The 72089-nt window shown below is 38.0% G+C and overlaps 3 protein-coding genes across 4 annotated transcripts in view; 2 read left to right on the top strand and 1 right to left on the bottom strand.

Moving 5' to 3' along the window:
• Positions 1–4176, top strand: part of tnfaip8l3 (tumor necrosis factor, alpha-induced protein 8-like 3) — a 6251-nt gene extending 2075 nt beyond the window's left edge. Inside the window, exon 2 of the mRNA XM_055232544.1 lies at positions 1–4176. This exon is cut by the window's left edge and continues 979 nt beyond it. The gene's annotated coding sequence lies outside the window, so the exon portion shown is untranslated.
• A 17728-nt stretch (positions 4177–21904) lies between these two features.
• scg3 (secretogranin III) lies at positions 21905–57788 on the top strand. 2 transcript variants are annotated; one of them, XM_033991722.2, is made up of 12 exons: positions 21905–22314; positions 24334–24386; positions 24539–24581; positions 24726–24959; positions 30518–30663; positions 32275–32430; positions 33535–33775; positions 36084–36200; positions 41050–41124; positions 42945–43061; positions 48569–48658; positions 56896–57788. In XM_033991722.2, the coding sequence occupies exons 1-12, from the start codon at positions 22215–22217 to the stop codon at positions 57012–57014; spliced, it is 1491 nt and encodes a 496-aa protein (XP_033847613.1). In that variant the 5' UTR covers positions 21905–22214; the 3' UTR covers positions 57015–57788. The 2 variants fall into 2 exon arrangements, with proteins under 2 accessions (XP_033847613.1, XP_033847614.1); XM_033991723.2 differs by having other exon boundaries at positions 21927–22314; positions 30521–30663.
• Positions 57789–58595: 807 nt separating this feature from the next.
• lysmd2 (LysM, putative peptidoglycan-binding, domain containing 2) lies at positions 58596–66127 on the bottom strand. The gene is made up of 3 exons (XM_033991688.2): positions 65657–66127; positions 63651–64012; positions 58596–59295 (listed from the first exon to the last, which is right to left on the bottom strand). Exons 1-3 carry the CDS (start codon positions 65915–65917, stop codon positions 59247–59249), a joined length of 672 nt encoding a protein of 223 aa, XP_033847579.1. The 5' UTR covers positions 65918–66127; the 3' UTR covers positions 58596–59246.
• Between the last annotated feature and the right edge of the window lie 5962 nt (positions 66128–72089).

Genomic DNA, 72089 nt, shown 5'->3' with positions numbered 1-72089 from the left:
AAAATTGCGGTGTCCAATGGGAGCCGACGGCGCCGTAAACGTCATCGCAAACAAAGAGCTGTGTAGCTGTTGGCGCCCTCTATGGATAAATAGATTTTTTTTTTCATTTGTACCAAAACGATTACGCAACGCTGCTGAATTCTACGAGTATCACCGGTTAAGAAAATAAAATTGGAGAACGAAGTGCGTACCAGTGGTGGTGAAAAATAAGCGATTAAAGATTACTCAAACACGAATCACTCCGAAAACAACTTCAGAGGGTCAATGAGAAGGAAGCGACTATAACATGATTAAACGCTCTGACAAGTCAATTTTGCATAATAGGTCTGATTTAACTATCTTGCCTTTCCACAACCACAGATGTCGTCATTGCTCAAAAATACACTGAAATACACTCCCTGGCCAAAAAAAAAGTCGCTACTAAAAAAATAAAAAAGCTCACACACTCTAATATTTCGTTGAACCGCCTTTAGATTTGATTATGGCATTGTTTCGATAAGCTTCTGCCGTTATTTCCATCCAGTGTTGCATTAATTTTTCACCAAGATCTTGCATTGATGGTGATAGAGTCTGACCGCTGCATTCTTAGAGCAGCATCACTTCTCCACAGATCTGACCTGTAAACTCAGCTTGGACCTTTCACCTGCTTGTCTCCATGTCGATAGATAAGTTTAATGCCGAACTACGGAACATTCCAGGCAAAGCTTCAATATAAACTTGTTAATGGCCATAATGAGTCTCCATGTTGGTATAATAATTACATTTGGATTGTAGATTTCATCAACTCCGTGAGATTGGATCCTGTTTAAAATGAGTTTGTCCAGCCTATTCCACAGACGTACCGGTCACAATACATTTACAAAACGTGGGTGAAACTTTTCCATGTATGACTTGGCTTTAATCAAAGAGATAAATGTAAAAAAAAAAAAAAAAACTAAGCCAGACTCATTTACAGACCTGCTTTACTCTCCATTACATAAGCCCCCTGTTTAAAAGTGGAAAACTCTCTTTGCAACTTGAAATTACCGAGCACCTACTCTTCCTCATCTGTGTTTGTGATAATTATAGTTGATTGTAAAATGGCCATGTTTGGGGCTCATCATTCACAATGGTCCAGCTCACACCACAGTCATTTTTCTGCTATAATGAAATGATAATTAAACTCCAAGCCAATCATCGTCTGTAAGTTTGTCTGCTAAAGCTGAAGTGTTACTCCTAAAACTTCATCAGATACATCAGCGTTACTGCCTCACTGAAGGGTCGATTTCTGTCTATTTTAAAGATGCACGGTGTAACTTTTCCGGGGGGGGGGGTCTACAACCTGCTCGTCTGCATGGAGATATTATTGCCTTACCTGGAATATCCCGTAGTAATGCATTAAGCTTAAGTCAGACCTATTGTGCTTGTGTCTGATCTATGACACACATCAATCATTATGTTAAAATTTGGACATTTTAAATCACAATATTCACCTAAAATGACTTAATAAAAGAGACAAATCCGTTGACTTCGGTTTTATAAAAGTGGGAGCTGACGTCGGCGTAAACGTCATCACGACAAAGAGCTGTGTAGCTGTCGGCGCCCCCTATGGATAGCTGCACATCACACTAACGAGCAGCGGATTTTTTTTTTTATTTTTTTTTTTTATTTGGACCAAAATGACTTGAACAGTTTGATTTATGGACCTTTAAAGTTGAGTTATCCAATTTTAACACCACAGACTAAGAAAATATTTAAATCCAGAGGTGGGTAGAGCAGCAGAGATTTTACTCGAGTAAGAGTAACATTACTTCAGAATAATATTAAGTATCAAGCAGAAGTACAAAATAGTGGTCTAAGAAATTACTCTGGAGTAAAAAGAAATTGGGCACAAGTACTACTCTAGTAAGTTGAAGTTAAAGTACAGTATTTTCTGGACTATATGTTGTACTTTTTTTCTTTTCATAGTTTGGATTGGGGTGCGACTTATACTCAGGAATGGTGCCATCTGTGTATATAATTTCACATCTTCGTTACGGTCACACTGACAACCTGACAACCTGCGTTTTTTTCTTCAATATTATGCATTTGTTGACTTTTCTGACTACTCCGGAGCAACTTATAGTCCAGAAAATACGGTAATTGGAAGGACAAAACATGAAATAATGCACCAAATCTGATATTTTCAAACTCAAAAATGAGCCAAGCTGAATCATATCTGAAGGAGCAGCAAGAAACACAAACATTCAAATCATTTCATATTGTCAACGTAAAGCTCGAGTTACTTTAGATTTACTCACAATGGGAAGAGGAACCACAACTTTTACTCAAGTGAGAGTAGTTATTTCAATGCAAATATTACTCAAATAGGATTAAAAGTACTACCGCTGCTAGAAAAGTACAATTTCTTTCAAAAGTTACTTGAGTAAATGTAACTGAGCACTACCCACCTCTGTTTAAATATCGTTCCTCGCTCTCACAAACCCAACATTTATGAATTTTTGGGCACATTCACGACTTTAGAACATATTTTTTCATATTGCATAGTGAAACTGGGATGGACCACTCAAGCTCAGCCAATCAGAGCGCTGCTTTCGGCTCTTCTCTTACTTCCTGGTTGATGAGAAATATATTGCTGGGTTTCAGACGACATCACAACATTGTACAGGCCAATATTATTTCACACAGATGTGGGGCAGCTAAATGAATACTGTTAAATTTCGTTGTTTTATTCAATATTTGTGAATTTACCTTTTGGATATTTCATAACAATGTATTTAATAGGAAAAGGCTTTCTCTTGCCCCCAACTGAGAGTATCATCATCATCATCATCACATTTTAAAATCTGAAAACCACCAATATTTTGTTATTAACCCCAGACTGTCCGCAGTGGCCTCATTGGATAAGTTGGCGTTAAAGGGCCATATTCCGCTATTTTCTGACCTAATTATAATGTTGTTTCCTCATCACAAACAGACCTGGAGTTGTGTTTTGTTTCATTCACACATCCTTATCATGCAAACCCTGCATTTTTAGACTTGTTTTTTCTCTCAAACAAAAAACAACAACTAAACACTCAGTTCCACCTTGTGATGTCATGTGGTAATACAGTCAAACAGACGGATCTTTAATTATTTTTGTCCCGTGAGATCATAACAAATGTGCATTAGAGCTGGCCCGTCGGTATACAGCGCATGCACCACTAATACTACAAATCCCAGAATGCTTTGCTAATACGCTGGTACATAGTCGAGACCAGTAAGTGCCCCTCCTTTTCTGTTTACACTCATGAGCAACCAAGCTACTAGTCACCTCAGCCAAATGAATTACTACAGAGAGAAACGTTATTTATTTTATTTCAATAAGACATGAACACTACTAATGTGTCTTTTATTTGAGATTTAATTTCTCATATGTTTGTAATATCAAGCTTGAGTTGTTCCAGATTTTGCATATGAAAAGGTTAAACGTATCAGGTGCAGTCAATTTTTAAATATTGACTTTGGCCTGAGAATTTGTCTGTTTTTAATTTTGGCCCTGTGTGAATGTGAGTTTGACACGTCTGTTTTAAACTCTCTTCACTAGAATCATTTGGATCATTTCAGCCCTGGAATTGCTCATCTCTACTGAATAAAAAGTACAAGCTAGTTGTCAACTTGAAAACTACCACTTCATGACATCACAAGGTGGAACAGAGCATTTTTGAGCTTTGGAGATGTAGAAAGACTAATAATAAAGGGCTACTCAAACATCAGTGAAACAAAACACAACTTCAGGTCTGTTTTTGACGAGGAAACATCAGTATAACAGGTTTGAAATTATAATCTACTTGACTCATAACAAGTCTGTATTTCAGTCTCTTTCTGTGTGTTTTTTCTACTTGGTTGTGATCTACCTTTCCAAATTGTACCCTCTGCTCTCCCCTCTGTAACACCTCCTCTGCCCCCTCCTCTGTCTCTCATCGAGGGGGAAAAATACTCTCCAAACTCAGTGGGTTTTTGCTGTGCTCTGGGACCCGTGTCTTACATCTCTTTCCTGTGCTCAAATGTACTGTACAAAATGGCCAAAAACATGTGCGTTTGTGTTTCGCTGTGTGTGTGTTTGTGCCGAGTGTGTACATGCGACCGGTGTTGTGTGTCCCCGCTGTGTCAGTCTTATACGATGATGTAACACTTTTATTAAAGATCTCTGGTAAACCAAACACACGACGCTATGGGGACTTATTTCAGACTGTTCAGAAACATGCACTACTCACAATATGTAATAATAAAGAGAAGAAAAGGTGGAAGAAGTACTCAGTTCTGTTACTTAAGTAAAAGTACAGATATCAGAGCAAAAAAAAAAAAAAAACTCAAGTAAAAGTATCACATGGGAAAATGCTTAAGTAAAAGTACTGACGTATCTGATTCAAAATGTACTTAAAGAGCAAAAAGTTAAAGTATTTGACACAGATTTTGAGGTCTTATAAAGCTTCAAATGTAGCATTTTGATAAAGATGTGTGCTGAATTTTGAACAGAAATGATTGAATCAATATATTTTTTTCTGTCTGATTTTATTTGCATAATTTTATTTGCTCAAATTATGAAGTTGCTAAAAATAGCCCCTCAGCCTTTTTCAGCAGGTCTCAAAGAGTAATAAAAATAATAAATACTTTTACTTTTCAGTCCAGTTCAAAAATGTAGTGGAGTAGAAAGTACAGATACTGCTCTCAAATGTAGTGAAGTAAAAGTAAAACGTATTCACTTTAAAATGTACTTAAGTAAAGTACAGATACTAATTTATAATTAAGTACTTTACTACTTTTACTTTGTTACATCCCACCACTGTTCGTAACACAATAACATTTGGTTTTGTTGGTAAAAAATCTAAAACAGTTTTGGTCTCTTCACTGTCATATAGTGAATTATCTTAGCAACGCTGTCAATCAAACCTGTTGCTAACGCTAGTGGGAGCGACCTTGGGGAAAGAAGACGCCTGATTTGTCTGTTATTAATGTTCATATCATGATTTACGGACACTATAGTGAGAAAAAAAAAACAGGATCATGTAGAGCGGGTTAATATGAACATTTAAGACCAAAATGATGAATCTGACAGCAGCAGGTACAGAGAGAGGGATGACAGTTTTTCAAATTAAAGCGAATTGGAGCCAGAGTCGATGGAGCAGGAAGCGCATCCATGATCACTTCCTGTTTGTACTGCGGCGACTAGCAGGTTAGATATGTCCATTTATATATACAGTCTATGGTTTTAACGCAGTATAGATGGTAAAACTTCTCTCTTTCTAAAAAATATCTGCCATTTTTACCAATCAAAATTATACAAAAACAAAAAAACAATAACTTCATGTTGACGTCTCTTTCTACTCAACTTTTTAAGCAAAATATCTGTTGTGGTGTGAAGTCTTTCAGTTTTGTTTTGTTTTTTGTTGAGATTACATTGATAGTTGCTATGGAAACATGCCTGGCTGTGAAGGCGCCTGGGGCATTCAGAGGCTAGAATGAGGTCTCGTTATATATAGAGGTTTTGCACTGACATCATTTTATTTGAAAAATGCCCCTCAGCGTTCTGACGGCATAACTATGGACAGACAAACAGACAAAATGTGTTTCTTTGCTTCTTTTGGCTTCATATTTGTCCATTCAGCTATTTGTTTTAGATCGAATTAGCTTTATATGGCAAAATATTAAATGAAAGTAGTTTAACTGTTGTTGCTGTGAGTGTGCTAGCTTGTTAGCTAACAAAAGTGGGAGATACAGAACACTTCCACTCATCTCAAAACAATCAGATCCCCCCAGGAGTAAAAAAGGGGAATATATTGTCACATGTTTAGCTAAAATATAGTTTTAGCTCAAATACAGAAAACTGTGCTTGAAAATTAGCATAAGGGGAAAAAAAAAATGTTACGCGCCCTTTTCAGAATTTTATTTACCAACCCAAGTGTGTCCCAGTTTTGAAAATCTGGTCACCCTAAAATCAAATTAGCTTTAAACAGCAAGATGTTAACTGAAAATAGTTTAATTGTTGTTGCTGTGACTGTGAGTTTAGCTAGCTTGTTAGCTAATGATAGAGGGAGATGAAGGACACAGGATAGTAAAAAGGGGAATATACTGTCACATGTTTAGCTAAAATACAGAAAACAAAGCTTGAAAATGACCAGAATGCAAAAAAAAAAAATAAAAAAATCCACAGAGATCCTCAGATTATGACAGACACAAGTGAGCCGAGAATTGACGATGTTACGCTCATATGTTGCGCTTTATTCATACAAACCATCTCAACCCAGGTGTGTCATAGAGTTTTTTATTAAGTTTATTAACAATAATATCCCCACAACAATTAATTTCTTCAGCAAATGGACTCAGAAACATGTTTTTAAGGAGGGAAAGATTCAGTTCATGTGCGTCTGATCCAAAGTCTGTATCAGTGATAGTTCCTTTTGTTTAGCTAACCGTTAACTGGTTTTCTACTACTGTTAATTCGATTTTCTTGTTTTAAATGTCACATCCAAGCTAAACATTTCACAGAATTGTAGACTTTTGTATTTGTTTTTAGACTGGAGCAGCTCTTGTCATTGAGACTCATTATAAAACTGTAAACTTTTATGATGTCATCTGAATAACCTCTATATAGACCAACTGTTGTATGGACGTCTATGCCAGGCCAACTTCTATATATAACACAGACAGATTTGACCTACTTAATTAGGGGGACCAGATTTTCAAACTTCCAAAATGGGACACACCTGGGTTGGTGTAAATAAAACTGTGAAAAGAGTAAACGTAACACTGTCATAATCTAAGGGACGACTGTTGTTCCATTTTTTTTTTTGCCTTACGCTCATTTTCAAGATCGTTTTTCTGCATTTTAACTAAACAAATGACAATATACTGCCCCCTTTTTCTGTTGGCAGCGATCAGATTGGTTAAAAATAGAGACACCTGGAACATTTCTTGCATAAAACTGGGTCAAATCTCTGTTTTTAGATAAATCGGCTGAGGCAAGGGACATGGGTCTCAAAACTGGGACTGTCCCGGGTCAATAGGGACGTCTGGTCACCTTATACTTAATAAAAACAGTGAGAACGAACACATGTAAATGGTATTTTAAGAAATGAGCATAACACGTTGTATTGTGTTAATTTGAAAGTACAGTATGTCCTTGGAAACAGACAGTTATGTCCACTTTGGTATATTCTCCGTGGAGATTCATTTTACACTGTACTTTGGAACATCAGAGCGAAAGGAACACATTTTCCATGGAAACAAAGAGGAAGAGGCCCAGGCCAAGTAAGAGTCAGGCTTGTGGAGATGCAAGCCTGCTCACAGTAATGACACAACGCTAAAAAGTTACAAATTGTGGCTTTAATGCAGAATATAAAACTATGCTATATGTAACAGCACTGGTCAGGTTTAGTTCCAGTAAATATCACACTTTTCTATTGGGCCAAATTTAGCTAAAATTGAAATTACTGACTGATATTTATTTTTGAGCAGTTGTTTCTGTCGTACTTTTATTTACAAATTAAACTCCTAAATGGTTTTGAATGTAAACTTGTAAAACTAGAACTAACTATCTTTTCGGAAATGCTTAAAGAAGGTATAATGTTCTTGTGTCTCTCTACAGTTATATCATAATGTTATAATTTGCACATTTTAAATCGTAATTCTCATCTAAAACAACATAATAAAAGAAACAAGTTTGCTGATTAGAAAACTGCGGTGTCCAATGGAAGCTGACCTCACCGTAAACGTCATCGCAACAAAGAGCCGTGGAGCGCCGCAGATCACGCCAACGAGCAGCGGATTTTTTTTTCCTTTGCACCAGAATGACTATGCGACGCTGCCAAATCCTACGCATATCATCGATTAAGAAAATAAAACTGGAGAATGAAGTAAGTACAGTCACAGTGGGCGTGTACCGGTGGTGGTGAAAACGAGGATCGATCGGCAAAAAGATTACTCAAAAATACACGAATCACTCCAAATACTGTACAACTTCAGAGAGTAAATGAGAAGGAAACAACTATAACATGTTTAAAAGCTCTGAAAAGTCGATTTTGTATTATAGGTCCACTTTAAACTCACGAAGCTTGCTAAACATTTTTCATGACCCTAATCCAACCACAAACATCACAAGCCGGATTTGATTTACTCATTTTCCTGAGCTAACTCCAGACTGGAAAAGCCCAGACTTAAGCTGATTTTCACATCTCTCTCATACATAAAATCCCAGCTTTAGTTCCTGCCTATAAATTTAAGAGCTGGTACTAACCCTGATGAGAGCTGCAGACATCTGGTTCACCCTCCATTTGAGCCCATCTCCAAACCTTATATTTAACCACTGTGAGGATTTGTGATCGCTCATTTGTCATGTACGCCCCATTAAACTCCGTGTAATGCTGATGTGGCTCCAGATGACTTCTTTTGGCAGGAAGTGAAGAAGTTTACCAGTTTTACACAGTGACCACTCTCTGGGGAGCACCAAAAATGGACCACCCACTCAGCAGACCGCCGCAGTCACTAGTGAATTATGGGGGTTCAGATATTTGGAGGAGAGAGGTCTGGACAAAGCGGTGAAGTATCTCCTATAACTTAATTTACTGGTTAGACGCATAGACTGTATATATAAATGGAGATAGCTAACACGCTAGCCGCCATGTTCTAAATAGCAAGTGATCATGGGCGCACTTCTGGCTCGGTCGATTTTGGCTTCAATTAAGGCAAAGCAAGTTAATCTGTATAGCACAATTCGTACACAATGTAATTCAAAGTGCTTTACACAATAGAAAACCTTCAGGAAGACCATTCCAGGTTTAACAATTCAGTTTACCCTGGAAAAATGTGGCCTCTCTCTCTGTAACTGCTGCTGTCAAACTCATCATTTTGGTCTTAAATGTTCGTATTAACCCGCTCTACATGATCCTGGGTTTTTTATTAGCTATTTTGTCTCTGATTCAAGATATGAACATTAATAACAGTCAAATCAGGCGCCTTCTTTCCTCGAGTCCACTCCCGCTAGCGTTAGCAACAGGTTTGATTGACAGCGTTGCTAAGTGCCTGCTCCCTGCTAAACCAGCGGTGCAGGAAGGGGCGTTACCTTCATCAGCCTCGCTCCGTATTGGTTCTTTGGTTGCTTTAATACTCCCTATAACTGCTATACTCCATGAGCTTCATTTGACTGGAGCTGAACGCTGTGGGTGATGTCACACTCACTTAGTCCACTTCTTTATACAGTCTGTGGTTAGACCTCACCAGTAAAATGGCCGACTGGTTTAGTTGGTCTTGATGTGGTTAGATTCATATAAGTAGTCATTGGCAGTGATCTCTTAATTGATGTACAGTGACAACATGCTGGGGGTGTTCTACATGTTTGTTTATTATGGAATATTCAGCAGTTACCATGGTAACACAATGCACACATTATCAAACACTGCCCAAAACGTTTTAAGATTGTCTGAAAACTCAAGAAAAAATGCAAATTGGATTTAAACAGCACACAATATGAGCATTTATGGTCCTGTTTGATTTTCAATAAACGAGTGTGAGCTAATGCTAGCTAGCTTGTGACTGTAATGTTATCTGAGACTTGTTTAACAGCATAAATCAGCTCACCTGTTGTAGTTCCAGCTCAGTTCTTTATGGTCAGATTGTGCTAAAACAAAACTCAGATTAAAGTCTAACAGAGCCTCAGACAGAGCAGTGCCCACAGTTAGCATTACACTCCCAGGCAATGTTGATGACGTCAGCTGCAAAGTATCAATGTCTTATCATTTTTATACATGGGCCGATAATGCAGAAATCTTTTGAACAAAAACGTGTAAATATTTATTGTAACTGAAACTTTGCGGTTAAGGATGTGACTGTTTTGAAAAGTCTTTCACCAAAAAAAAAACAGCAGATGTTTTTGTCGGTAGATTATCAGTAACAGAAAGAAAAGAAAGAAAGTCAAACCTCTTTGTTTATAATGTGCAGGACAGACACACAAATCAAGATAAATAGAGACAGATGACATTACTGAGGAAGTTAGACAGTTATTTACCAGCTGACGCTCTTGTTAAACTGTTAAAGGTTTAGGATGTAACTTTCAGGTCAACTGGATGATTCCATGGAAATAAAAAGCCATATTCCAGAACATTCTCCATGGAGATAGATGAGTTTTAGTGTTTTTTATAGCAAAATCCATACACAAAGAAAGTGCTTTACAGAATAAGAAAGACATTAAAATCACAATACAACAAATCAAAATATAAATAAATCATCATAAAATGAACATTAAGAGAGAAGAATAAAACCCTGTCAGTCACATGCACAGATAAACAGAACCGTCTGAGTCTGGATTTAAACATCGTCAAAGTAGAGGCCTGTCTCACATCTTCAGGAAGAATATTCCAGGTTTTAGATGCAGAAAACTGAAACACTGATTCACCAGGTTTAGTCCTGGTTTAGTCCTGGTTTAGTCCTAGTTTAGTCCTGGTTTAGTCCTGGTTTAGTCCTGGTTTAGTCCTGGTTTAGTCCTAGTTTAGTCCTGGTTTAGTCCTGGTTTAGTCCTGGTTTAGTCCTCAGAGTGCGAGATGGTTGTCATGGCACTAACATGTCGGAGATGCGGAGGATTACAGCCAAAGGAACAACATTTCCATGGAGACAAACAGGCAGAAGCCCCCCTCCAAACCAAATACGAGTCAGGTTTGTGGAGATGCAAGCCCGCACACAAGGCCACTTTTGTTTTTCCAAGTTTTTCAGTGCAGTAAACGCAACTGGAATAAAAAAAAACACATGCTTTCTATTTTCATCTATTTTTGATAGATGCAAGAAACTTTAGGGGAATTATGTAGAGTTTGGAACAACCCAGTTTCTTATTTTTACTTTTGAATTTTGTGTATTTTTGTTTTGCTCAAAGCCAAAGCTTGAACTCAAAAACTTTAGTCAGGATGTTTCCACAAACATGGTAAAAATAACCCCTCAAATCATATGAAAATGACTTCTTACTTTTCAGTCCAGATCAAAAATGTAGTGGAGTAGAAAGTACAGATACTGCTCTCAAATGTAGTGAAGTAAAAGTAAAAAGTATCCACTGTGAAACAAACATGCTTAAGTAAAGTACAGTTACAGATACAATACTTTCCTTCCATATTTTCCGGACTATAAGTGGCACTTTTTTTCATTCTTTGGCCGGGAGTGCGACTTATTCTCACATGCGATTTATAAGTGAAATACTGTATATGTTTTTTTCTCTATTATTATTCAGCAATGCTTTCTATTTTCATCTATTTTGGGGGTAAAAAGTTACATACTGTGACTTTAAGTAAATATACTACTGATAGTAAAAACGAAAGAGTGTTTTTTTCTTTTCTCTTTGAGTTCGCTGCAAAGCTTGTGCCCTGTTTACTCGTCTTTCCATCTCTAAGAGCATCACATGAGCTTCTGTCTTTGTGATTTAAACATGTGACCTCCCTGAATCCATCTGAAAATTATTGAGAACTACAGCTCCATTATCAAGAAACGCTCCAGGACGTAAACTTAAATGACTTTCATGTTGTTTTAAATGACTATTCTACTATTGAGCCTCGAGCTAACGCCACATGTGATGAAACTCAAAACACAGATCTTTGGATAAGTTTTAGCGGGAGGTCAGAGGTCACAAAGAATCCCGAATCTACAAATCGACATATGTAAGTAATAGACTTATTGGTGGACGTTTCTTGACTCTATGGAGATGTTATAGTTTGGCATGTATTGTTACGTAGTGTGGCATTAAATTAATCTGTATGTACTAGTGTTGCAATAAATAAATAAATGAATAAATAAATAAATGAATAAATAAATAAATGAATAAATGAATAAATAAATAAATGAATAAATAAATACATAAATAAATAAATACATACATAAATACATAAATAAATAAATGAATAAATAAATAAATAAATAAATAAATAAATAAATAAATAAATAAATAAATAAATAAATAAATAAATAAATAAAATCAAAACATGCATTCTTAGTGGGTAGGTTTAATGTCATACTTTGGAACATTTCAGGCAAAGCAATAATACCTCCGTTAATACATGAGTCAGGTGGTGGACCCTACCCAAGTTAAAGCGGTACTTCTTGCAAAAATACCCCTTTATCTTGTGACTTTTAGCATTTCAAATATAAAGGAATATAAATTGAAATGGAAACATCTCCCTCTAGTGGCCAGGAACTACCACGTCACATTTAGTGGGTCTTACATCCTTGTCACTCACCCAAACCAGTGTGACTAATTTAGAACTAACTCACACCACAGATTTGAGTTATCTTATGAGGAATGTCTGCTCTCGCTACGCCCTGACCACGATCACACGAACACACAAAGCTTCAACTGTTTGGAAGGAACACAACTTCACAGACAGAAAAGTGCCTCAAGTGAGATTATTATGAAACAGGCCAGAATACAGCACTAGAGTTTCTGAAGCCTGTCTGGGTCTGAGTGTGCCTGTGGGGCGACTGGGGTCTGTACTAGAGTAACAAAAGGACTTTTAAGTTTCAGTATCTCTGTATTATATAAGACAGAGGAGGGTTGAACAGCTTTAGACTGAACGATGAAGAAACAGCATTTATATCCCAGACTCAGTGACTACGAGGCTGTTACTATAGATGATATATTTAACCTCCTGAGACCTGGTGTCCTCATCTGTGGACAACACATTTTGGGTTTTTTAGGCCGCAGTGCAAATTTTTTAGATGAACAGCAGCAAGAACATGATCAAGGGAATATTTATTTGTATTTTAATTAATTTATTTATTTATTTGTATTTTATTTTTTTTATTTTTTTTATTTAATTTTTAATGTATTTATTTATTTTTATTTTATTTTATTTTTTATTGTATTTTAATGTATTTTTTAAATTTTTATTTTATTTGTATTTTTATTTAAAGGCACATGTTTTCCTGCAACTGTCAGCAGCACAAATGAGACACATTGTTCCTAGAGGCACATTTGTTTCTCATTTTGTTTTTTACACAAAATGTACGTGTTCACTTAATAGTTTTTGCAAATAAAGTCCTGCAGGAGCTCGGGTCTCAGGAGGATATACAACCTATGACTATTATAGGGTTTCCCAAGCTGTGGCCTGTGTACGCTCATGGCACATGGGGTACTCAAGCGCTTCTGTATTTCTTACTTCAGTTAGGTCCCAGTCCAATTTGCCTTTTGTTTTAGTTCTAAAAGCTCCATTAACTAAAACTGTGCCATTAATGTTTAGGACACGTTACACAATTCAAGTTTTTTTCTGTATAACAACTTCAGTTTCAGAAATGTTCCCAAAAAACAAATAAAAGAACGATAAAAAAATATCAATATATCCTGTCTAGCTCGTATTAAATGCCAGGGAGAAGAGGTGGGTTTTCAGTGTAGTTTACGTTTTAATCTTGTCTTGATTGAAAAGCAGTTTCTATAATGAAGTAGCGCCCTCGTGTGGACTAAGGGAGGTATAGCATCACTTCAAGGCACTTATCCCCAGTCTGATTGAAGCGATGCAAATGAAATGAAGTGTATTTGTATTTAAGTGTATTTGTATTTAAGTGTATTTGTAATGCTTCAGCTCCTGGCGTTGACCTACAGGCAGTATGTGTCACCTTTTTAAATCATGTTCTTGTATTTAAAAACAAAAGACTTTCCTGAATCCTTCTCACAGATTATGGAATTAAAGCCTTTTCTGGAGCCGAGGTGGACATATACTTTCATGTACTGACCACCAGGGGGCAGTCTCCACTCACTTTCCGAGATGCACAACTTAATAAAAACTCTGTGATGAAGAGCAGCACAGATCGTTTTAGATGATGAGATGTGCTCTTCTCAGGGGTGATTTATCCTCCCTCCTCTTCACATGAACACTATAGGCTCTTGCAGGAATGTGTGCTTCCTCCCTCCTGTTCACATAGAGTCTGTAGGCTCTTGCAGGAGTGTGTGCTTCCTCCCTCCTCTTCTATAGGTTCTGAGGACAGCATGTAGAGTCATAATTTTTCCTAAAGGTACAAGATGCAAAACAACACAATCTTTGAACATTTTACATAATACACAGGCTGTAAATAAATATATATAGGCGTATATATAGGCTACAGTTTAAATCCACTATGTAACTTGCTCCCCAGTATGGCATTAAATTGTGAAGAAAAGCAGGTGACTCCACTAAGCCAAGATACTGGTCAGATCTGTGGAGAGGTGACCCACTCAGTGCACAAAAGTAACCGATTAATGATTATGTTAAATGCCCGATACAAGAAACTTTAGGGGAATTATGTAGAGTTTAGAACAACTCAGTTTCTTATTTTTTCTTTTGAATTTTGTGTATTTTTGTTTTACTCAAAGCCAAAGCTTGAACTCAAAAACTTTAGTCAGGATGTTTCCACAAACATGGTAAAAATAACCCCTCAAATCATATGAAAATGACTTCTTACTTTTCAGTCCAGATCAAAAATGTAGTGGAGTAGAAAGTACAGATACTGCTCTCAAATGTAGTGAAGTAAAAGTAAAAAGTATCCACTGTGAAACAAACATGCTTAAGTAAAGTACAGTTACAGATACAATACTTTCCTTCCATATTTTCCGGACTATAAGTGGCACTTTTTTTCATTCTTTGGACGGGGGTGCGACTTATTCTTACATGCGATTTATAAGTGAAATACTGTATATGTTTTTTTCTCTATTATTATACATTTTTTGGCTGGTGCGACTTATACTCCGGAAAATACGGTACTTATACTTCGTTATCTTTCAGCACTGGTTTCTGATGGACCAATGACTTACATATTTCCTACTTACTACTTTTAATGAGCGCTCTGAAACGGAAAACTGCATCATCCCAGCTTCATATAATATTCATATGGTTTATATTTAGACTCAGGCTTCATAAATGTTCTGTGATCAAACAAGTGCTCTTTGTGCTGACCTGCTCCAAACACAGACCAGTCACAATAATACGATCACCGGGTTTTTTTTATTACACCCCACACAACATGCAGTTTGGGAGATACATAAATCTTCAGGGTATTTAACTCAGCTATGTACAGTTTGCATGTTCTCCTTGTGTCTTGGAGGTGTGGATGTTACAATTAAATGTTAATCTGCCATTTTAGAAAACAAAAAGACTTTAATTAAATTCTACACTGCAAAAAAAGTTGGTTACCCTGGAATTCTTATCTATAGACACAGTTTTGATTGAAGTAACTGAAGGATTTCACAGTGTCTGGGTACACTGTTGTATGAATGTGTGTGTGAATGTGTGCTTTGAGTGCTTTGAAGGTTGAAAAACGCTGTAAAATGTGACCTTTTAGGCTAATTCTACAACTGGGACCTGCATATGTTTATTATTCAGATTTTGTGTACTTTGCAACATTGGAATTTTCCCCTTAACTTTGATCCTAAACATGAACAGGTGTTAAAATCTGCTCCTGACGGCTCACCCAACATTGAAGAACAGGTAAAACGCATAGGTAGAGACACACATTAGTATAAAAAACACATAATTCAAGACCTTTGGGATTATTTCTACTGTACGATTGCCCATGTACATATTTCATGACAGCCTGCAGTCTCTCACTCCACTGCAGGAAGACAGGAACACAGAGTACTATGTGAGCCAGTCTATGCCTCCACACTCTGAGTGGGTGGAGACAATAGGAGGCCTTAAGTCCCTGCTCCATTTCTAAACAGATATGCCAAGATACAATGTGGAATTTAAGATTCAAAACTGCTGTTCAAAACTACTCAAGGAGATATTATGCCATTTCTGACTAAATATATATTAAAACAAAGAAATCGAACATGAAGCAGGTAAAAAGAGACTACAGTTAGAGCAGGTATGATGCAAAATACTTCCATGTTATAATGTTGTTTCCTTATCAAAACCATGTCTGAAGTGGTTTTAGATGTCATTCATGCATGTTTGAGTAATTTAGCGATCTCTCCCAGGCCTCCTTACAGTTAGCTATACGGTTTGCCGAATGCTCCGCCCACAGGTTTACATCACCCATGCTCCCACATGACAATTCTCTATAAAAACACAAAAACATGATACAAAATAATAGACAACAGTTTCACAAATCTGATACCATGTGCAGTAGATTCATTAGTCGGATGCAGGGGTTGTGATATTGCTCTGAAGGGGGAGTGACTTAGCACAGGAAGCAAAGAGAAGTGGGACTCAGATTGTCAGAAATAAAACATTCTGTGGCGACTTTATCATGTTCAAAACAATAAAACATAACATGGTGACGATATGACATCACATTATTTCAGTTCAGTCAACAGCACAGAGAAAAACTGTTTTTGTTGGGGTTTTTTTTTTGAGAAGAAGCATCAAGTTGTCTTAAGTCACAGGGCTCAAGCAGGGTGGGGGCTTGAGGTGTCCCTTGCCTCCCCTAGAATAGCCCATGCAACCCCGTATCGCCCCCAAAGATTTTTGCCCCACTTTCATAGCACATTTAGTCTCAAGTAAAAATGTGCAAATGGCAACCAGAGAGTGTTCAAAGTGAGACTACAATAAGAAAATTACTCTATATTAGTTTTCATAAATCAGTACAGGGGATAACTACATTGAAACTTGTGTAAAACAGCAAAGCAAACATGGCAGAGGGAGGGAGTGCACTCGCATCCAGATAAGACATGTTAAGTGAGCCCCCCCATTGAAGATCTTAGCCCCCCCATAGCTCCTCCAACCAAAAATATCTGGCGCCGCCCCTGGGCTCAAGTCCAAGTTAAACCCCAAGTCCTCAAAACAGTGACTCAAGTCTAACTCGAGTCCAAGTCATGACCTACAAGTGCCCACCTCTCCAAAATAATTTCCTTTGTGGATCCAGTTTGTCTAAGACTCAATAAAAACTGATATAACTTTGGCTCCGATGGGAAACTTTCCTAATTGGCTTCGTTCGTAAGAGATTCGTTACGGCTGGACGCGACAACAACCTCGTCTCCCCCGCAGCTTTACCTCACAAGCTCAATACAACACGTGGTAAATTTAATTATGATGACCCTGCAGGGGAAAGAGCTACAGATCAGATAAGACCGTCCCTGACACCACACCGGGACTGCACACCGCCAGATTAGCATCATCTGAACACGAGAGGTTATAAAAGCCGCTCCAATAAAAGTCCTATTGTCCCTGTGCTCCTAATTGCAGCTGTTTTAATAAAGGAGGCTATTGACAGGACAGTGGAAGATCTACAACTATGACGCAGGTTGGGTGACGCACGGAGGGGGCGGGGCTTCTGCTGCTGCACTGCAAAAAAAAAAAAAAAAAAATCTATTCGGTAATTGCTTAGACTGAGATCCTTGTTCCCTGTTGACTGAATCGATTGGAAACTAAAATTAGACAGTTTACACAAGCATTTAAAAGGCTTTCCTCATCACAAACAGACCCAGATTTGCGTTTTATTTAATTTTAACATTTATTTTAACATTTAAAGAGTCAGTTTTGTGTAATATAGGACATTTAAAACTGAAGTAGCCAACTTTTTCCTGTGAGTACAATTCGTTTTTTTGTTATTTTTTTTCCCCGAAGTGTATTGTAAAAGCAGAACGCCAACAGTTAAGCATCTAATTAGATTTTTTTATTCCGAACGTGAGCCATGAGCCATGTGAGTCACTGCGGGAGGCTTTGGGATGAGAGCTGACCGGTCGTCCAAGAGTGGTCTAAAGTTTTTTATGGAGTTATTTCATCGTTCTAAACTTTCTTTTATTTTGTAATTTCTGTACCGTGCGTGTATTTGAATTTTACTTCCTGTCATATTGATCGCTTGCCCCGCCCTGATGTGTTTCACCTGCATCTTGTTCTTCTGCGTGTGCATATATAAACCCTGTGCTCTCCTCTGCCCTCTGCTGGTCCATTGTCAGTGTCATGTCCTGTAAGTTTCCAGTTTAGATTTTTGTGTTTAGTTTTACTTCTGATCTTTGTTCAAGTTCACATTTAAGAGCGTTTTCAAGTTTCAAGTGCAGTCCTGTGTTTTTGGGTCCTCCCTCTCAGTTGTTCTAAAACTGTACTAATTGCTGAATAATTCTTGTTTGCAAATACTAGTGATGTGTCAGAGGTTTGTGAGGGATGAGTTTGATAAATTTAAAACATACCGTATTTTTTACCAAACTACAATTTGCACTTTTTGGCCGGGGGTGCGACTTATACTCAGCTGCGACTTATATGTGAATTATATGTTTTTTTCTTCATTATTGTGTTTTTTTGTTGTTTTTTTTGCGATTTTTTTGGTGCGATTTATACTCCAGTGCAACTTGTACTCCAGTGAATAATAATAATACATTTTATTTATATAGCGCTTTTCAAGACACTCAAAGACGCTTCACAATACAAACAAGAATAAAATATCACAGAATTTACAACATAAAATCAAACATTAAAAGCAATTTTAAACAGGTGAGTTTTGAGTTCTTTTTTGAAGGTGGGGAGGTCAGAGGTCACAGAGGGGTTTAGGTAGTGAGTTCCAGAGGGTGGGGGCAGCGATGGAGAAGGCTCTGTCCACCCAGGTTCGGAGCTTGGTCCTACAGGACAGGGACAGGAGCAATGCAACTTAGAGTCCGGAAAATATGGTGCTTCATTTTCGCAGTTTGAAAAACAAGTGCCGCTTTAACCCACATGTGTGTTTTGATCTACCTTCATCAGTGAAAGAGTCAGCGGCTGCAAAGTTTGTAGGGGAGTGACCAGCGAGCTCTATATGAGATGGCACACAGTTATAATAGAGTTAGGCCTGTCACAATAACACATTTTGTAGTTCAATATATCGCTGAAGTAAATATAGACGATAAACGATCATATTGAAACTCATTTATGCCATTCACCAAAAAAACGAAGAGCAGATTTAAACCACAAAAACGATTCTAAATCTACAATATTGTTAAAAATCATGAGCTGCAATAAATAAACAGCAGAATGAAACACTTAAATGCTGATTTTGCATCTGTAATGAGACATATAAGTTACTAATTCAACCTTTGACTGCTTAAATCTTATCATATAGCCAAAAAATAACCAAAAATGTCCCAGTAATGCTAAGAAAAAGAACACATAATTAATACTAACCCCCCAAAAATATTGTTTCAGCTTTATATATTGAATGATAAGTCGATATAGGCCTAAACATATGAACAACTGGGACAAACAAACAAACACCTTTTGTTGTTCTTGTTCCCATTTATGTGTTGTTAATATTTTGGAGACTGGCTGTGAGTTGAGGCTGCTGGTGTTTAGCTCTTATTTTGGCGTGGGTTACGACCTACAGTAGCCTTTGTGTTCAGAAAATAAACAACCAGAAGAGATTTGGCATGTTTCCTTAAACCAAAATGCTGCAGTGTTGTGTGGGCTTGTAACCTGTAGATGTAGGGCTCCAAAAACATCACGATTTTGCGTATGCAGCCTTTAAGATATAACTAAAAATATCTGTTTCTTCAGGGAGTTCACACTAATGTAACAGTTTAAATCCACCTGTCACTCAGAGCATGAAGAGGACTGATCAATAAGAGGAGGGGCTGTAGGAGGAGTGGGCCCATCATCATTACTGAATTATGATATAGTGACATAAACAGGGCCGGTCCTAGCTTTCAGGGGGCCTTAAGCTGAATTTGTCTCTGGGGCCCCCTGACAGCGGATGTTTCCTGGCTCAGCTATTGGTGATTCACAATTGACAACATTACGACTCTGCTCTCATCACCTTGACCTTGTATTTGTATTTATATGACCAACATTAGACTGAAAACATACAAAGTGTCACAACTACCATAATCACAAAAACAGTACACAAGCATACAAGATGGAGAGGGGTCAAGATTTTTTTTAATTCTAGACATTTCTTCTTCGTTTCTGGTGGATTTTAATGTTCCAGTTGGTGACAGTGGCCTTACATTTACATTATGTCGGGTCCTTGCAACGGCGTAAACACACAGCTGCCCTCACCTCTGCCCGACTCAAAAACTAACGCAGGCAGCAGAAGATATTCTGCTACTATAGGTATAAAACAAATGTAATTGTTTTAGAGGGATATTTAGGCTGTAAACACTCAACACCTGTGCCCAATAAAACTTGATATATTATATTATTTTCAGTATAAACGCATGGGCTCTTGGGGGCCCTCTGGTGGCCTCGGGGCCCTAAGCAGCTGCTTAATCTGCCAATAGGTTGGGCCGGCCCTGGATATAAACTACCAGTGAAACATTTGGACATGCCCTCTCATTTTTTTCTTTCTTTCTTTTTTTATTTTTATTAATTTCTACATTTTATATACACACAGACGTCATCAAATATATGAAGCAAGATATATGGAATTATGTAGCAAAGAAAAAAGTATATTAAAATCCTCAAATTCAAAAAGGTATTTTACTTTTTCTTTGCTACATAATTCCATATATCATAGTTCATATATTTGATGTCTATAAAATGTATAAAGTAATAAAAAATAAAGAAAAAAAACTGAACAAGAGGGTGTGTCCAAACTTTTGACTGGTAGTGTATATGGCACTGAGATGAGGTCATGATTCTATTTATATCACCATATCGCCCAGCCCATCCCTCAACCTCAAAAAAAAAAAAAAAAAGCATAGGAAGTATGGCAAAGACTTGTGTAATATTAATCTATCTGAGTTGTGTTTTGGCAGTCTGCTCTCGGCTTTAAATAGCCCAAGACTTGATCTGGTTTGAAGGAGATCAGCACTTTTCATTGTAGCTGCTGCTTTTAAAAATCCCTGTCATGCTGCTATATTTATCACTGCAGTGACTGGACTGGGGACTGGGCCACAGAGGGTCATGTGAGGAGCCAAAAGAGAACAACAAGAGTGTTTCCTTATCATCAAACTGAAGGTAATTATGAAATGGGGTATAAACTGTGAAAATCCAGACCACAATTCCTCACATTCACCCTCAGACTCAGCAAAGTCACTTCTGGCCTTATCTGCACATACTTGGGTTATTTTGCTAAACATACTTGCAATTTGTTATTTAAAGGTGTATATGTAACTTTCTGAGCGATTGCTGCCTGTGTGTCGTCATGGAGATGTTATTGCTTTGCTTAAGATGTTCCATTAAGACATTAAACTTATCTTTCTTCACTGAGCAGATGATGCTGACAGAAAAACAACCCCGCTCACAGAATGCATGTTTTTTTTTATCAATAAAAACCCTTTGAATAAATGCAAGATAGATATATTTAACGCCATACTGTGGAACATTCCAGTCAAAGCAATAACATAAAAACACGAAGCAGCAGAGGTGGGTGGAGCCAAACACTGTACTCAAGTATGAGTAACATCCCTTTTAAATTTTAATCTGTTGATATTAGTGAAATGGTCCAAAACAAATGCTAATTTAAGAGTTAAAAGTATTTGGGCAAAGTACACAGTAAGAGTAACTGTTGGGACGTAACGACTGATGAAACTGGTGTAACTGGAAGAATAAAACATTTAATAATGCGCACAATAGTTGAGTGATATCTGAGGGAAGAAATGTTACTAAATGAAATGTTACTCAAAGTGTGAAAAGTGAGTAGTATTCTCCATAAATATACAAAAACATGATACAAAATTGTACCTACAACTTCACAAACCTGATACAATGAGCATTTTCAAAACAATAAAAGGTAACACAGTGATCTAAATATGTTATGTGTTAGGAATTAATACCCCATAGAAGTAAAACACCCCCTCTTTAATACCCCATAGAAGTAAAATGCCCCTCTTTAAGCTTTTAAAAAAAACAAAAAACAACAACAACAACATTTAATTATCTCTGTTGTGCTGTTGTGCACATAAATGCTCTTTTGTGTCTACTACCCTACTCTTTTACGTTAATTGTCAGACAGGTGCAGGTTTTACAGTGCTCCTCTTCCCCCTCTTCCTCCTCCTCCTCCTCCTCCTCCTCCTCTTCCTCCAGAGTGGGCAGGTCCAAATGCAGATTTCTGTATTACTGACGGCGGGGATGCAGCGGCTCACACACACGGGGCCAGCCGAGCCTCCCTCATTATCCCCCGGCTATAATTACACACACTGACCCGCTTACACCGCGTCCCCTCCAAAAGCTCCGAGCCCCGACGCGCCACAGCGGAGACTCGCTCATCCTCTCCCCGCCCACAGTGAGCCAAAGAGCGGCCACACGAGGCGAGCGAGCCGCGTCCTCAGCACCACCGGAGCTGTCCACTATTTCAGCAGAAAACAGCGTTCAAAGGCGGGCAGGAGGTTTCTACACCCGCTTGCCTCCAGGATGGCGCCCAAATACGCAGTTTTCGTTGTATTTTTTCAGCTTTTTACTTTGAATGTAGTGATCCAGACTTTTGCCTTTCCGACACCGGCGTCAACAGAAGGTGAGTAAAACCAAACCACATTTTACAGCAAGCTACCTTCTTAAAACTTGCAAAATGTGCGTGTTGTTCTGCGATCCCCGCTCTAAACACTGAAAATACACTCTAAACATTACTAAAAACATACACAAAGGTTGCATTTGGTTATAATTTCATCATATCAATACGTTCATTCAATCAAGTGGCTAGATTTCATGCGATTTTACGAATAATGCTACAAATCAAGTAAGCTAGCTTTGCAAAACTCGCAAAAATTGTGAGATTGCTGCGAAAACTCGATTAAAAAAATAATTATGAATTATGCAGCACGTAAAACAACATGTATTTTATGAATAATGTCCACATTTTTTGCAGTTTTTTTGTAATAATATGCCGTCAATTCATGTTAAGGACAGATTTTGTTCCGCAATCTTCACCTTTGACCACTACTAGAATTTTTTTTTTTTTTTTTTGTTCTTCTAATTCGTCATTTAAATATTCATTTTGACATGCGTTTTGTGGTTATATTTTTGTCGAAAAAACAAAATAAAAAAGTGTGAAAGTTGCTCCCCAGCTCAGCGGTGTCTGGCGGGTCTCCACGCCGCCTGTCTGGTGCCATGGTTCGGCCTGTGTTCTATTTTAGCCCCGGTATAATCTTTTGTTTGTTAATCCGATTTAGCTTTGCCTTTGCGGTGTGGTCAGGGAGGGTACAGCAAGTCTAACGCACAACATGATAGTTTAAAGAGGGGGGATTTTACTTTTACTTCTATGGGGTATTGACTGTAACACATAACATATCTAGATCACCATGTTTGCGTTTATTGTTTTAAAAATGCAAAATCTCCCCATAATGTTTTATAAGTAGTGTTGGAAAGTAACTGAATACTAATTTTGAGTAACTGTATTCGGGTACAGTTGCTCTTTCATTTGGTGGTATCCACTTACTTTTCTAAAATCAAAGGCATACTTGGAGGTATTAGATCTCACAGTTTTGACTTTGAAATGCAAGTTATTAGTGAGATAAAAAAAAACAAAAAACACAGCTCTGGCAATGTGTATGTATACCATTTTTCCTACTCTAAAATAATAAAAATGAATACATAATATGGAATTTTCACTATAACATAATGCAACTTGGTGTAAAAGTATTTTAAGTATTCAGAATACAGTACTCTGATCGGGCCAAGGAACGGAATACATTACAAAATACATTTTAATGGCGGTATTCAGTCTGTAACTGAATACATTTTCAAAGTATTCTTCCTAACACTATTTAAAAAACGTTACTTTCGTTTTTGACGCTCTGAGTCACAAGTCACTCCCACTTCACAGTGCTATCACATTACAGTCACTGTTAATTAAACTACTGCACATCGCGTCAGATTTGTGAAGCTGTAGTATATGGTTTTATTTCATGTTTTTATATATTTATGGAGAAGTGTCGTGTGGGAGCATGGGTGATCTAGAGATTGCTAAATTCAGGCATATTTTTAATGAGGGAACAACGCTATAACATGGTAGAAAGCTCCAAAAAGTCAATCTTGCATAATACCCTTACTTTAATAACATAGAAACATATAATTTCTATTGCCTATTTTTCCACAATGACTAAATTTGTCCTTTAAATTGAATACAAACTTGTCATCACTGCACACCCTGTTCTTTTATTTAAAGGAGTGCAATGTACATTTTCTGGTGGATGGGCTGCCACCTGCTCGTCTCCATGGAGATGTTAATGCATTGCAGAATGCTCCACAGTATGACACCTATCTCCTGGCCAGATTATAGGTCAGATGTTTGAAGAGTACACCAACAATAAGAATGCAGTTTTTTGTTTTTTTTTTTTTTCTTCAGCAACTCAATCCTTACACCTATAATAAAAGAAATACCTGATCAGTTTAAAAAAAAAGTGATTTATGTATACACAATTTGCATCAAATGTCCCTGAACATTCGATGCAAAGCAAAAACAGATGCCAGATGTTACCTTTCATAAGCTTTTCTTTAGTTCATTCATTTTATTTATATTCTCATTGTGTTGCAGATAAAACAGTGTACAACAGACAGCTGACAGAAGAAAAGCCTCTAATAGACCAGGTGTGTACGTTTACAAAATCCCAGGTTAATTTCCTGTACAATATCCTTTACCAGAACATTCCAAACATAGTAGATATTGACCAGCCACACAATTTTTAATCTGATCCTATTTTACACGTGGAAATGACTTGTTTAATCTGTCACGTTGCCAGATTGCTGAAGCAGATAGCGTGAAGGCTGCGGTCCTGTCAGCCGGTAAGTGGAACCCGAATTGTCGATCAATTAATGGCGATATTTCCTTTTGCTGAGTGGCTTCATATTGCAACGTTTACAGTAACAGCGACGTTAGCCATCTTATTTTTAACATTTTGTCTGAGTAATCGTGTTGTTTCCGTACAGGGAGCAAACATCCGGCTGCCTCCAAGGACACGGCGCAGGACAATGATGACTTCAGTGCTCTCAAGTCGTTGGCTGAGGGCCAGAAGTCCAAGATGGAGTCCGAAGATGTGCCAGACCAGAGCAGCCAAAAGAGCGATCGGTTTGTGCCCGATGAGTCAGACTCTACCAAGAACCGGCGATTGGCAGAGGACTACGATTCCACCAAGAACGGGATGAGCGATGGGAAGTACCAGGGTAGGTACCTATTGTATCTATGACAACCACTCATGAAAGAACAGTGTGGAGCATTCAGACAGTGGCAGTGCGGAGGCTAACCAGCTACCTGCTAACTAATATCAATAACGTGGTTGTTTTAAGCCCAAAAAGCACAACGCATTTTGCAAGATTCTGCAAAATGCTTTAATAACTTGCTGTTTTATAAGGCTTCCGAAACAGACTTTAAATAAAATTATTAGTTACTACACATCTGATCAACCCTGAGCTTGCAAACCTTTAATATACTTTTTTTTCCGGAAGATCTATGAGAAAAATGAGAGAAATTTACTTGCAGAACTGGGGTGGGCGGTCACTGTTGAGCTATAATGTCATTTTCAAGTTCAAGTAAACTTAAGTAGAAATTTGTGTTGATTTCAAATGAAGTCATTTAAAATCTAAACACAAGTAGTCCTTTATGTTCAGCAAATAAACAACCAGAACAAATTGGCACGTTTCCTTATATCAGATTTTATCATGATAAAAAAGTGGCACGGTTTCCGATTTTGCTTGGGTTTTAGCTGTATGCTAGCCTTGCAGTTGAGTCTATTTTCTACATATTTCTACAACTACTATAACTATTTAGAAATGCACATTCTTTTAATGAACAAGAAGACAATCTTTTAGTCAGTGGAGTTGACCTAAAAAAAATACAATTCATATTTACTTTAATTGCATATTGCCAATCAGTATTTCCATTTTTCCAAATTTTCACAGCCAGCAGCTCACGCCCATTTCTCTGTACTTACTTTGTTCTTCAGTTTTATTTTCCTAATAGATGATGCACGTAGAATTTGGCAGTTTGGCAATTTCGCAGCTGTCCAAAGGAGGCACCGACAGCTACACGGCTCTTTGTTGTGATGATGTTTACGCCGGCATCAGCTCTCACTGGGCACCGCAGTTTTCTAACTCAGAAGTCAGAGTTGTTAATTAATTTATGAAGTTGCTTTAGATGAACATTGCGATTTAAAATGTGCAAATTATAACATAATGATCCACACGTGTTTCGTGACAATATTGACTCAAACATTTCATGCCGTATTGCACAGGCCTCCTGTCCTGCTGCTTCAACTGGCCACATGCTGCGAGGTGGTAATAAGTTTGTTATATTGGTCAGTCTGGTGTGAGATGGTGTCGTCTGAGCTGTGCTTGAACACACTGTGTGCCGCGTGTCACAACAAGAAGTGACTTAAAATAAATACGACAGATTAGACTACTAATTTCATGATTATATTTGAATTATATATTGAATCCACAGGCATCAGATACACATGAAGAGGTAGTTTCTGTTACCTAGAAATATTTATCATGAGACTATTACAAATAACACACTTTTATTTTGTTAAGTCAATGGTCAATCTGAAAAATGCCTTCATTTTGCATAAATTGTCCCTGCATTTTAGATGGAACTTCTGGTGTTTATGACATAGGTTGAATTATTCTCTTTTAAAACGCAGCACTGCTTCCTGTACTTTTCTTTTCAGTGTTTTTCCCACAAATTGCCACCTAAACGATGTAAAACTATGATAAATATAGACCACAGGTACTATCTCACTAAGCCAAATAATAATCAGAAAAACATGAAACCCGGTCAGGTGCACTTTAAGGCAGCGCTGCCATGGAAACACGTGTTAGCGACAGGGTCACGGTGAGACAGTGAGACAGAGAGCACACGTGAGAGATTAACCTATGTGCCGCTAATGCTAACGCTAGTCTTCAGGCAGATCAAAACGGAGATACAGAGATCTAGATAAAAAGGTATACTATGTTTCCTGGATATTTTATATATATTATTATATTATTGCTTTGCTCAGAATGTCCCACAGTATTGCATTAAACCTTTCTAGTTTGCATTTATTTAATTACATGTGGTTTTCTTGCAAAGAAATACCTTGAAAACATGAATACTTACAGTGAGCGAGTTGTAATTTGCCCTTTGAATCACCTGCTTGTTCCATGATGATAGATTAGTTTAATGCCATACTGTGGAACATTCCAGGCAAAGCAACAACAGAAGAAGGTGACAGAACCTCAGAAATATTACATAGTGCACCTTTTATAAATGCAGTACAGTGTTCCCTCGTTTATCGTGGAGGTTACATTCTAAAAATAACCTGCAACAGGCGAAATCTGCAAAGTATCAGCTTTATTTTTTACAATTATTCTATATGTTTGTGGCTGTAAAACCCCTCACCACACACTTTATACACTTTTCTCACACAGGCATTAACATTTTCTCACATTTCTCTCTTGTTTAAACTCTCTCACAGTTCAAACTTTCAAACGTGTCTTTGTCGGTGCAGAACGTTTCATTGACATTGTGGGTTTCGTTGGGGAGAAAACTTGCAAATATACAGCACTTCAGAGTCACACTGCGATTCATCTAAAACGAAAATTTCGGTGTCAAATGGGAACTGACGTCACCGCAAACATCATCACAACAAAGAGCCCTGTAGCTGTCGGCGCCCCCTATGGCTAACTGCACATACACTAGCGAGTAGTGCATTTTTTTTGTCATTTGTACCAAAATGAGTACGTGACATTGCCAAATCCTATGCCTATATCACCGGTGGCGGTAAAAAAGGGAGTTGATCAGCAAAATGGCGTTTTGATTATAAGTGACTAAAGATTACTCAAACACTTCAAGACGGTAAATGAGAAGGAATAGAACTATAACATGGCTAAAAGCTCTGAAAGTGGATTTTGTAGAGTAGGCTTGCTTTAATGAAAGTTTGAAGAGATTCTTAACATTTGTGAGACAGAGTTTACGCAGATGAACTAGTCTTTGTACCGGATATACTGTAGAGATTTAAAAGTGCAAGATAGTTCAAGGTAAAGATCTATGCTTTCTTTGAGTGCCTTAAGTTTCGCATTATTATTACAGTTGTGTGTTTTCTCCTTGTTCAGTGAAATCTATTAGAAACACTGCAGTCTCTGGCCTTGACTCAAATGTCCTTTTCTTAGTGTGTTTATAATAGTGGAAAATTCTTTAGATTCTTTAAGAAGCCATACATCAAAAAGCCTCAGTAACTTTCTATAACATCATATGAAACAGAATAGGCAAAAAGATTATTAGTGTTTGTTACAAAAGAGATGTCTGGATTAAAACAAAAAAAACAACCCGAAAACCTAATCTCTTTTACATAATTTAATAATCCGTATTAAAGGTCAGTCGTAACTGGTCGTGGGTGTGCTTCCTGCCTATCACCATGCATATCACCTCTATTGCTTTACCTGGAATGTTCCACAGTATGGCATTAAACATACCTAGTCTAGCGTTTGTTTTATTACCAGTGTTTTCGTTGCTCAACATGTGTGGGGGTCGTTTGTTTTGTACAGATCTGACCTATAACTTATGCCTGTCTCCATCAACATAAATACGTTAACGTTGCCATAGTGTGGAACATTTCAGGTAGAGCGATAACATCTCCATGGAGACGAGCATATGATCCTCCAAGGTTACGCAGTGAACCTTTAAATGATGTGATGTAAATGAAACGGCACAAATAAAAACATTGCTTGCGACCTTGATTTTCATTCTGGTATCTGCTCGTCTATAATCGGTAATGTGATCGTGTAGGATGACAGCGGCTCAGTTGGTAGAGCGTTTGCCCACTGATCCGAAGGTTGGCAGTTCGAATACAGTTCCCACGGATGAACGCTGCCCTGATGTAAAACTTGATGTAAAACTGAGTGCCTTGAAGTTGAAAAAGCGCTATATAAATGTGTCTTTATTTGCCTTTAACTTTGTCTGACTGAAAAAAAAAAATGACTTGATTACGTGCGGAACGAACCAAGCGCTTTCATGAAAAACTGCTTGCAAATTCGCAGCCTCGTTCCCGTATCTACTTCTCAATACGCAGCCATTTTATACCGGCTTCTTCCTGTTACCCGAGCTAGCTGAAACTCAAAACTCCGGATAGCACTTTTTCATTGATCCAATTTTGGCAATGAGAAACGTGTCCGGTTACTCTGCTTCTAAAAACAACTAGAACGTGGCGGACTTTTGTTTTCTCACACTCGCTGAAATAGTCGCACTGTACAAATCCGTGCATGATTCATTGAAGACATTTTTTTCCAAATTCTTATTTTAACTGAGTCGAAAAACCTTTAGAAATGAGAACTGTTACGTAAGAGCCAATCTGGCACGCTCTTTGTATTGTTGCGCATGGCATTCTCCTGCTGTCTTTAAACATTACAACAAGACTACTACTTCCAAATCCACTGCAAAAGTACAATACCCAAAGTTGAAGTGAGTAGCTGGTAGTAGGCCTGTAGTAATGGTAAAGTTGTTGCAAAAATAGGGACATTTGGGGTATTTTTGTTGTAATGGAATAAGATTTGAGCTGTGGTTGAATAAGTGAGATCTGGCCATTTAATGATATAGTAAATAATAAAAAATATAGTTAAAATCGTGCAATAAATCGTGCTTCAAAGTGTATTTTAAAGTCATGACAAGCCCTACGATACAAAAATTTCAAACTCGATTTCAATACTAAGGAATAGACTCGATACGTGATACCGATTCCAATACCACAGTGATTTATTTAGACAGAGGAATGTGATATTCAACATTAAATGGTAGTACTTTCTTTTATATTACCATGCGGGCTTATATCTGTAATCCCTGGACATGGACATATACTAGTGTATGTGTCTTATACTTGTTCTGATACAGCTCAAGATCATACTAAATTTTGTGAATGGGACTTTTTTTTAGTATCGATACCTGCTCAAATTTGTATCTAGTTTTGATACTAGTATTTTAGTATCAATTAGCATCTGATTTTCTCTTCTTCCATACTGAAAATGTATAAAAATGATTTATGTAATGTATAAAAAATATTTACAGAGCAGGTGAAATCGTTTCAATTGTCAATGGCCCATAGCGTTTGGTTTCAGCCAAATGAAGCTCGTCGAGGATTGAAGTTATAGGGGTCAATTTGGAGCTTAATTCCATATTTGGAATTACGACCACGAGTATCATAGCAACCAAAGAGCCAATCTGGAGCGAAGATGTTGAAGGTAACACCCCTTCCTGCCCGCACCGCCGGTTTAGCAGGGAGCGACCTCAGGGGAAAGAAGGCGCCTGATTTGTCTGTTATTAACGTTCATATCTTGAGTTACGGACACAATAGTGAAATAAAAACTAGGATCATGTAGAGCGGGTTAATACGAACATTTAAGACCAAAATGACGAGTCTGACAGCAGCAGGTACAGAGAGAGAGCGACAGTTTTCTAATGTAAAGTAAATTGGAGCCAGAGTCCAGGGAGCCGGAAGCGCAGCCATAATCTCTCCCTATTTGGAACATGGTAGCTAGCAGGTTAGCTCTGTCCATTTATAAATACAGTTTATGGGTGAGACATTCAGCTCATTGTCCAAACCATGAGCCAGTCACCGAGGCAGGCCGTGTGCTGTTCAGCCTAACCCCTGGGCCATTGCACCGATTTGAATATTACACCTGTAAACACGTTAAAATAACATCTACCTCTGCTACTTACAATGCAATGTTTTATTCATATATTTTTATTTTTCCAGCAGATGTCCCAGAGAGCTTCCGTCAGGTAGATGGCACTCCTCTGACAGCCGAGGACATCGTGCAGAAAATCGCAAACAAAATCTATGAAGAAGACGACAGAGGAGTGTTTGACCGGATCGTGTCCCGGCTGCTCAAACTGGGGCTGGTGAGTGCGTTGTGCTAGCAAAATATAAGAATTTACCTGTCAAAATGCAGATGTTTTGTGCTGGTTTATGGTGAATATCTCTGTAATTACCTGCTCCACAAAAACTGGTACAAAGTTTGTCTGTAGAAGTTAACTAAAGTAATGTCCTTCAAAAACTGAATAAGAAAAAACATATATATAGGTAACATGATACATAGAAAAAGAACAATAAAAAAACTAAATATCCTGTCTAGCTTGTATTAAATGCCAGGGAGAAGAGGTTGGCGTTCAGTCTAATCTTAAACTACAGTAAAGACCGAGAGGACTGGCAGAGGGAGGCTGTTCCATAGATATTAATCATAAACCAGTTCAAAACATCTGCATTGTGAAAGTTTATAAGTCATACCATGCACTTCTTTGTTCCTCCCCCTAAATTTTTAAACTACTGCCTCGTAAGAGTTTAATGATGTCACATAAACCCACCCCTTTGGCACCAGAGGGGGCGCTGTGGGTGGCGTGACATTTTAACAGCACGATCTCATTCTGGGCGCGCTCTTGAGTGTGAATTGTGATTTGTTCCAATAAAGCTAAAAATCCGCACTGCAAATGACTGTTTTGCCACTCGATAAGCAATTTCCCAGTGTTAGAGTGGTTTGGACTGACACAGACGGGGTTTTCTTTGTGCTAATGTGTGATGTAAGCTATAAGTCAGATGGCATTATAATTGTCTATGGACTTAAAGAACACCTGTTGTGCTCGTGTCTGCTCTATAGTTATAATCTATGACTCCTCATGGATCATTATGTTAGAATTTGCGCATTTTAAATTGCAATATTTATCTAAAACGACTTAATAAAAGAAACAACTCCGCTGGTTTTCACATTAGAAAACTGCGGTGCCCAATGGGAGCTGATGTCGCCGTAAACGTCATCACAACAACGAGCCGCGTAGTTGTCGGCTCCTCGTATGGTTAGCTGCAGGTCACATTAGCGAGTCGTGCTTTTTTTCTACGTGACGCTGCCGAATCCTATGTGTGTCACTCATTAGGAAAATAAAACTGGAGAACGAATTAAATCACAGTGGGCGTGTACCGGTGGCGGTGAAAACGGGGATAATATGGTGTCTTGAAAATAAACAATTAAAGATTACTCAAACATGCACAAATCATTTCAAATACAATTTCAGACAGTAAATAAGAAGAAAATAACTGTAACATGTTTAAAAGCTCTGAAAAGTTGATTTTGGTGAATAGGTCTGCTTTAAGTGTTTTAATATGTAACATTTTAGGGTCTGGTTAGATAAATATGACGGGATAATCAACAAATTAAGTTTTATTTTTATAGAATAGTTAAACATTCAAAAGACTTAAGACCATTCCTGACTAAAAAAGTGCTGATAAATTGCATATTTGTTTACAGAGACCATATAAATGCTTTTTCTCAATAAAATAATTAGTCCATGCCATAGAGCGATTAAAAGCCCTACTTACATTTGTGGATTTTTTTCTTTTAGTCAGTTCTCAAAAGATAACAGCATGAAATTGATACAGAAAACTCGTGCCCCATCTGAGAGAGTTACATCATCATCTCATATTTTTGGTCTGAGCGCTGTCCTGTCTGTTGTTTTGTTCAGATCACTGACAGCGAGGCGGACTCTCTGGAGTACCAGGTTGCCGAGGCGCTGCAGAAACTCATCACTAAAAATGCCCAGAAAAATGAAGTGGAGGAAACGGAAGAGAGCGAGGAGCCCAGAGGCGAGGAGGAGGAGCAGGACTCGGACGCAAACACGGTGCAAACACACAGTCAACTCCAAGTCTAATATGAAACAGTGAATGGCAACATCAGATAGTGGAATATTTGCAGATTTAAGATATAAACATGTTAAAAGCATGTGCACTGAACCTGTAAAATACTCTGGATTGAGTTTTTAAAAGTAGAAATAACTGTTGTAGGTGGTTCCAGTCTCTTTATGCATTGACTTCTGCTTCAAAACTGCAAAACCGATCTTCGTAGTGAAATTTCAATGTAACAAGCAGCTGATTTTCTGAACCCTACTTGTTGAACCCTACTTCTTAAACCCTACTTGTTGAGCCCTACTTGTTGAACCCTATTTCTTGAGCCCTACTTGCTAAACCCTATTTGTTGAGCCCTACTTGTTTAACCCTACTTATTGAACCCTACTTCTTAAACCCTGCTTGTTGAACCCTATTTGTTGAACCCTACTTGTTGAGCCCTACTTGTTAAATCCCACTTGTTTAACCCTATTTGTTTAACCCTATTTGTTGTACCCTACTTGTTGAGCCCTACTTGCTAAACCCTATTTGTTGAACCCTACTTGTTTAACCCTACTTATTGAACCCTACTTCTTAAACCCTGCTTGTTGAACCCTATTTGTTGAACCCTACTTGTTGAGCCCTACTTGTTAAACCCTACTTGTTGAACCCTGCTTGTTGAGACCTACTTGCTAAACCCTATTTGTTGAACCCTACTTGCTAAACCCTACTTGTTGAACCCTACTAGCATCGTGACAACTATTTGGTTCATTTTAGGACAAAGTAACATTTTAATTGAACAATATCTATAGCAACGGATAAATAGATTAACCAATGGTACATAAGAAACAGTCACTGGTAAAATGAATATGACAGTTTAATTAGCATCAGTTTTAGGACCAGATCTGTAACAGGACTATTCCAGGTCTAATCTAGGTCTAAACCAGGAACTACATCATTTCCACTGTAGTTCTAAACAAGAAATGATTCAAAAGAGGACAAAAGTGGATAAAAGGAACTAAAAGGAAAGGAAGAAACACTGCATTATGTTGTATTAGTAACCTCTATCTGATAAACTAGCTCAATGGCAATGGCATTAATCACTCCCTGGTGGTCCACAGTGGGAGAGCTCCCCACAGCGCCGCTTTAACGATGATGAAGAGGAGGAGGGAGGGGAGGAAGGAGAGGAGGGGGCAGAGGAGGAGAAAAACATGGAGGACGGTGAGGGGGATGATGGAGGAGACATGACCGGCGATGAACGATGGGACAGGGACGCTCAGAACGAAGTCAGCCCCAACGATGGACTCCAGGACCTTCAGTACTTCCCCAACTTCTACCGCCTGCTCCGGAGCCTCGACTCAGGTAGGATCATAGGTCTTAAGACTGTAGAAAGTATCGAAATTCAAATGCTAATCCATACCAAAACTAGTATTGAAACTAGATACTCATTTGAACAAGTATCGATACTAAAAATGTCGCATCAACAGGACAGAAATGAACCTTTCCTGAATAGCTTTATAAGAAGATGAGGTGATGTTTTGTTTTGAAGGAAAACTGCTGCTGGTTCATCGTATTGTCCGATTCACTCTATTTTCACGTTTGTTTCAGGTCATGTTTTTCTCTAAAATAAAGCTGCGTTTATTGACGTATTTTTAAACTTTATTTTATGTTTGTGAGTGCAGGTCAGGGTGGGTTGTATAAATACACTCTGCTGTGCGGGGCGGGCCGGGCCATACACAATCAGAAATGTGGGACCTGCGGGATGGTCTCTAGTATAAACTCATGGAGCACTATGTAACCTACCTGGACGACTGAGGGATTACACAGATATAAGGCCACATGGGAATAGAAAAGAAAGTACCATAAATTTCGGACTATGAGATGCTACTTTTTCCCCACGCTTTGAACCCTGTGGCTTATACAACGGAGCAGCTGATTTATAGATTTTTACAGGCTCACGGCCACCGGGGGCACTCTCTATCAGTAAAAGATTATGCGCTGAAGAATACACTAGTTTTGATTTTGAACTGTCATTTTTGCGCATCATGCAAATACCTTCAACATGGAAAACACAAATAAATGCAAATGGTGCAACTTTTAAGATAAAGGCAATGGATCTGGCAGCAAAGAAGGAAATAGAGCAACTGCACGTAAGCTTGGCCTCAATGAACTGATGTGACGTTGGAGGTGGCATCGGGAAGCTGAACTTGGTCAATGTAAAAAGACGATGAAAGCTTTCAGAGGAAATAAAAGCAGATGGCCTCTGTTGGCGCTGATACCGTCTTTCTGTGTAAATATTTCATGTTACAACATGAAAACCTGCTAATTATATATGTACAAAATTGATTTTCTTTTCAAATTTAGCTGGTGCGGCTTATATTCAGGTGCGCTCTATAGTCTGAAATTTACAGTGCTACCATTTAATGTTGAAAATCACATTCTATTGTTTAAAGAAAGAGTTTTTAATTGTTTTTAATTATCATCGTGGTATCGGATCAGTATCGAGTATTACTACATCACATCACAAGGTGGAACAGTTTTCTGAACTCAGCCAAAAATGCAAGGTTTGAGTGTTAAACATGTGTGAATGAAACAAAACACAACTCCAGGTCTGTTTGTGATGAGGAAACAACATTATAACATAGATCAGAATATTTATTATTCAAATCAAAATAAGTCAGCTGTGGCCTGATTATAAATTGATACCTTTAAACACATATTGACTTTGTGAGTGAATAGTACAGTGGTGTTCAGCTGTCACTCTGATCCCATTTTCATAATAGATTTTTCTAGCACACCTGCCGCGCGCTGTTTTGTCGATGTATGTTTCTCTTCTCTCATTAAGCTGTATAGATTAAAGCACACACAGACATGGTCAAAACAAATTATTCATAATCATGTCATTATAGCCCTACTGTGTCTCTCCATGCGGCGCCGTCAGACTCCATAGAAACCAATTAACAACACGAGCCCTGGTAAACACATGGGAGATAGTCAGAAAATGTGTAATAGTTGTTTTAGCAATGTAAAAAAATTTTATATAGAGTAAAAGCACTAATTAAAAGTAAAAATACAACAAAGTTTCAAAAAAGTGGATATATTAATTCACTTTTTTTGCAATATTTGAACCTCAACCCTTACATTTATAGGCGCGGTTAACGGGCCGTATTACGCTGTTTTCAGATCTATGTTATAATGGTTTTTCCTCATTACAGACATGCCTGGAGTTGTGTTTTGTTTCATTCACACATGTTTAACACACAAACCCTGCATATTTAGGCTGAGTTCTTCTCTCAAATAGAAAACACGGGTTCCACCTTGTGATGTCATGTAGTAATACAGGAAGTGCTCCACTGTGCTTTTAAACTCCACACACCTTCACTAGAATCACTTGGATGATTTCAGCCCGGGAATTGCCAATCTCTGCTGAACAAAATGTAAAAGGGAGCTGCTAACTTTAAAATTATCACTTCATGACATCACAAGGTGAAACAGAGCATTTTAGAGCTTTGGAGGTACAGACAGTGTAATAATAGCACATGTCTGATCTAATATTATTGGAATATCAACACTAAAACAATCTATTAAAAATGTCAAGATATAAAACTTTTGTCAATCTGGAGGTTTCAGAAATATTATATCTTTTGTGTTATATTTGTGTTGTGTGCAGAGCGGGACACGCAGGAGAGAGAGACCCTGATCACCATAATGAAGACGCTGATCGACTTTGTGAAGATGATGGTGAAATACGGCACCATCACGCCCGAGGAAGGGGTGTCCTATCTGGGTAAGAAAGTATTAAATATTAAGTATTCAAAATCCATGCCCATAGAGCATTAGAGGTCTAAGAAATATTCTACTTACTAAGAAATGCTACAAGATTCAATTTAAAGTAGTTTTGAGAAGAGAATGGAGATTTTTTTTTTCTTGGACATCAGGGCCAGGATGCATGGGTGCGCTTCCGGCTCCATTGACTCTGGCTCCAATTCACTTTCTATTGAAAAAACCCGCTCTACATGATCCTGGTATTATTATTTTTGCGATTGTGTCAAGATATGAACATTAATAATAGACAAATCAGCTGCCTTCCTTCCCCGAGATCACTCCCGCTAGCGTTAGCAACAGCGACCGCCTCTGCTAAACCATCAGTGCGGGCAGGAAGGGGCGTTACCTTCTACAGATTGGCTCCAGATTGGCTCTTTTGTTGCTATGATACTCGTGGTCGTGTGTTCTAGTAGAGAGGATATGTTTGTGCCCACAGGCGTTTCTAGAGCAGTGTGCACCCAGGCAAAGATCAGATCTGAGCGTTATGTCAGAGCATTTTGCCGTGTGCAAAGAGGAGCTCGGTCACCTGCAAAGGACAGCTGTCAGCTCAGATTGTCTTTATGTTCGATGAGGTTATTCTTACAAGGAAGTGACCAAATATGGACCTACTGCCTCACTCAGATGTCATCTCAGTTTCCACTAGGGAATCAAAAACACAATTTGAATGGCTGCAGTTCTTTAAGTGCCATAATTTCCTTCACAAACGACAAAATAGCCTTAGTCTTATTCTGCATAAAAACTGCTAACTCTGTAGTTTAGATCTGTACAAACATGATCTGAATTCTGCTTCTTGTGTTAGCTTGTCAGTTCATACTTGAATATGTTTAAAATGTAAACTTTGAACAGAATTCTGCTGTTAAAACACTAATCACTAATTTTATTGCAATGCTTGTCAGAAAAAATGTATCGTTCCCAAATTGTGAAGTCGCAGTTTCCTTTTTGCCGTATAACGTGTTTATTCTATTTTTACTAATTTAAATAAAAGCTAATTATGGAGACATCACTATTATTGATTTCCAATGATAACATTTGACTCATAAAATGCATCAAGCTGTAATTCTTTTGCCCATTGACTGAAGGAACATGATCGCCGCCCTGCTCTCTGACACCGAAGATGGATAAATCAATACTCCTTTAAATGACCTGTGTCCCATGATCCTTTGTACTCCAGGAAACAAAGCTAATGATTGCCCATATAAAGCCAGGCGGTCATTCTCAAACCTGCGTCTCCCTGGCGACCTCCCCATTCCGTGTCGCAGCGAGAAAAACAGATGGAACCGAACTTCATATTTATCTAGTTAATCCCTGAATTAATCCCATTCTTTGGCTGAGTTATACATTGAGTTATGACAAAAGGAACATTATAATAACTTTGAATGAATTGATTTGAGCCATTTCTATCACTTTCATTCAATCAGAACCACACCGCATGTTCAAGAACACACGTTTTCTTGGTGACCTTTCATTCCGTGTTGTTGTGGAGATAAGGAGATGGGATTCCGGTATTGCCAGGCAACATGCTAATGCTAATGGGCTCTCCTTGTGCCCCTCCTCTGCCCTCCCCCCTCTGTTGTTGCCCAGATGACTCACTCAGAGCTGTCAATCACAGATAATCGACCTTCTTGATAGAGGCTATGCTAAGAGAAAGAAAGAGGAGGAGAGAGAGGAGGAGGGAAAGAAAGAGGAGAGGGGGAGCGAGGGAGAGGATAGCACCCTTTAATGCTTTGATCTACAGGTGGGAAGGAACAAGAGATAAAGAGAAAGTGAAAAATTGTAAGGATTAAAGAGATAGTCTTTGAAAATTGCAGAGTTTTAAGCCGACTTAAGAAAGAAAGCACTGACAAACCTGAGTGTTGCAGTGTTTTTTGGACGATCCTGATAATGATCTTTAGATATAAAGTCAGTCCAATGAAAAATGTGTTAAAACGTGCCTTTAAATTTGAGGTATAAGTGTCAGATTAAAGTGAAACGACTTCAAAATGGCTAAATCACTATGAAAATATAGAGGGACATGTAGCAAAATTAATTTTGGCCAATATGTATGTAGTCATTGCATTGCAGAAGTTTCCTAGGGATTATATTGACTTTTAAAATTAATTATTTTTAATTATTTATAATTTTATTTTTATTTTTTATTTTTATTTTTTTACAATACCGATATCTGATATTTAACCTACTGCTGTGGCCGATACTGATATTTCCATAGCAACACCCACAAATTTATCTTAAGCTAAAGTAAAGATCACAAATACAATTTCACATCTGTAAAAATAACAAAATATATTTTAGTGGGATTTAAAATAATTTGTTTGTACAGCCATACAGCCACATAACACTCTTCTATTTCCATTTTGAGTCATTAGTCTGTTCAAAAAGGACACACAGTGAAGGAGGCAGCTCAAAAAATGATCAGCATCGAATATCATTATCGAGAATCGCCATCGGCTGATACGATATCGTCTAATTAGTATTGATGCTTTAGTGCCACAATCACAATTTAATAATCTGGTAATTGACTTTTATACACACACCTGCTCCTGTTTTTAATGTTTTATATGGACTTATGTTCTGTTTGTTTTTGTTTGTATGTATTTTTGAACAGGGCGCCCATGAAATTGAGAGTGTACGTGCTCTGATTCAGTCTCCCTGTATAAATAAAGACCAAACATTGGCAGATAGCGATACTGTTACCGATATATCTCATTCCTATTATTGCCATTGGAAAGTGAAGATGGAGAAGTACAAAAGCTGAAATGACTTTAACATGTGTTATAAAATTTGCCTGTAAATGCTTTATGAGAGAATGAGAACATACTGTCTTTGGATCGGTGGAACGGGTTGTAATATTGTATTATCTTTGACATATTGGACAGCAGTAAATGAGAAATCAGACTGCTCCGTTTCCTTTAATAGTACAATTGTCAGTGATAAAAGGTTTATAGCAAAAGTTCTGGTCAGATCTTCTTCAGTTCTGGTCAGATTACTGCTGGACACTGCCTCATATTTGTCTGAAGGGAGGAGCGAACTACACTGAAACTAATACACCTGTTTGTTTACAGTTTGTTTGTTGGCTAGGTCCAATGAGCTACACTAAGTATGAACTGTGCCTGAAACATATTTTGCGTGATCATTCGGGCCTTTAATGGGTGCTCTCACAAATATTAGCATACTGGCTAGCCCTATAGTTTTCTTTGCTTCTTTCTCTGCTTAGATATAGGTCTACGGGTTGAGTTTTAAACAGGAGATAGATGATGTCTAAGTCTGTTGATGTCTGTTCAAATATGGAAGCTGTAAAAACAATAGCTGTGTTAGCGTCGGTGTAGTTAGCTCCTCATTTCAGACAGATATAAGGCAGTGTCCACCATTAATCTGACCAGAAGCGGCTTGGATGAGCAGCTAAACGTCTTCACTCCAACAACTTTTTGTCTAGTTGACAGATTTGAATTTTTCTTTTACTATTATAACAGCTTTAAAAAAAAAAAAAGTGTAAAATGGGCCCTTTAAATTGACGAACAACATATTATCATTACTGGGACATACGTTCTGAAGCATGTGGTGTAGGAACATACTGTACATATTTTGCCGTGTTTTGCTCTGTCACGCTCTGTAATGGTTTAGTCAATGTTTGGTGTTGGGTGAGTCTTACGTGAGTAGAGCCACAGTTGGTCTGAAACATGGCTCTGAGTCATATGAGGTTAATGGGTTTATATTCCCACACTTCCTGCTGTTTGGAGAAGCATAAATTTAAAAGCCCTAGATGTAATTTTTCCTGTTTTCTAACCATTACAGAGAAAGAGCTTTGTAATAATTAGTGATGGTCTGATTATGTTTTTTGTTTTTTTAAGTTTACACCAATATTTGTGTTGCCTTATAAACTTACCTAGACTTAAAGGGCCCATATTACACTATTTTCTGATCTGTTATAATGTTGTTTCCTCATCACAAACAGACCCGGAGTTGTGTTTTTTATTTCATATACACATGTTTAACACACAAACTCTATATTTAAGCTGTATTTTTCTCTCAAACGATAAACACTCTGTTCTACCTCATGATGTCATGTGGTGATACAGGAAGTTGTCCAGTGTGTTTCTAAGCTTTCACTAAAATCACTTCAGTAGAATCATTTGGATAATTTCAGCCCTGTAATTGCCAATCTCTACGGAACAAAAGGTAAAACGAGTTGTTAACTTAAAAAAAATACCACTTCATGACATCACAAGGTGGAACAGAGCATTTTGAGCTTTGGAGGTGTAAACTAGACTAAAAGAGTTACTGAAATATGTGTAAATGAAACAAAACACAACCCGGGGTATGTTTTTGACCAGGGAACAACATTATAACATGGCTTAAACCTCACAAGAGTCACTTTTGTGTAATGTGGTCCCTTTAAGTATGTTCTTATATACACTTTCATTATATACTGTATGAACTGCAAGGGGAAATTAGATACAGAGACTATTTGGTTGTTTTGCCTTACTTCCTGTTGAATCATTGAGGTAAGCCGTGTACACAGTAATATTTTAAAGCTTTTTCCATTCAGAGTCACTCATTTATAAGTCCTCTCTGCGTGTGTCTGAAGGACATCAAACTATTCACAATACAACCGGGGATTCATGAATAAGACATGACCAGCTTTCAGTAACCTGCTTTTGTGAATTCTCCAAGCCCTTTTTGTGATGATAATAAACCGATGAGGCATACAGGGACACAGGGCTTTTCACGTTCATTAAAACACAAGCATGATTCTTCCACTGTATAGTACAAATTATAATGTGAAATGTGGGTTTTTTTTTGTGCTTTGTCTGCAGAAAACCTGGATGCTATGATCGCGCTGCAGACCAAGAACAAGCTGGGCAAATCTCTGGGGCCGGCAGACTTCACGGGTAAGCAGCACGTCTCTCCCACCTGTTAGAAACACAGAGAGACTTCATTGTATTATTCACCAGTAATTCAGTAATGATCTATGTGTAGAGACTGTTTAGAGAAGTGGACGTCACCATAGACTGTATATATAAATGGACATAGCTAACCTCTGTAACTGTACTGTCAGGCTCATCATTTTAGTCTTAAAATGTTCGTATTAACCCGCTCTACATCCTCGTATTTCTTAGCATTTTTATTTCGCTATTGTGTCCTTAACTCAAGATATGAACATTAATAAGAGACAAATCAGGCGCCTTCCTTTCCCGAAGTCGTTCCTGTTAGCAAAAGGTTTGATTGACAGCGTTGCTAAGCATGTGCTCTCTGCTAAACCAGCGGTGTGGGCGGGAAGGGGCGTTACCTTCAACAGCCTCGTTCCAGATTGGCTATTTGGTTGCTATGATAATCGCAATCGGAATTCCAAATATGGAACTGGCCTCCAATTTTGCCCTTGTAACTTCTAGCCTCGATGAGCTTCATTTGACTGGAGCTGAACGCTGTGGTTGACGTCACACTCACTTAGTCCACTTCTTTATACAGTCTATGTTAAGTACACGTGTTTTTCTATTTTTTCAGTGCAATAAACAGCCAAAATGAAAAACATGATTTTATTTTAGTCTATTTAGTAAAAACTTGCATAGTGTGATATATTCAGTGTTGGGAAATAACTGAATACATGTACCGTAAATACTGTAGTGTTCTGCTTCTTCTGGTTATTTACTCCCTGAGCACAAGGGCTACCGTAGGCTGTAACCCACGCCAAAACAAGAGCAAAACAACAACAGTCTCAACTCAACTCAACTCAGCTAGTCTCCAAAACAGACCAGTAACTGACCAATGGAACATTCACATCAGCTTGTCGCCATAGCAACCAAGTGCCCCATGCAAAAGCAGTTACATAAACAACAACACAAACAGTTACAACAACAAAAGGTGTCAACTCTGAACTAATCACAAAATATCAAATCTGGAACAGCTCATCTTTTTATTTGGTGGTGTTCAGAATACAATTACTTTTCCAAATATATGTATATGCTTCGTACTGCAAGTTATTAGTGACATAAGTAAATGCGTAACAAACAGAGCAACAAAAATAAAGCAGTTTGGCTCCCCAGAATATAATGCAAAGTATTCTAAGTACTCAGAATATAGTTATTTTCTTAAATGGAAAGGAATACAAGGCGGTACTAGTTTTGTACTGGAAGTTATTAGTGACACAAGTTAATACATAACAAACAGGGCAACAAAAGTAAAGCTGTTTGTAATATTATGTAGTACGTGTCTCTCTTTAATGCAGCTTGGTGTAAAAGTATTCTAAGTATTCAGAATACAGTACTCTGATTGGACTATGTAACGGAATATGTTACAAAATACTTTCTAATGCAGGTATTCACTCTGTAACTAAATATATTTTCAAGGTATTCTTCCCAGCACTAGATATATTTTAGCTAGTGTTAATATCACAAATTCCATTATGTTAAAAGCTATATTCCACTTACTCATTTCTCGGGACCTGGCACACAACTTTAAAAAATTACTCAAGTTCTATCAGAGCAAAAGCCATATACTGTATTTTCCGGAGTATAAGTCACACCGTAGTATAAATCGCAAAAAAAAAACAACCCATATATTTCACATATAAATCGCACCTGAGTATAAGTCGCACCTCCGGCCAAACTGTGAAAAAAGTGCTGAAAATACGGTGATACCACATGTTACTTAACCATAATATATTCAAACGTACCTAAAACATTTTAAAGTTAAGTCATATTTTTGGTTTTAGTTGCAGGAAAAAGCGTTGATGAAGACGACAACACCAAGGCAGAGGCGGCAAAGATGCAGAAGGAGTATGAGAACCTGAAAGACTCAACCAAAGAGGAGCAGCCTTCACCCGACACCAGTCAGTCCACAGCCAAACCCTGATGACCTAAGGAGACATAGACCTGTAGTGATTTTAGTCATGGAGCTAAAACAGACACAAAAATAGGGCTTTATCAGTAGCTATTTACATCTCAGGGGAAAATATTTAGGAACTGTGTGCAGCTTAAAATGTGGTTGTAATCATAGACTGTATATATAAATGGACATAGCTAACATGCTATCCGCAGTGTTCCATATAGGAAGTGAACATGGGCACACGTCAGGCTCCATCAACTCTGGCTCTTAAAAAATCAGGCGCCGTCTTTCCTTGAGGTCGCTCCCACTAGTGTTAGCAACAGATTTGATTGACAGTGTTGCTAAGCGCCTAGTCCCTGCTAAACCAGCGGTGCGGGCGGGAATGACCGTTACCTTCAACATCCTCACTCCAGATTGGCTCTTTGGTTTCTATGACGCTCGCAGTCAGAATTCCAAGTATGGATCTCGGCTCCAAATTGACCTCTATAACTGCGAGCCTCGATGAGTTTAATTTGACTGGCATTGGCTATGGGTCACGTCACGCCCACTTCTTTATACCGTCTATGGTTGTAATTAAATTGAATGGCTAAAAACCTACTATAAACTTAACCAAACCGTGGATGATGCTAAAGCTAGTTTTATAGTTCAATTACACTGAAGCTAAGTTTATATAGTCCCAGTAGATGCACTTAGTCCCTTTTACAACAGCTTAATTTGTCCCGTTTGATTAAGTTTTTTGTGGATATCACTTTTTTTAATTCCTTTTGTATATTTTTTATTTTTATTTTGTTTTGTATCTTGCTTTTTGTTTTACCTCATGTTTTATCTTTCCAATAAACACATATCAATTCCACATCATATAATCACAATGCCCTCCACCTTCCTCCTGCACTAGTCTCCAATGATGGCTAAATTATTACTTATTTTACTACACCTTAATTAGCTGTTAACATAAAAAAAAATTGGACAGTTTTATTAAGAGTGATTCAAGCTTAGGAATGTGTTAATACTCCTAACTCCTAAACCTAACCCAATAATAATGTATCTGTCTTATTAGGAGAAAACACAAAATGTACCGTAAATTTCGGACTACAGAGCGCACCTTGATATAAGCCGCACCAGCTAAATTTGAAGAGAAAATCAATTTTGTACATATATAAGCCGCACCTGAATAAAAGCCGCAGGTTTTCATATTGTAACATGAGATATTTACACAGAAAGACGGTGCACTGACACGCTTTTTTTTAAACTGTGCCTGAAAATTGGAACCAACACGACAACAACACGGGATGAACACATCTGCAGGTTTAGAAAATAAAACTGCACCAAAACGGAAAATCTGCTTTTATTTCCTCTGAAAACTTTTGTCGTCTTTTACATTGACCAAGTTGGATTCATTGATGTCGAGCTTACGTGCAGTGGCTCTATTTCAGGAGTCTGCAACCCGCGGCTCCGGAGCCGTATGCGCCTCTTTCAGCCTTATACTGCGGCTCTGCGTGGCTGAAGTGTATTTTATTTGTGTTAGTTCTTTTTTGTTGTAGTTTAAATTGGAAGATTATTATGATCTTAAAATAAAATTATATTTTCTTATTTTTCGTTGCTCAAAATAAGCGTCACACTCGCGGAACAATGTTCAAAACAAACACCGCTCACGTCTCACGTCTCACAGACACAGACACAGCTCACAGTCCTGCGTAAAGAGCCCTGATTTTCAGACGCTGTGCGCACAGGGGTCAGGAGCAACTTTGGCCCGTCCCTAATGACACACTAATAAGCTCGTCCATAGATGTATCATGAAAATCCTGCTGGAAATCGCCACAGAAATCTATTTGATGTAGTAGCAAGTTTATTATCCGCTCTTGTCTCTGCGATGACGTTTCACGTATAACACATCAGACACGACGCACAAAAGTAGAGCCACAAGCGAGTGAAAATGAGCCAAAACAAAAGTCTTTGGAGAGCTTTTAACAAAGGGGAAAAGGACAACTGAGGAGCCAGAAGAGGAGACTACACCTCCAAGAAAAAGAAAGATAAATTTAACAGACAATGCCTACTTAAAACCTGGGTTTGTCGCTGCAGGTGACTCACGCGCACAGTCCGCTCTACGTAACATACGGGAAAAGCAAATAAGGCAATGAAACCTTCAAAACTGCTTTGGCACATGGAGAATAAGCACCTGGGATTAAACGATACGCCTTTAGAGTTTTTGAAAGAAACTGCGGAGCAGAGTAGACATAATCACATAATCAGCGCAGGGCTCCCTCTGATGCAGCGGTTTGGTGAGTTGTATTTTTTTAATGCACTTAAGTTGTTTTTGCCATATTTATCTGCCACGTGTAGAAGGCTTGTCCGTGAAAATAAAACCCAGGGGCCGTTATCCAGTAAAAAATCCATAAATAAGCCGCACTGCTGTACAAGCCGCAGGGTTCAAAGCGTGGAAAAAAAGTAGCGGCTTATAATCCGAAATTTACGGTATTTTATTTTATTAAGTTTATTTATTAAACTTCAATAAAAAAGACTAAAGTATACAGCTAGATTGACTATACAATATTTTAATTTATTTTATTTTTTTTAAGTATTTTTAAATAAAATCAAAAGAGCACATTAAAATTAAAACTCTTTCTGAACATTTGAATACTATGTAAACTATGTAGCGTAGGCTCTATCAAACTTTTATTTATAAATGTACGTACTAATCCTGATTCATTCTTAATTCATAATGAACAAATAGTGTATTAAGTCTTTCTTCATGCTTTATTAAGGCTTTAAATAGTGGAGTTCTTATAAAGTCATACAAGCAAACATTTTATTAAGTTAAAATCCAATTTGCAATAGGCTCTGTGCACAACAGCGCCCCCGACCTCACTGTTAGCGTCACTACTTCCTGTCCAGTTTTATCTCTGAGGTTGTTTTTTTTTGCTGTCATGTTAAAATTAACGCGTATTTAAAGATGACGCAGTGGACAGCATGTTAAACACTACACAAATTAAATGAATACTTCACCAGAGACACACTATATTTAGAAAGAGATGTGTTTGTGTCTCAATGCTAACGCTAATGCTAATGTTGAGGCATAATAAATATTAAAACAATACCATAAACTGAAGTATTCTACATATAAAAATATCTGGGCAGTCTTTATGTTTTCTGATTTTAATAAAAGTGACTGTTAGCTTTGAGACACAATGCGCTAGCTAGCATGCTGCTGCCTCAAATGGCCATTGCAGTGTGTTATTACTCCTAGACCTGAGATTTATGTTTAAAATCTTTACACAGTCATAAAATCAATTAGATTTCTTTTTCAAACATCCCAACCCGTAACCTGATACGCTCGGTGGCCTAGCTTCATCTCCAAACAGGAAATGACCTCGTCTCTTGTTGCCACGGTTACAGATCTAGGCCAGTGCAATCCTCTCACAGCAGGACACACTGTGCACTGTCCAGCTCCACTAATCCAGACTTAGACACAAACAGACAGCAGATTAACAGCAGCCTTTTTATTCAAATGTAAAACGAGAGACAAAGAAAAACACCCACTGTACCTACTACATTACTGAAAACTGAGAGCGGTGTTCTGATTTATGTTATAATGTTGTTTCCTCATCACAAACAGACCTGGAGTTGTATTTTGTTTAATTCACACATGTTTAACACATAGAATCTGCATATTTAGACAACTTTAGTTCTTCTCTCAAACTGAAAACACTCTGTTCCACCTTGTGATGTCATCATGTGGTAATACAGGAAGTGCTCCACTGTGTTTTTAAACTCCACACACCTTCACATAGAATCATTTGGATAATTTCAGCTTCTGGAATTGCCGATCTCTACTGAACTAAAAGTAAAAGGAGCTGGTAACTTGAAAACTACCACTTCATGACATCACAAGGTGGAACAGAGCATTTTGAGCTTCGGAGATGTAGACAGACTAATAATAAAGTGTTACTCAAACATGTGAGAATGAAACAAAACACAACTCCAGGTCTGTTTTTGATGAGGTAACGGCAATGGTTTTAAATACATTTCTAACATAACTGTGTTTAGGAAATGACCGTACATTAATTTGATATTATTAGCTGTCTTTATGAAGCCACAATTTGTTCTACCGTAATTAAAACAGCATTTCTGATCATCTTATTGTAACCTGGCTCCATTACAGTCCCTTTTACTAACGCTTGGTTGGTGACCATGTGGGCTCCAGTACAGTGGTCCCTCGTTTATCGCGGGGGGTTACGTTCTAAAAATAACCCACACTAGACAAAATCTGCGAAGTATCATCTTTATTTTTTACAATTATTCTATATGTTTTTGTCTGTAAAACCCCTCACCACACACTTTATACACTTTTCTCACACAGGCGTTAACATTTTCTCACATTTTTCTCTTGTTTAAACACTCTCAAAGTTCAAACCTTCATAGAATTAAAAAAATATGTACAGTATTATAGAATGAAACCACAGATCAGGACGCAGAACACAATGCACGTTCATATGCTGGACAAAAATGGCACTAAAAAAATCCGTGAAACAGCGAGGCCTCGAAAGGTGAACTGCGTTATAGCGAGGGACCACTGTATTTTGGAGTTACTCGAGTAGACCAGAGAGTAAACGTCACAAAAATAAACTTGAGAACAATTTGATCGTCTTCTTTCAGGTTGGCCTAAATAAATACACAGAGTAAGATGACCGGCCGTATTAGCGTGATAGAATTGACTTAAACTTGCTTTTAAATTTGCATTATTATGACATAGTGAAAATAGCCATAAAAAATGAATCTCTGTGGTTTTCTGATGGTTTAGTTATGAAGTACTTAATTTCGTTACTTAAGTAAAAGATACAGAGGTAAAAAGCGGCTCAGTATCACATGAATAAATCGACTTAAGTAAAAGTATTTAAGTACCCGTTTAACAAATGAACAATACACAATATCCCAGTGAAATGTATTAAAAATGAAATATATTTTGGTCACGGTAACAATATGAATCACTGTTTTAAATGTTCTTATGTATTTTGTGTATTTATTTTTCTTTGCTCAAAACCGAAGCTTGAACTGGAAAACTTTAGTCACGACGTTTCCACGAACCCCTCAAATCAAATGAAAAGTACTTTTTACTTTTCAGTCCTGTTCAAAAATGTAGTGGAGTAGAAAGTACAGATACTGCTCTCAAATGTAAAAAAGTATCCACTGTAAAATGTACTTAAGTAAAGTAGCAGATACCTAAAAATTCTACATAAGCACAGTACTTTACTACTTGTACTTTGTCACCTTCCACCACTGCTACAAACTGTTGCCTTAGTTGTGTTATTAGAATAATATAGTCTTATAAGCAGATTAATATTATAACCACTTTAAATTACTTCCTCCATGCAATCTATTTTGGTTGTTTTGCCACCGTTTATGATCTGCTGTTTTAGATTTATTCAATTCTAGCTCCAAAAGTTTGTGAATTTCTCAAAACTGCAAGTATAAGTTCTGTTTTAAAATTTTAAATATTTCTTCTACTATTTCCAGGTCGACCGGGCAAATCTGAAACTTACTTGGAGGCCATCAGAAAGAACATCGAGTGGCTGAAAAAACACAGCAAAGAGGAAGGAAAAGATGGTAAGTTTTATCTATAGACTGTATTACACAAAATAGACTCTTTATAATGTTGTTACCTCCTCAAAAACAGACCTGGAGTTGTGTTTTGTTTCATTCACACATGTTTGACTAACTCTTTATTATTATTTTGTCTACATCGCCAAAGCTCAAAATGCTCTGTTCCACCTTGTGATGTCATGAAGTGGTAGTTTTCTAGTTAGCATCTACCTTTTACTTTTAGTTCAGTAGAAATTGGCAATTCCAGAGCTGAAATCATCCAAGTGATTCAAGCGAAGGTGTGTGGCGTTTAAAAACACAGTGGAGCACTTCCTGTATTACCACATGATGACATCACAAGGTGGAACAGAGTGTTTTCAGTTTGAGAGAAGAACTCAGCCTAAATGTGCGGGGTTTGCGCGTTAAACATGTGCGAATGAAACAAAAACACAACTCCAGCTCTGTTTGTGATGAGGAAACACCATTAAAACATAGATCTGAAAATTGCGTAATATGGGCCCGTTAAACTAACTACCTCAGTGTTGGAAGGAGACTTGAGAAGAGCCCTAATTGGTCACAAGCACTTCAGCGTGAAAGAAAACGTTACAGCGCCTTTGTTAAGACTTCATTTGCAATTTAAATTTCCAAGACCAGACGAGAATCCTCCACCGAAATCTCATGAATATTTATAGCTCTTTGATGGGCTCGTCCTAATTACTGCCATTGAAGCTCTTCACGTTGGACACAAAAGTTGGAGCATGTTTTTCCCCTCCCTCCTCTTTTGAGTGTCGTGAATGTTAAGAGTGCAGATAAGTACTGTTTTGTGCAGATTAGCAACTCTGTCAAGTACATCGGCAACCGCTGAAACAATATTTAGTAAAACAGCCTGATTTTTTCTCCATATAACTGAGCAAAAATGTGTCTTGCCCTAGTGCAGGTACACCACCAGTCAAAAGTTTGGACACACCATAAACTGTATGTATAAATGGACATAGCTAACCTGCTAGCCGCCGTGTGCCAAATAGGAAGTGGGCATGGACGCACTTTTGGCCTCATCGACTCTGGCTCCAATTCACTTTACATTGAAAAACTGTGGCTCCTTTCTCTGTAACTGCTGCTGCCAGGTAACTCGCTATAACTGCTAGCTTCATTTAACTGGAGTTGAACGCTATGGGTGACGTCACACTCACTTAGTCCACTTCTTTATACAGTCTACGGGATAAACCCTCGCGTTGAGTGTTGTTTTTTTTCATTATTTTTACTACTTTCTACACTTTAAATGCATACAGAAAACACTGAATATATGAGGTACGATATATGGAATAAAATAGCAAATAAAAAAGGTGAGAGGCTTTGTGAGAGCTTCTTCCTCCTCCTTCCTCTTCGTTGTCTGAAAATCAGTGGTGGAAGGTGACAAAGTACAAGTAGTAAAGTACTGTACTTAAGTAGAATTTTTAGATATCTGTACTTTACTTAAGTACATTTTACAGTGGGTACTTTTTACTTTTTCTTCACTACATTTGAGAGCAGTATCTGGACTTTTTACTTTTACTTCACTACATTTTAGAGCAGTGTATTTATTTTCTGCTCCACTACATTTTTGAGGACAGGACTGAAAAGTAAAAAGTACTTTTTAAATGATTTGAGGGATTATTTTTTAACATGTTCGTGGTAACATCCTGACTTAAGTTTTCAAGTTCAAGCTTTGTTTTTGAGCAAAGAAAAATAAATACACAAAATACATAAGAACATTTAAAACAGTGATTCATATTGTTAACGTGACCAAAATATGTTTCATTTTTAATAAATTTCACTACATTTAACACTTTAAAAATGTACTTTCAGAGTAAAAAGTAGAAGTATTTCACACAAGCGTTGTTCATTTGTTAACGAGTACTTAAATACTTTTACTTAAATCGATTTTTTCATGTGATACTTTTACTTATGATACGTTTTACCTCTGTATCTGTACTTTTATTTAACAAAATTAAGTACTTCATAACGAAACCATCAGAAAACTACAGAGATTCATTCTTTTCCACTTTAAGCTTAAAATCAAGTACTGCTTCAGATTTATATTAGAGTTTAATTTCTTGGCTAGTAATACACTGATCCTAGCTAGCACAGGAGTAGTTTCTGAAGCTGTCTTGATTATTTAACTGCAAAGACAAGTACAAGTTCTTCAAAAGCTAAAACAAATGCATCTGAAGCCCGGATCTAATGAGTCGTTAACAGGACACAGTCGGCAGCAGCGGTGACCCAGAAACTGAAGTGATGTGAAAAACATGGACCAGAATCATTGGTCCAGAGCAGAGGAGCAGAGTGTCAAATCGATGCTTCGTTAACACAGAAATATCAAATGTTAATTAGTTCACAACGCTCCGTCCATCTGCGCTCCGATGACAGAAACATGTTTGTGAAGTGTTTTACAAGATGGAGGACAGGCTGGTGCTAAGCAGAGGCAAAGGGAATCAAAATGTATACTAAGTCAGCAGAAAGTATTCGTGCGTATCAGAGTGATGTAACACCTTTGCCATAGCAATTAATAATTCAAAACTAAATATTCTGTCTGTTGAGTCGCCAAAAGTCCTCAAAATGTCACCCATAAACAGGAAGTTGAAACTCATAAATGTATAGTGTAAACATCACTTTACCGTAGTATTTTTTACTGTTGAAAAATACAAAGAAATTAGACCACTATTCATCCTAATCTAATTTGTAGGCCACAGTTTTTCTATATAAAGTGAATTGGAGCCAGAGTTGGTGGAGCTGGAAGCGCACCCATGATCACTTCCTATTTGGACCGTGGCAGCGAGTGGGTTGTCCATTTATATATGCAGTCTATGGTTCTATCAGACTGTTTTTATATGGCTCTTCAGTGACTTTAATAGGAAGTTTATTAATCTAACACTGGAAATCTCAAACTTTTCTAAAAAAAAAAAAACTGGTTTAGTTAATAGTTGTTTCCTTTGGAGTTTACATTTGTTTACATCAGTAACTAGAACCAGTATGAAACAAGATAAAAACAATTGCCATGTTGTTGTTCAGATGATGACAAATTTAGACTGTTGCCATAGTGACTACCAATATAAAACAGTACCGTATTTGCACTTTTTTTTCATAGTTTTCATATGTTTTTTTTTTCTTCATTATTATGCATTTTTGGGCTGGTGCGACTTACACTCCGGAAAATACAGTATATCTTTCTCATATAGGAAAAAGTCCTTAAAATGTTGCATATTATAACAGAGACAGAAGTGATACCAAATTGTACATCAGACTGACGTTATAGCCGTCTGTCAATATCAATATCAATCAATATATTAAGCTAAATGATTATCACAGGCCAACAGTGTTAAAACCAGATATGACCCAGATTTTTTTTAACTTGGAGAGATGTAAAAATAGGACAGTTTGGGGATGTTTTTTGTGGCGCTGCAGTGTCCTCATGGGTGGAGATCAGCGGGGGCTCATCTCTATTATACGGGACATATAATTTGGATTCAGAGAGGGAGGTGGTTGCCCTTAACAACAGAGGGCCTTCTGGGACATCAATGGAGACAGATCGGCTCAGGACAGAAACACTTCACTCAATAGAAGCTGTTTATTTTACTGTATTATACTTAAAGGGGGGATATCACGCTGTGTTCTGATCTATGTTATAATGTTGTTTCCTCATCACAAACAGACCTGGAGTTGTGTTTTGTTTCATTCACACATGTTTAACACACAAACCCTGCAGATTTTAACCTAACAGAAAACACTCAGGAAGTGCTCCACTGTTTTTTAAACTCCATTCAATCAGCCCTGGAATTGCCAATCTCTACTGAACTAAAGGTAAAAGGTAGATTTAACTTGAAAACTATTGCTTCATGACATCACAAGGTGGAACAGAGCATTTTGAGGAGAAAAGGAAAGAAAAGTAGAAAAATACAGGAAGCAGTGAGTGAGTTCTACCTCATCAACACAGAACATTACATCCAAAATGCAGGGCCATTTTCTGGCTGTTTGGTCCTAGTTTAGTCCTAGTTTAGTCCTAGTTTAGTCCTAGTTCAGTCCTGGTTTGGTCCTGATTTGATCGTGGTTTGATCCTGATTGGGTCCTACTTTAGTCCTGGTTTGACCCTGGTTTAGTCCGAGTTTAGTCCTGGTTTAGCCCTAGCTAGTTTAGCCCTGGTTTATCCCTAGCTGGTTTAGCCCTGGTTTAGTCCTGGTTTAGCCCTGGTTTAGTCCTGGTTTGATCTTGATTTAGTCCTGGTTTGATCTTGATTTAGTCCTGGTTAGATCCTGGTTTGATCCTGTTTTAGTCTTGATTTTAGTGATTTGGTGTAGTCCTAGTTTAGCCCTGGTCTGACTCTGGTTTAGTCCTGATTTGATTTTGGTGTAGTCCTAGGTTAGTCCTGGTTTGATCCTGCTTTAGTGCTGGTTTAGTCCTGGTTTGATCCTGGTTAAGTCCTAGTTTAATCCTGGTTTGGTCTCCACCGCTCCCTCCTCCAGCTCTTTTATCTCTGAAGAGAAGCTGAAAAAGTACAATAGCCTTTTGGAGCCAAACACAGCGCCATGGAAACGGGCCCTGGGCCATTTAGCATGTTTACTCGAGCAGAAGAGCCGATAGGACCTAGAACGGTGCTAAAAGTGGTACAAAAACAAGACAGAACACGATATCTACCAAGACTAAACAAAAACAGGTCCTAAAAAACTCTAAACCAAGACTATTCCAGGTCTAACACAAGAGTTTTTGAGTCCTGATGTAGACTTGATTTGGTCCTGTATAGTTTTGGTTTAGTCCTGGTTTAGTCCCAGTTTTGATGTGGTCTATATACAAGTGTTAAACAATAAATCAGAGCCTAACCAGAACTTAACCAGGTCTACATAAAGGCCAAACTTTGACAAAAAAAAGACTAACCTAAATTGGCTCAGTCAGAACCAGGACTAAACAAGGACTAAACTGGGTCTGTAAAAATCAAACAGGACAAACAGGACTAAACCGAGACTAGGACTGATCCAGGACTAGAACTGGGCCAAACCAAGTTTCATCAGGACTAAGCAGAAAAGCAGAAATACAAAGGGCTGAACCAGAACTAAACCTGGACCAGATCAGGACTGAACCATGATGAGAAAGGGACCAAACCAAGACCAGACTACAGAGGGCTGAACCAGGACTAAACCCGGTCCAAATGTCTGGTCTGGTGTGTAGGCCCTGGTAACTGTACACATGTCTCAAACAGACAGTTGGTTTGGTCCTGGTTCGGTCCTGGTTCTGTCCTGGTTTGGTCCTGGGTTAGTCCTGGTTTAGTCCTGGTTTGGTCCTGGTTTAATCCCGATTTGGCCCTGGTCTGATCTTGGTTTAATCCTGATTTAATCTTGGTTTGGTCCTGGCTTAGTCCTGGTTTAGTCCTGAAACCACCATTAGAAAGGGACCACACCAAGACCAGACTACAGAGGGCTGAACCAGGACTAAACCCGGTCTAAATGCCTGGTCTACAGGTTTATTGACACCATACTTTGTCTCAGTATGTGTGATGGTGTGTCGGCCTTGGTATCTGTGCACACGTCTCAAACAGATGGAGGTTGTGACTGTAGAAGTTTCACGCTGCTCAGATCCAGACGACAGTGAAGTAATGAACTCATAAATCCTGCAATAAATAGTGTTTGCCTTCAGTAAATATGGACCACGAGTCTGCAATAAAGATCTAATTATAAGCTGTTAAATGACCTCTTGTGAATAGCACCGGAAATAGCACATATTCTTTTTACAGACCCAAGGAAAACACTCTGTTCCACTTTGTGATGTCATGTGGTAATACAGGAAGTGCCCCACTGTGTCTCTAAACTCCACACACCTTCACTAGAATCATTTGGATAATTTCAGCCCTGGAATTTCCAATCGTTACTGAACAAAAGGTGAAAGGAGCTGGTAACTTGAAAACTACCACTTCATGACATCACAAGGTGGAACAGAGCATTTTGAGCTTTGGAGATGTAACAGACTAATAATAAAGTGTTACTCAACATCATTGGTAGAGTGGTCTGGCTCCTACAGATGAATACTGTCGTTGTGTTCTTGGGCAAGACACTTAACCCATCTCGCCCTCAGTGTCTGTGTGCACTGGTGTATGAAAGGGTGAGTGCTTTCTTGTTAAAGTAGAGGCCTGTCTCACATCTTCAGGAAGATTGTTTCAGGTTTTAGCTGCATAAATATGGCTCATGTGGCTCCAAAATGTGGGAGATGTTCTCTGGTGCTGGTCCATGGAGAGACTTTTTCACAAGCAGAGCTGTTTTAAAGTCTATTCTCTGAGCCACAGGACGCATGTGTGAAGTACTTCCTGGTTCTAGTCAGGACCCGAGCAGCAGTGTTCTGGATGTTCTGTTCTGTCTTAAGGCTCGTTTGGAGAGGCCAGTGAACAGGACGGTACAGTCGTCTAACCTACTGGAGACAAACGTATGGATAAGACAATTGTATGGATAAGTCTCTCCAGGTCTGGGTTTGACAGTAAACCATTGATTTTTGCAGTGTCTTTAGGTGGTAAAAAGCTGCAGATGTTATTGATTTGACTCTGATTTGGCTCTTAAAGTTCTAGTCTGAGTGCATTATTACCACTGTATTTCTAGCTTGATTTGAAGGTTTTAGAGAGCGAGACTGGAGGTGACTTCTGACACTTTCTCTGCGTTTCTGTGGACAAAGACGATGACTTCAGTCTTGTCTGAGTTTAGCTGGAGAAAGTTGATTTGCATCCACACACTTAAGCCTGAAACTTATTCAAACGTTATTGTCTGACCTTGACTGTGTCCTCCCTCCATCTGTTTGTCAGGATCACACAGAGAAGCAGCCGATGGCACAGCTGCTGCTCTCGACTCAGACTTCATCACTGACAATGAAATATTTTTAGACTTTAAATTTGGTTGTTTCTATATATAGTCACATCCACATGCACCATCGTCCTTCTGCTGTCTGTAATATCTGTTTTAACCATTAAAATCAGCACTTACATGAGCTGCCTCTGTACCTCAGGATTATAAAGCCAACACAGTAACTTTTTCGTTACTTGGCCGCCTGGCAAGTCCAGACTGATCTCTCTATCTCTATTTTTTTCATACAGAGGGATATCAGTCTGGCCACCACTCCTTCTGTCGAACCGAACATGATCGTCCAATAAAATTTGTTTTTTTCAGTGACACGTATGAAACGAAGGAGCTCATTGATCACCTATCATTTACAAACAAAATCTAAATTCTCTCGCTCAGTGGTTCTGTTTTTCAGCCCCTTGCAATAGTTTTGTCTTTTTTTTCTTCATATTTCTTTTGATACATGTGGGTCATGCGTGTCTCTGGCTAATCCACATGTCAATCACGCCAATCTCAACTCAGATAAACTCATAAACTCTCTCCAACAAACATGGAATCAAGCAGGTCAATTTCCACCTCCAGAAATGTACATACTGTCAATAGTTTAACCCTTGTGTGTTCCTTCCAGTAGAGTTACATTGAAGTTCCTCTGGGCTCATTTTGACCCCGATTTATTTTTCTCTCTTATAACTCTTTTTAAATTTTGGTTAGTAGGCCGTATTTTATTAAAGATTGTGCATTTTTGGACCTCAAAATCTCCTGCAACCCTTAATTTTCATCACTGTACTGTGTTTGTCAAGTACAGAGGTGGAAATTAAGTTGATCTGAGTTATAAGAGACACAAATTGGGATCAAATTGAACTTAACTTGAACGTAACTTGTTTTTCAGACAGTTCTTATTATACAATCAACATTTTTTTTCAAGTGGCATATTTATAAACTTATTTGATAAAGAAATGACCAAGTTCTGCTGCCAGTGACTTATTTTTTGGGGTCATAAATTACCCCAGGACAAAGGAAAGTGACAAAATGTACAGTCCTTGGTTTGGTTTTAGTTTTAGATGACATGTTATCAGGCACGTCAACAGAAATTTTGGAAGAAGCCTCACATGGGCCCCCCTCTAATGTAAATGAATAGGAAAAGGGTCCAATTCTGGGGTCCTAAGACCATTTGCCTCCCCTCCCTGTTGACTCCCCTGCATGTTATGGTTGGCTGATTTAGCAATCTCTCCATTCTTGTTGGTATCCTCTTAACTTCAGACAGCTGACCTCAATCTCTCTGTCATGACCCAAGATTAGATTGTGTTTGGGTTTCTTATCTCAAGACATAAGTTATCTTTCTGGTTGAGCTAAACATACTACTACTACTACTGTAATTCATGATTTGATTTTCTATTTTCTTTCTGTGTTTTTCAGATTACGACCTGTCCAAGCTCAAAGACTTCATGGACCAACAGGTGGATTCTTACATTGAGAAAGGCATTATTTCTAAGGATGAAGGAGGGACAATCAAGAGGATCTACAGCAGTCTGTGAATCCAGTAATCTTACAAACGCAGGACTGAATACAATCTGACAGCAAAACCTTTAAAAAACATAGATTTCTTCACAGCTTGGCATTGTACAATCAAAACAACCCCCACTAGTGCTCAGATATTTACAGTACTGTGCAATAAGTTGTCACCTATCTATGTGCAAAATAGTAAGAAAAAAAAAAAAAGAAAAAAGAAATCTAGAATAATTTATAAACTTTAGGAAACTCTTTTGGTTTAAATATGGGGGTTGAAATTGTCATCAAACCACAAAATGAAATTGTGCATTTATTAATTAAAACAGTGTTAGATCTAATCCGGCATCATATTTAGTTAACACGTTTTGGCACAGTACTGGCTTACATTAATTTTCTTCTTCTCAGAGCTAACGACTGCACGACAGTATAGAAGACTAGTAAAAGTACTCTTCTGAATTTAAACATTAAAAAGCTTTTGTCAAATTATAATTTACCATATTGAATGTTTGAAGCGTCATTAACTTATTTTCGTCAAAATCCACTCCTGTACCGCATCTCATAGGCTGTTGAGTTCTAATATGTTTTATTGTACCAAAAATACTGTATGTTGCGTATCCTTCAGTGCCCTAAATCTTACATTTCAGTTCCGCTTTTGTCCACTAGAGGGAGACATTGTAAAGGCCTGTCTGTTTCTCCTGCTTCTGTCTTTAGTGAGTTACAGTCAAAGCATTTTAACATGTGTGTAAATAAGTGTGATTTTCCTAAACTGTAAAAGCAAATAAAAGATTGTCTTTTCTTTATTGTCGTGTTTTATGTGTGGAATTTCAGAGAGTAAAAAAAAACATTTAACTCTACATATTAATATCTCCGTCTTCTTCAAATCTGCGCATAAGACTATGTAGATCTGTTTTGTTATATTTTGGGAATAAATAATATTATATAATTTGAAAAAGTCCTCAAAATATCACACAAGAAAGTCACATTTGAATAATGATTAGCAAAAACTATTAAGTGCCTGAAAACAGCAAAACCCAAAATGTGTTGACCACATATGGGAAGCCAGGTCCTAAGAGGTAAATAATATATAATGATAAAAATAATTTAAAACATAAATAAATAATAAGTCATTCATGACAAATGTTGGTACAGTGGGAACAGTAATCAAAATAACATAGGTCGATCATAGTGCATTAAACGGCATAGTATGGCATTAAACGTATCCATCACCATGGTAACAAGCATGAGAGACACCACATAACAAAGTCACTGGTCAGATCTGTGGAGAGGATACCCCACTCACAGGAAGAATTCATGTTTTTCAAGGTATGTTTGAGCAATGAAAACACCCATGTCAAACAATCCAAAATGCAGACGTTTAATGCCATACTATGGAGCATTCTAGGTAAAGCAATATCTCCATGGGGACGAGTAGGTCACTAACGAACTCTCTCAGCAGGAAGAGTTACCACAATAGTTATATTGTGTTGACTTCAAAGTATGTGTTATAATTTATGTGCTTATAACAAAATTAGACTTGAGAAGTTTAAAGTTACAGTAGAGCAAACATAAGCCATTAACACCCACCTCTGAATAAAAAAAAACTATAATGGGTTCAATAGATATTTATTCATAAACAAATAAAACCAAAGTTGAAGCACAAACAGCAGGTAGCTCACATAAATAAAACATTCACACTTCAAAAATAGAGCAGTCCCTTCTTAGAGCATCTCCTGTGTGTTTGAATTCTACAATAAAAACCATGACAAAAGAGCTTGGTTATTGTCCAGTGATGCTAATCTAGAACAGGTTCATTAGTGCGTCAGGCTAACAAGCTAACGCTGTTGAAATGCCTACACCAAGTAGATAGATCTTTACTGTATGGTTAAGAGTTAAGCCCAAATGGATTCTTTCCCTGGAACTAAAAATGAATGCTAAAAGATTTCAACACAATATGGTTCAGTTTCAACAATGCAATGATTAAAAAAATAATCTGTCCAAATCAAAACAATAGAGATGATTTCGATAGTAGCACTGCAATATGTTTTATATCACCAGCAGTTAGGTTAATATTCTGGAAATGGCTTCATTTGAATAGTTTGGGACTTTACATGACAATTGAAACGTACAAAACCATGACAACCATTTACGTATGAATAAATAAAAGGCAAAAATAACACTTTATTTCTTGGTAAAAGCTTAAAAACTCTTGAACGAAATGAGAGCGTGAGCGGTTTCAGTGAGTAAACAGTAAAAGTTTTTCAGATTTCTTGGTATGACGACTTTGGGGCTGTGTAGTCCTCACCGCTCCTAGAAAAAAAGAACAAAGACTTTTATTTTGAAAGGAAAGAGGAAGTACATGAGACTAGGTTTACTGCGTTTGTTTGGTAACTCAACCAGTGCCTGTAAATAATGAATGAGAATAACCAAAGGAACTAGAGGTCTGAAGGAGACGAAGAAACTAGTCTCTATGAAATATATCTTAGAAAAAATATATTTTTTCTTAAGGGATAAATAACCCCTCAAATCATATGAAAAGTATTTTCAACTTCACGACATTTTGAACAGTACTGAAAAGTAAAAGTACAGAGATAATTTACTTTGTGGGTACTTTTTACTTTGCTCTCAAATGTAGCAGTTTGCTTAAGTGGAATTTTTAGGTATCTGTACTTTACTCAAGTATAGTACATTACTACTTGTACTTTGTTATATTCCATCTCCGTCTGTTTAAAAATGTTTTACTGGGATTATCCTCCATTATTGTTTTTGTATCGGTGGCAGTAGTTTCATTATTATCGTTTATCGCAAAATCTCTGGACTAATATAATGGGCCTCAAAATGAGTTACATCTGCAAACACTGACAGTATCAACACGTTACCTGCTCATTACTGTAAATATGGAATTCAGAAGCAGAACTTTCTCTTGATCGCTGCTTTAAGCTCAAACAAAGATACTTTTTTACACTCACGCCTCCTATTGGTCAGCCTCAGCAATGCTCTGAGTGAGTGACACAAGCAGCAGATACGAGGGATGTACTGATACAATACGGGACTAGAATCAGATATCAGGTCCGATACTAATGAGCTGGATCAGATATCGGCTCCCAAATATCGGTTCAGTCAGTATCCTGTTTGTATAAATAAAACTATATAATAAGACTATTCACTGGTCACAGTTGGCCCAGAAAGGTTTTCATTTTATTGATACATATATAACAGCCACATAACACATATGAATCAAGTCTGTCTCATTTTATTTTTGTCTTAAGTAAAATAAATGCTGTTTTCAGTCACTGCTTGATATCGGGGCAGGTACTTTAAGCCACAATCCTGGAATTGGTATCGACCAAGTTAAAGTCTGTGTACACTGGTGTATGAACGTGTGTGTGAATGTGTGAGTGGTTCTTTGCTGTAAAACGCTTTGAGTGACTTGAAAGTGGAAAAGCTCTGTATAAAAATCTGTCCGTTGTGCAGTGCGAGCTAAAGGCAAGTCTCCCTATATTCATATTTCACTTCCTTAGTGCTGCCATCAGACCTAAACCAGATTTTTAACAAGACTACAAGGGGCCCCCAGCACTAAACTAAGTCTAAGTCTGAAATTCAAATCAACAATTACATCTCATATTACTACAGCAGTTGTACATTTGGATCCGAACATGACCTGTTTTTAATGTGCCATCTATCTACTACATTTAAACAAGAACTACTTCAAAAGGAGGGAAAAACTGATTAACTCTAAATTAAACCTAACAAAATTAAAGCCGCAAGCCACAATAAAAGACCCCCAGAGACCAAAAGGAAACAGACGTGCTTTTATGTGAGTGGTCCATTGCACAGTCGTGTTTAGTATCTACTGCAAAAGGAAACAGCTTAGGAGTCATCTTTTCTGTCTCTTTGGTAGAAATGGTAGAAGGGGTGTGGTTGTACTTTGCATTAAAATTGGGGCTAAACTGGGACTCAATTCGGAACTTTCTCTTGACCTTGACCAGGACTAAACCAGGACTAGAACAGGACCAAACAGAACAGGTCTATCATCTGGACTAAACTAGACTCAAACTAGGACCTAACAAGGACAAGCGTGAACACAGCCTTATAATATTAGGAAGCAGTGGTAGTAAACTAGTACTGATAGTATAGTAGAGGTTGGTTGCTGTTTGTTTTTTTATTTAGTAGTAGTTGTACTTTTAAGTAGTAGTAACACTACAAGTAGTAGTAATGGAAGTGGTTTAGTGAAGGTTATAGCAGTTTGAAGTTATAGTAGAAGTAATAGTAGTGGCTTTTGGTTGTAGTCTTAGTAGTAGTATGGTACACATAGCTGTAATATAAAATAGTAACCAGTAGTAATATGTAGAACAGTAGTAATAATAAACATGGTAATAGCAGTAGTAGTGCAGTAGGTATAGTTGTAGCAGTAGTACCAGTAGTAGCAGCAGTAGTAGTACAGTAGTTCTAGTAGTAGTAGTAGTAGTAGTAGTAGCAGTAATAGCAGTAGTAGTAGTAGCAGCAGCAGCAGTAGTGTGTGTACCCAGAGAAACTGCTGCAACTGAGCCAGCCCTGAGTCAGCCCATTGTATGAACTCCATTTTACTCCAGACTGATGCAGAATCAAATCCCGACTTGAATCAGCTGAAACAGACCTGCTGCTCAACACCTCAGACTTACACAGCAGATTTTTACCTTTAACAGTGAAAGACCTAGTTCCCAATTTATTCTTCCAGATTCTATGCCACACCCCCAAAAGCTCTCAAAACTATTACGCATCTCTATGTATCTGTAACCCAACTGCACGGGAGTTACTGCAAAACAAATCTGCACAGAAAAGTACTAGGAAAATGTGTATTTATATGTAAAAGACTAATTAAACTCAAGAGTCACCCCAAACTCTTTAGCAAGCTCAGTCCCATCTGCTGTTGTCCCATAAAAACCCTTATGATCTAAAAAAGTCTACTACTACTACTACTACTACTACTAATTTTGGTAAACTCAGATGCCATCAACCTTTCACTCTGGTTTATTTTCTGGATCCTTGTACAATATCTGTATCAAACTAGATGATACCGTGCTAGTGAACAGTTTTAAAGGATCTCTGATGTGGAGCAAAAAGAAATTAATCCAGCCATTTTTTCTGTTTTTTCCAGGGGAAGCAGTCTAAGCAGGGACTCCCAGACTTCCCTCACCCCAGACACTTCCTCCAGCTAATCCTCTGCTTCAAACCACAAGCTTTTACTCACAGAGGGTAAACTTATGTGTTAAACTGTGCTAAATTGCAATTATGTTTAAATTTTGTGAAATAATAATAAAGAAAGCTATTTTTGTTTTCCTCAAGATTAAATAAAAAAAAAAAAAATCTTCAATCAACATGAGAAAAAATTTGTACTTTGTATGTACTTTTTTGTCATTGTAAAATGTCACTTATATAGTGCTTTTCCATCTTCAAGTCACTCACTGCACTTCACAAGCACTTCAGCACATCAACGAACCACTCACCCATTCACACACACATTCATCCACCAGTGTACACAGACACTGGGGGCGAGGTGGGTTAAGTGTCTTGCCCAGGGACACAACAACAGCATTCATCTGTGGGAGCTGGAATCGCACCGTCAAATTGTGGATCAGTGGATCTAACATCTCGACCAACTGAGCTACTATCGTCATATTGCCCAGCCCTATAAGATGATGGGGTAACTGGGTCAGGGACAAGGGACATAACCTTGTGAAAAACACACAGGTGTCTGCAGAGCCCCCCACACAGACTCAGACTGATGACGCTGCATTAAAGAGGTCATCTGTGAAACACTGCAGTGTCTGAGAAAATGACTGAAATAAACTACACCACACTGCAAGGAACTCAACTCAACCTCACAATCACATTAAAAACAGTTCAGTCAGTTCAGATGTATGTTATAATCATTTTAAATTGTCTTTTGTGTGTGCAAAGAGAAGTGTTTTGTCACCAGTATGTCAAAATGAACACAAGACAAGAAAAAAAATAGTTTCAATGTACAGTGAATATGAGTATTTATGTGTAACTGACTCAATCTGGTTAAAACTGATAAGTGTATTTTTTAATCATTAATAATGATGTTTTCCCCTAAAATACAAGACAAAGTTTCCTTTAAGTAAATATTAAAAAGTTATTTTTTGGAAACAATAAAAATACAGAGTTATAAGATAAATAGGGATACACAAGAGATCCCACTGTGTTATGTAACTTTTACTTATCACTCAAATAACTACTGAACAGCTTTGAATGAATAAAAGTTCAAGCATTCTGGAGCCAAAATCAGCCTGTAAATGGTCTTATTACACACAGTTAAAGGCCCAATCAGGAAATCAGGATATCAGGATACCATAGAATCGATATCCAGGTTTCAATTTTCATATCCTTACCTCTGACCTCTGACCCCTGACCCACCTGCAGCTCCCTGTTCACTGCCTGATCCTAACCCCCTTAACTCTGACCTCTGACCTCTGACCCCTGACCCACCTGCAGCTCCCTGTCCACTGCCTGATCTGTCAGGATTTAGTGATTTTAGCGTGACTCAGCACAAACCTCACAGACATTACATTACACTGGAAATGGTTGTCCCTCTGTTTCTGGAACTAGCTACCACTGTGCACAGTAACAATTAATTAAAAAAAAAGCTTTAAAAATGGCCTCACCTCGTCTCCTCTTCTTTGAGCTTCTGCGCTGCCTGCTTTGACTGTTTAATCTGCAAGTCCAGCCTTTGTAAGAAGTCTTTGGCCGACACCTCCTCTGGTTTCTGTTGTTGGGACGTGGGCTGGTTCTGGCTCGGTCGTGGGTCCTCGGGAGGCGGGGAGGGGGGTGGAGAAGGTTCCTCGATGTCCTGTGTCGCGACACAGGGCGAGTCCAAGTCCTGGCCGGCAGAGTCGTTATCGGGGGATTCGAGAGAGAGTCCGTTAAAAATGAAGCGTTTTTGAGTGAGCACGGGGATGTTGAGGATGCTCTTGAGGAAAATACAGTCGTTATTGAAAAGCTTGTTGGCGCGTTTGATTTGCTCCATCTGACGACAGAGAGAGGAAAGAGAGGGCGGGATTAGTAAGAACAAGTGAATCCCATATTACGCCATTTTCTGATCTATGTTATAATGTTTCCTCATCACAAACAGACCTGGAGTTGTGTTTTGTTTCATTCACACATGTTTAACACACAAACCCTGCAGATTTAGGCTGAGTTCTTCTCTCAAACTGAAAACACTCTGTTCCACCTTGTGATGTCATGTGTTAATACAGGAAGTGCTCCGCTGTGTTTTTAAACTCCATACACCTTCACTAGAATCATTTGAATAATTTCACCCCTGGAAATTCCAATCTCTACTGAACTTAAGGTAAAATATAGCTGTTAACTTGAAGACTCCCACTACATGACATCACAAGGTGGAACAGAGCATTTTGAGCTTTGGAGATGTAGTCAGACTAATGATCAAGGATTACTCAAACATATAGGCGGAAATCACGGTGGGGAGGGGTGGGTCCGGACCCCCCCTTCGCTGACTAGTGTCCCCCTCTCCCCTCTTACTGTCGCCCCCTCCCCTTGCATTAACGCTTTATGACAAGTAGTGAATTATGGTAAAACCTATTTATACATTAGAATGTATACAGTATCCACACAGTAAGCAAGTAAGCTACTCACTCAGCTTCAAATATTATGTTTTAGACTTTGAAGAGTGAATATATATAACTTAATGTTGTAGGGATCCTGAAAAGGAAGGAGGGGCAGCTGTTACAAAACTTTAACCACCCTCGTGTCAGGTAAGTTCATAAGTTTTGGTTAAGAAATTTAGAACACAATACCAGAGGGAAACAATAAATATATGCTTGAGAAGTATCTGAACTCGTAAGATGCTTCTGAACAGTCAGTGTGATCGGGCTGTTCTGAGATAAAACATCAAATGCTCCAACTGAATGAACAGCAGTGCAGGTCACAACACAAGCCACAACTACAAGAGTCAGTTTTGTGTAATATAGGACTTTTACCTAAGATATTAAAATGTGTAAGTGCTCTGGCCTAACTTCTAAGATACTAATATTGACAGCCAAAAAATAATATATAAACAAAATATATTGGTTAGGATTATTACTATTCTTATCAAACAAAAATCTGGACATTGGGCCATACCTTCAACCAGTGTCTAAGGGCAACCTGCTCATATGGGAAACTAACAAAAGTACAGAGTGAACACTTTATGTCTACTCTCTGAGCCAAGGGAAGTCAGTGCAGTGCTGCGTTGTGTTTTCTTCCAGGTTCTAATAAGGATGTTTGCAGGTTTTAAGATCCTGGGGGGTAACTAGAGTAACCAGACACAGGGAGAACAAACAAACTCCATACAGAAAGCTGCAGTCCAGGAAGCAAAATCAAGAAGAACCTAACATCCTGTGACTGAAGGATGCTAGCCAGTTGCTGCTGGAGGAAGTGAGAGTTCTGGTTGGATTGGCAGCCCCACAACAACTGATTTGCTTCTTGAAAAACGAAACCAGCCCATGTCTTCCCTTTGAGCAAGTTCAATCAAGGCCAAATTGAGATGCTATGTAACACTGTTTGTATGTTTGATGTGTGTGACAGTCACCAAAACACATGCATGGAACAATAAATAACTTCTATATTCACTCATAAGCTCGTAAATTGTCGCTGATGAACCGTATCTCACCGTAACCCCGTATTTGAGAGCTATCCCTTGCAGCGTGTCACTATCCGTAACCCGATGCTCTATGTACTTCTCCCCCAGAGAGGCCGACACGCTGGCGGTGCTTCCGTACGAGCGGATCTTGGTCCGGGCTAAGCTCTGGGATAGCTCGCTCTCTGACTCGGACCCGGACCTGGAGCGAGGGAAGATGGGCTGCCCGAAACGTCCTCCTCCTCCCCCCGCTCCCCCATCCCGCATCGACAGCACGGGCGAGAACTCCGCCATCTTCGGCTGGATGCACCGGACGCAGCGCTGTCCGGGGGGTTGTTCCGCTGTAGAGCCGCGGCGGAGGGGTGAGCGGGCTCGGTTTAAGTCACAGGCAGCGCCCCGTCCTGCAGAACTACGGGGAAAAGCGACATGTTTCGGGAGACCTCAGCCTCACTGTAACGGGACCTGCGTTTGTCGTGTATCCGCTACGCTTACGTCATCACGCACAGACGTACAGCAGGGAGGAAAAGACACTTCCGGCAATATCCTTTTCAAAATCATTATCAAATGTGTAGGGAACGTTTATTTGGAAAGCGCGTACACAAAGCAATTCAAGGGGCTTTACAGGATAAGGAAGACATTAAAATCACAATACAAACAAATCAAAACATAAATAATCGTCAAAAAATTAACATTAAAAGAGAAAAGTGCATAATAAAACCCTTTCAGTCATATACACAGAAAAACAGAACCGTTTGGAGCCTGGATAGGTTATAATATAATATAATATAATATAATATAATATAATATAATATAATATAATATAATATAATTTAATATAATATAATGTAATGTAATGTAATGTAACGTAACGTAACGTAACGTAACGTAACGTAACGTAACATAACATAACATAACATAACATAACATAACATAACATAATTATAATATAATATAATATAATATAATATAATATAATATAATATAATATAATGTAATGTAATGTCATATCATCATATCATATCATATATTGGAGCTGGAATCACGCCCATGATCACTTCCCATTTCTATTTACATATATTCATGGTTACTGACTTAGGTTTTAAGTTAACTCTCTGTGAAACTGAAAACTGTGGGTTGACCTCTTTTCGGGGTTAACAAAGTCTGGGTTAAGCCTAAACCTGCTTCTTAAAACAGGGCCGATGTGGTTACTTTAAGCTGTAGACTTGACCACACACTGAAAAGGACAGTTTCACAGTGTGTAGCAGTGTTGCAGTGTTAACCATGAAACAAACACTTAGCGATTTTACAATTAGCACTGAGAATAGACTTTTGACAGGCCTGTGTGAGTCGCCTTTACTTGTGACCCATAGGAGGAGGACCTGTGACCACACGTAGATGGAAAAAATACATGTTTGGTGACCATGTGACTTTTAATCACAAGTCTGGCTCCTTTTTCCTATTTTTCTGTTTATTTTCCAAACCTGTCGTGGATTTTAAGTCACATTTGAGGTTCTTATTTAGGGAAGTAGGTCAAAGTCTAAACTGGAAAAAATGCAAAGTCGATCTCAATTGGCCATAACAAAAAACAAATTAGTATATGTGTTGGATGAAGTACTCAATTTTGTTACTTAAGTAAAAGTACAGAAACTGGAGCAAAAAAATATACTCAAGTAATGTAAAAGTATTAAAGTACCTGTTTAAAAATGTACTTTAAGAATAAAAAGTAATAGTATTTTGTGCATATTTTGAGGTTGTATAAGGCTTCAAATGTAGTGATTTTGATAAAGATTTTTGCAGAATTTTGTTCAACAGAAACAACTGAATCAATTTGTCAGGATGCTGGCCCGATGTGGTCAAAGTAGGAGGCAGAAAAAAGTGTCTTTTACCAAATAGAAATGTATTAAAAAGATTACTTTGGCTGGACGCAACATAATTAAAGAAAACATCATAAACCGTTCACACAAATAAACAGAAAACGAGCAACTTAAATAAAAACTGCAAAACAACCACATGCCACGACTACACTGAATGTCTCCCTGAAAGACTAACTCCCAACAGGAAGCGCCCTTTAACAAAATGTGCTTACAATAAAACTAAACACTTAAACATTGAAACAAAATGCACAAAGACAGTGAAACAAAAAGAACTTAAACCAGTTCTCCCCTCCACACTGTCCAGCCCATGAATCACCATAGGCTTTAAACATGGCTGACATTGGCCACGCCCCCTTTGTCTGGACCATGAGGAGACTCAGGTAAGAATGGATGGATGTGTTTAACTGAACTGAATACATTTAACCAAATAAAATATCTAAAGCAACTTGTGTATGTGTGGTGTTTAACTGAAAGGTGGACTATAACTAAATAAAACAAACCTGGGATAGTTACGTCTAGTCGTTTAGTTGAATGTTGAAAAATTATAGGAAATAAACAGATGTGTGAATATAAACTAAATTAAGGTGAGATTAATGGGTCATATAATTATTTTCTCTCGCTGTTTTTATTTGTATATTTCTGTTTTGCTCAAACTACGAACATGTTAAAAATAAACCCTCAGCCTTTTGAGCAGGTCTCAGACAATAATAAAAATACTTTTGCTTTTCAGTCCTAGTCAAAAATGTAGTGGAGTAGAAAGTACAGATGCAGCTCTCAAATGTAGTGAAATCAAAGTAAAAGTAAAAGCACCCACTGTAAAATAGATCTAAATACAAATACCTAAAAGTACAGTTCTTTACTACTTTTACTTATACTTATGCCACCACTTTATATGAGTTACGTGTTTGTATTCTGGGCCCTTCCACACAACATCTCCACATTATCCCTATATAAAAATTGATAGTCATAAATTTCACTGCTATTTATAAATGGTATTGCATTTTCCATAGATAAAACCCTCATCTGTTTAACCAGTACAGTGAACGCAAACAGCAGGTGTGTCTTTGTAAAGCTCAGGTTTCAGTGGACAGGACTAATCACGTCTGCACGCTCCATTTACTCGGCCGTTGCCCCGGTAACCCGTACACTGTATTGGTAAACTCATTATAATTGTTAATGCAATTTCAAATCTAAAGTCTATGATGTGATTTATGCAAAGACGAGAGGAGGTGGATTGATTAATATTCCATTAAACTCCCACTATGAGATGACACTTAAGACCCACATGCACCTGTACACATGTATTATTGTGTTAATATGAAGCTATGGATGAAGGTAAAGTGTAAAACTGTTTAAAATAATCCTCTGTGTGTATTTTGAGTTTACTTGTGTAGTAGTGTGTTGTTTTAAATCAGACCTATTCTACAAAATCGACTTCTCAGAGCTTTTAATCAAGTTATAGTTGTTGATTTGTGCATGTTTGAATAATCTTTAATCTGTTATTTTTAAGACGCCATATCAATCCCCATTTTCACCATCACCGGTACACGCCCAATGCGACGTACGCACTCCGTTTTACAATTTTTAAATTTTATTTTCTTATTTGGTGAAATGCGCATCGGCCTACTTTTTTATTAAAGGTCCTATATTACACCAACTTGACTCTTGTGAGCGTTTAGCCATGTTATGTTGTTACCTTCTCAAAAACAGACCTGGAGTTGTGTTTTGTTTCATTCACACATGTTTGAGTGACACTTTATTATTAGTCTGTCTACATCTACAAAGCTCAAAATGCTCTGTTCCACCTTGTGATGTCATGAAGCGGTTGTTTTCAACTCAACAGCTTGTTGTAATGACTGGGGGATCAAAGATACAGACTCAAAGTAACAAGTTTAACAGAGTTTATTACAATTAAGAGAATGTGAATGCTGGTTGGAGGAGCTGGTAGTAGAAAGCTCAGTTGGAGGCTGAGGTGTTGGAACCGGTCGTATGAAGCTAGGTCACAGGCGGTGGTGCTGGGTGGGTCCAAGAAATGTGATTTGGCAAAAAACAAGAAAAATGAATTAAGCACTTTGAGCTAAAAAACTGACTGAGCCAAGCAGAACTGTAGCACAGCGGATACACTGAACATGCTCATACAGTCTGGCAGCAGGTGTAGAGTTGAGCAGGTTCTTTGTAGTGGGTGGTGCCAGACTCTCCCCCAGCTCCTTCGTGCTGAAATGAGACATGGAGGATACTTCAACCGCTGTCTGTGCACTTATGTAACGTAACTTACGTTACATAGCTGAAACAATTACAGTTATATTTTTAATTATTTATTATTTCAAGGCAACATCATTGCAGCCGTTTATTTCTGTTATAATTGAAGCAATTAATGAATGTTTCCCTTTGAATATCAATAGTAAATATGAAGTTCGATGTGATTTTTTTCCCAATTGTAGTTACTACATTACTTTCAAAATATACCTTGTTAAAACATAGTAACAGAGACAGAGGAAACAGTATCATTTTGCATTCATAGTCTATAAACCAGAGAACACTTATTAGTTGTACATATCGTGGGATATTGCAGTTTAACGATTTGGTATTTGGGGAATGTTTAATTTGATCTGTGGCTAAACCACTTTAATACCAGTAGAGGGCAGTGCTCACCTTATGCCACGCCAGTTAATTTCATCTCATTAGGCCCGAGCCTGGGACAACGTTCTGGCGAGCAAAACCCTGAAAATGGCAAAAATCAAGTAGTAAACACTCCCCGACATGCCAGTGAGTGGTGTCAAAAATTAGAAGTTTGTTGTTATGGTTTTACATGGTGAAAAGAGCGCTAAACATTGTCAATTTTCTACTCACGTGTGGGTCACTATCTCAGGGACTTCTGCTGGTGTATTTTTGCCTTATGCTCATTATATGCAACGTTTTCTTAATTTTAGCTAAATAAATTAAAATATATTCCCTTCTTTATCGTTAGCAGGAATCAAATTGGTTAAAAATAGAGACACCTGACCCATAACCCACATTGAGTCTAAACCAGGTCTATCACAATTATTATGATGTCACTTATGTTGAATAAATAGAAGCCTCACCAGCCCTGCACCTATGACTTTTCCCACTGTGAGGAAGTCTATAAGCACAGATGTGTAGTACTCAGTTACATTTTACTTTTTGAACAACCGTCTCTTTACTCCAATTTAATATTTAGTTTGAAGTAACAGCCAACAAGTGGCAAAAGCTTCATGTTGACGATAAGAAATGATCTGAACATTTATGTTTCATATATATATATATATATATATATATATATATATATATATATATATATATATATATATATATATATATATATGGAATCTCTCCACCTGCTCATCACTCAGTGATCCCAGATTCTCAGGAAACCTGAACATTTAGCTCCTTTTGGGAAAAAGGATGTGGAGCATCATCATTAAAACCACACTGGAGGAATCTTTGTCACTGATGTCAGGAACTTCTACAAAGACAGGTACTGGAATTTCATCACAGTGAGCTACAGGACGACGTGCTGATTCACGGTCAGGATACTTGAGTCTGCTTCGGTTCTTTCTGTTGATCCCAGTCACATCAATAGCCCAGAAGTAGCTATTCAATTCAATTCATTTTATTTTTGTAACGCCCAAAATCACAACAACAGTTGTCTCGAAGGGCGTTCATGTTTTGGTTGATGGGGGAAACCGGAGTACCCGGAGGAAACCCATCCAGGCACGGGGAGAAACATGAAAAACTCCACACAGAAAGGCCTGGGCGACCCGGGGATTGAACCAAACCTTCTGCTGTGAGGCATGAGCCACTCAGCCACCGTGCTGCCTACACACACAAAATAAATAAATAAAAAATGATGTGATGATGATGATATTGATGTCGGCTCCCTCCAAACCATGGGAATTCCAAACTTCAGACAGCTCTTCTTGCCTTTAGTCACTGACGCAGATACTCGGTGCATGACTTGCCATGTGTGGCGCCCAAGCTTCATCTTGGTCACCAAGTTTAATCCCAAAATAAGCATGGTAAGCACGCTTTATGAAACTTGTGACTTGATTCCTGTTAGGAACATTGGTGTATTCACCGCAGATGTAGCAGAATATGTCAGGCTTATTTTTGCAAGATCTTCTAGTCAAAGCCATTTCATTCACTTGTAATATAAAAAAAAACAATTAGTCATAAGTTGGCACATGCAAAATCTTCAGAATTTGTTTATAGCGAGAAATATAACAGAATTTTGCATCATATGACGTGAAAATACTCATACATGTAAACAAAATCGTCCAAAAACAAATATGTAGCTCAGAACGTTGACCTGATTGAGCAAAACCAATGTGATTTTTGGATTCAGCACATCAAAATTATCCTAAATCAGCTAAAAAATCTTAGACAATAAATTTAGTGTTGACCAGTGTAATGAATAATTCAACCTTTTTTTTAAAAAAAGCTATAGTTTTAGAAAATTACACTTAAATATATGTTCAACTGCAAGTTAAAGGTAAATGATTTTTCTTAGCAGTGTTTTAGTTATCTTAAGCAGTGTTAGTTAGTTTTAGCAGAGTGTCAACATTTGTGTCGAC

The sequence above is a fragment of the Periophthalmus magnuspinnatus genome, chromosome 3 (genome assembly GCF_009829125.3).
Source record: "Periophthalmus magnuspinnatus isolate fPerMag1 chromosome 3, fPerMag1.2.pri, whole genome shotgun sequence".
Classification (NCBI taxonomy): Eukaryota; Metazoa; Chordata; class Actinopteri; order Gobiiformes; family Gobiidae; genus Periophthalmus; species Periophthalmus magnuspinnatus.
The sequence above is the reverse complement of the archived record's forward strand: the minus strand, read 5'-3'. Positions and strand labels throughout refer to the sequence as shown.

Excerpts from the sequence above, each read along its gene's own strand:
- scg3 (XM_033991722.2), top strand. The coding sequence starts at position 22,215 with ATGGCGCCCAAATACGCAGTTTTCGTTGTATTTTTTCAGCTTTTTACT. Across the intron at positions 24,960-30,517 it reads GAGCGATGGGAAGTACCAGG|CAGATGTCCCAGAGAGCTTC; the intron begins GTAGGTACCTAT and ends TTATTTTTCCAG. Across the intron at positions 30,664-32,274 it reads GGCTGCTCAAACTGGGGCTG|ATCACTGACAGCGAGGCGGA; the intron begins GTGAGTGCGTTG and ends TGTTTTGTTCAG.
- lysmd2 (XM_033991688.2), bottom strand. The coding sequence starts at position 65,917 with ATGGCGGAGTTCTCGCCCGTGCTGTCGATGCGGGATGGGGGAGCGGGG. Across the intron at positions 64,013-65,656 it reads CTCTCAAATACGGGGTTACG|ATGGAGCAAATCAAACGCGC; the intron begins GTGAGATACGGT and ends CTCTGTCGTCAG. Across the intron at positions 59,296-63,650 it reads CTCAAAGAAGAGGAGACGAG|GAGCGGTGAGGACTACACAG; the intron begins GTGAGGCCATTT and ends CTTTTTTTCTAG.